Raw genomic sequence first — 72,089 nt, 5'->3', positions numbered from 1 at the left:
TAACCCTTTCCTCTGGAGCTTGGCCAAACAAAAACATCATCTAAATGCACCTCTGTGCCAACAATCTCCTACAAGTACTGAGGAACAATATATACAATTCATTGTTGCTTAAGAGTATGCAGTGCAGTGAACGAAAATAATGGAAAGAATCCTTCTGAAAAGCTGAGTTTCCTGCCAATTCCTTCAAAGCCATCATGAAAGACCTTTTTCCACCAATAATAGTATACAAAGTCATTATTCATGGAACTGATAAGTGTTGTTTTCTAAACATAAGACACACTCGATAGGAAAATGTATCTTCTTCAAAACCCCATTTCTGTCTCTTTATTCTTTCCTGTTGTTCAGCTATCTAAGCAATACTTTTAAGCAAGGATTAAAATATTTTTTTCTGAATATATATACACACACATATTAATGTGTGTCTGAAAAAACTCTCAAAAGTGGTAGTGTGTATTGCTAGGGCACAAATGCAATGGGGAAAATACTGAGGAACAGTAGAGAGTGGTAGCCCCTTGGGCAAACAGGGAGAGGAAAGGGAAGGGTTATGCAGGGCTTCTGAATTAATCAAGAAAGGTGCTGTCAGCAAGCTGCTTTTCCATCACCAGTCTGTTCTCTGAATGCAGTTATGTCTTGTTTAAATATTTTATGTAGCTGTAACAGCATCACACATGGTGACACACACACAGAGCTGTACATACATTGTGCCTTGGACTAATATGTTCATTACTTGCTAAGCCAGGATACAGCCTTCTAATTTCAAGGTGTTCAGGCCAAGTATGGAGGCAAGTACGCAATGTAAAGCCCTTTGCCTTGTTCTGTTGATGGAGGTGGTGGTTGCCCCTGGGCAAAGGAAAGCTTGCATCTGCCTTAATCCATACACCGGGCCATCTCCAGCAAAGCAGGAGCACTGTGATGCTCCTGGCCATTTCAGATTCCTGACAGGTTCTGCCAGACCCCTTTCGGGCAGCAGAAACAAGGAGGTGAAAGCACAGCATAAACACAGCACAATAACAAACGCCAGAGAAGGAACAAGCGAGGCAGCAATTACAACAGCAACGAAATGTCAAAGGGAACAAGTTTTGAAACAAAAGAAAAATAGGTCAGCCTTTATCTTTATGGGAGTCTGCAACAATGTAAGTGACATCTGAAAGTTTTATTTGAACTACCCCAGGCACTGTGTTATCTGGCAATGGATTGTTTCTCCTGTCAGATTTTAATTCTGTCCTGTTTTCCAAACCTTCAAAAGACATCCATCTAGGAGCATTTTCAGAAAAAGCAGCTGTTGGGTTAAAGTCATGAGCAGCCACAATGTGTCTTTCCTCCAAATGAATGGGGCTGCACGCGAGCCCATCCCGGAGATGTGTGATGCTGGTACAAGTGTACTGTTATTTCACAGTGTCAGGTTCTTTAATCCATGTGATGAAATCTTAGCAAAATCAAGTTTTTACTGTGCATTTTCAATGACCATTGTTACCTCCAATAATGCTCTGTAGCCAGTGGATCATAGACTGTCTTGCAGTTAATATTTTTCAAATGTACACTGTCTTCAAAACAAAAATTACAGTTCTGATTATGTGTCCTTTATATGGCAAAAATTCATTTTTATCTGGAGGGGAAAAAAGGGACTCTGGTTTGAATTACAATTTATCACAATTTATCTGTTTGTTTGTTTTCTTTCCTTCTTTTTTTTTTTTTTTTCTTTAATTACAGTTTTTCTGTCATTAACCTACCAGATGAAGTCCTCGAACCGTTGAAAACCAAGGTAAGCCTCCATGGCTTATAGAAAGCCAGGTTTTCACTCCTGTGTTGTCTAGTATGAGTATTGTCTCCAGGTTAATAAAACTTTGTTTCACTCCATGTATTATTTTTGCTTTTTGTCCCTAAGTTTTCTGTCCTTTTGACTGGTACATGCAACATTATTTTGAACAAGAATTTCTGGAAAAAAAAATACATATGTTTTTGTGTGTATATACATATATATATATATGATGGCTCTTCCTTTATTACTTTCCAACTGAATAGCTTTGTTACTTGTTTAGCAAACTGTACTAGCATGTACCTTCTCCTCATTCACTGTACTTTCTTGGGAAGGGCTGGGTGAAGGAGAGTGTTATTATTTTATGCCTACCATTACTTTAAAGAAAAAAAAAAAAAAGCTTTGTGCTGTCTGTCCTCCAAACAGCAGCCTATAAACAATTCATAAAATTACAATAAAAAGTTGATTAGAGGGATACTTTTTCACCTCTGTAATGCAGTTGCAAATTTACCTCCACTAAGATAAGACAGCTAAAACAAGACAATGAAAGCATATCATTGACTAAGAACAATAATGAGTGAAGAAGTATATCAACTTCTATTTGTTTATGTTGGTGACTGCAGTGCATTATTTGCTTTTGACCCACTTCACATCTTTCTCCACTCTAAATAATTTCTAGTACCTGATGGCAATCATTGGTATTTCAGATTTTACGGGCACCTTGCCAGGAGATAAATCTTTCCAGCAGAAAAGCCAAATAATCTTGGCAGTGGAAAAGCTCCTTCCTCTTCCTCACAGAAAAAAAGGAAATCTCAGCAGTATTAAAGGCTCCATTTAAATGAACAAGTCCTGTGTGACCCTGTCTGGAATATTGCTGCAGTGCTCTAAATGACTAAAGGAGGTAAACAATGCTTTCTGAGATGAACTGTAAGATTTCCTTTAAATTCATTCTATGTGGTATGCAACAAATATTTAAAAACAAATCTCCACTTACATTCACAAATTTGGCCGTCATACCACTATTAACTGTGATGGTCTACAAAGCATCTTCTCAGCTTTTTAGAAAGTTCTTTTTTTCTTTTTTTTTTCTTTTTTTTTTCTTTTCTTCTTCTTTTTTTTTTTTTTTTAATAGAGGAGGTGATGACTTGAAACATTTACACACTTTAGAGATATATATTGTGAGAATTTTTCTGTGCTGCTACAGCTACTATAAACATATATACAGATATAAATATTACATATGTATTTACATAATCTCTCTTCCTCTTTGTCATGTACACACAATTGCCATTCTTTCCAAAGAGAAGAAGAAGAAAAAAAAAACAAGGCCTTGTAATATTTTGAGTCCATCCAAATAAGAAATCAATCACACAATCACAGTTTATGATCATAACAAAAAATAAAACTAATTAGCCTTCTGTCTTTCTGGATATCTTGGCATTCCTTCTGTTGCTCAGAACCTTGCCAAGCTTCTCTTCTTAAAAATTTCATTAGATTTCTGTAAAATAAAGAGAATTTGATGGAAAAATGTACAACCTAATCTAATATCTTGGATACCAGAACTATTACCTTTATCTCTCTCTCATCTGCCTTTGGTTGTTTTGGTTTGTTCGTTAGTTTGTTTTCCCCAGTTCATCTGGATTAAGAACATTACTCAGTACTAGTACACTCTCTCTTGCAATATTGTGTCTGCATCTGGTGAAATCCAATGTTCTGCGGTAGTTACACAACTCTCCCTGGTCTGACAAATATTGGCATTCTGTGCTCAAATCTCACCTCACCTTATGGATCTCTATGTTCTCAGAAACTAGGTTTTATAGCTTCTTTTGGTAAGACTTTTTAGTCCCAGATCTGTGAAATTTAAGTATTTACTTGGTCATTGGCAAATTTAGTGGCATGAAGCCATAAGAAATTGGACAACCTGAGCTGACTGTTCCCCAGGCTTTTCTAGTTAGCTGTTTTCAGATAGATCTTACTTTCCAGCTGAATCTTAGAGAAGCTGTATAGGTAGATTTAAATGTAGTCCTGTGGATAACTAACTACCAATGCACTCAACTTTTATGAGACCGCTTTTCAGGGCAGACTGGAATCTTTCACTAAGTGAGCTCATCTTAGGGGTTCATTGTTATCATCCTAAGGTACCATCTCAATATTTCTTGTTTCCAAGCACATCAGTCCTTTTAGGGCTTGCTTTCTTCCACCTTTCCCTCTTCCCAAAGCAATGCTGAAGAAATGCAGTCCTGAAAAGAAAGTAGATCTGGTATGAAATGTTACAGCTCCTTGATGTGGTAAGTTTATGTATGTGCATGACACAGGCTTTACCCTTACAACTGCTGTTGTATCTCCTTAGTTTGATAGACAAAATAATGTTTTTATTATTTTGTATTTTGCAGATTAATCTGAATTTAGGAGATTCAAATAGACTTTATTGTCTTTGCTCAACATCAGCATTAACAAGATACTACAAAACATGTTCAGCTTCAGGAATTGTTATGATCATGGAGATGTGAGAGGCTGAAAGAAAGCAGCTTGACTTTGACTAGGCTAAATTGCCTTATCAAGAGAAAAAAAAAAAAAGCAAAAAAACCAACAACCAACCAACCACACAAAAAAAAAAAAAAAACACACCAAAAATAAAACAAGAACAAACACAACCACACAAAACCAAAACCAAACAAAACCACTATAACAGTGAATTCAGGGAGGCTCTGTGCGCAGTTCATGTACAATATGCCATTTCACTAGCTTTTCTTCTTAACAGACTAAAGTGAAAGGTGAAATATTTGCTACAAAATAATTTGAGACCCAGATTTTTCATATACTATGCAAAATTCAGAGTTAGCTCAATTCTGTAGCAAATATCACTAAAGTTTATGTGAACTTCTTTTAAAACGGAATTTGGTTGTAGTGGAAAGCTAGCCCTTTTTCAAAGGCATGCTTTCCTACTGTAAAGGTGCAAAATGGGCACTTTGGGGAACTTTTCCTTCAGATTCATAGGAGAAGAAGAAGGTAAAAATCCAGCTAGGAGGGAAAATGAAATAGAGAAGTGTTCTTATGCAGATGATGCGCGGTAGAAAATTTTTGTGAAAAAAAATTATTTATTTCTCGCACAGTCACAATTGCAATTATTTTTGTTTACTTGTTTGTTTGTATTTGATTAGTTTTGTTTTGTTTTTCATAAACTACTCACTGTGATAAATTACATCTTGGAATATTTTGTCTTGTCACTCTGGATTAACTAGTGCAGACATTGATCTAAATACAATACGTCAGTGTTACTGGGCTACCTGAAGTAAGATGGAGAAACATCCACAGGATAGCAGGGGTTTTGAAGGTTTGAATATGTCTCTTTCATCTTGTTACTGTAAGACATGATATAGGTACCTACCTTGATAGCTCCAAACTCCATTAACAAAGTCATCTCACTAAGAGAAGGCTGTTTTTCATTGTCATTTTAGTAAATTATATTAAGAACCTTTGATAGTAAATGAAGGGGATACCAACTATCAGTGTCTTGAGACTGCTTTTATAAAGAATAAAAGAAGTATCTGTGAGTGATCCTATATGAGATATCAAAGGGAACTGTACCCAACCAGTAGAGGATCACAGGAAAAAGATGAAATAAGGAAATGGTAGCTTCTATTTCATAAACTACAACAAAGAGCTACTTTCAAATGACACCTAGGACTGCTTAATGCATCCCAGTCTTTCACTGGAATACATGAGGGTGAGAAGTGCCATAATATGCTCAGGGATTCATTGTTTGTTTGTTTACCTTCTAACTTCATTCATTTTACCTGTCTGGAGGAATTGAGATCTGAAATCTTGGAAAGCAGATATCCTGAAATATTATTAAATCAGTTGTTTCCCTAGAATGAACTCTCTACCTTAGCTCGTTCCCACATGCAATTAAGAAACATGTGGCCAATGGTTTGTTTTGAAAAACTCAGTATCAAATAATGAATGCATTTGTTTCTTTTCTGCACTATTTTCCCTCTGAAAAACTCTCTTCCTAGCTGTCGACAGTATCACTTCCTCTTTTCCTTGTGATGGGTTTCTATTCCTCTCATTTTGAAACAGAGGCGCTAATTAATCTTCCCACATTCAAACACTGCAAACATATTTCAATTTCAAATGAGATAAGACCCACGCTTGAAAGACCCACACTTACAATTTCAGATAGCTTTGTAACACATATTGTAACTGGCCTGAATTTTCTTCCTGACATTGACATTATCAACAATGAGCTTGTAAAGTTTTATATCTATTAGGCAGCCTCTGCATAATAGCTCAGTAACTCATATGGGAGTTAGAGAGTTGGAAATGGGCAAGAAAGAGAAAATTAAGAAAACCTGTTACTGTTCGCCCACATACTGGGTTCCTGCTTTTCAATATCCGCATACATTATTAGCATATTCAGATGCGTGCTATTCACTTCAATTTCCAAAATCTGCAGGACTATCATGTCTCATTCAGTTATTTACTTAATTATTTACTTAACTCATATTTAAGGTCAGGAGGCAGAAAATACAGGAAATTGCATTTAAACAGAAGAAAACAGTTTTTACTGTGAAGTTGGTTGAATACTAGAGAATGTTATCCGTAGAGGCTGTGAATTCTCTGTCCTTGGAGCAATTCAAAACCCAACTGGAGACCACTTTGGGTAACCCTGATCCTCCTCTGAGCAAGGGGCCGGACAAGATGATCTTTAGATGTGTCTGTGACTTGTGAGTTATGTTTTTGGCTGTAAAAGTTGCAGGTTGATTCCAGGGTCTTAAAGACATTTTTTTAAGTTCCTGAAAACTGTAACTCTCTTCATTTCAAGGGAGAATTAAATGTACTCTTAGTGTTCCTTACATCATACATCAGTCTTCATCACTTGGTTGGCATGAAAATTCATAGCAATGTAACAGCCCCAATGCAGGGTCCTGATCTGAGCAGCAAAAGGCTCCAGTTCTGCTGTACTTGTATTTCAATATCTCATTTGCTTGTTTTCACCTATGCTCAGAGTCTCTCTGTTTCTGTCTTCTAGTTTAACCTTATCTTCCAACAGCTTATCATTCATGTTCATGTGGCACTGCATATCTCAGGTGAGATCAAGTCTCTGTTGTGCTGAATACTGTGGCAATCCCTGAGTTTTCCATTCAGCAAACTGATTGCATTCGCTTCCGTCATTAGGCTCCTCTTGTACCAGAGGAGCTATGTACCTTTCTCTGTCTTGTGAATCACTGGGTCTCAAAATCTAGACCCAGATGTAAACAGAATAAGAGAAAGGAACTACTGGTGTTACTACACATATGGACAAGTGAGGTAGGGACTGAGAACACATTTCTGAAGAAAGTATGAGGCAAAATCCATTTCTAAAATGCCACTCCAGGGCTGTCATTGCTGAGAAGGCTTTCCTCTTGCTTCTTTTCTTCACCAGAACTCAACCTATTGTCTGTGCCTTTTTCCACTGTGTGAGATATTCCCGCTCAACATCTGTACCACTCCACTGTGTACATTTTGTTGCATTGTGGACTGAACTGTGTTCTTGGTTAGAGTGGTGTAAATATGGAAGTTAATGGGGTTGCATTAAATTCACATCACAGTCATGTTAACACCATTTTCAAACATACCTTCTGAAAAGGGATCCCCTTCTTTGTCATGCCCTGATTGCTATACTGCACCTGATAGCAGAACTTGGCAATATACAAATAAAAAGTTGTCATGCCATGATATTCAAATTTAGTAGGATGTCATTCTCCTTTACTAGGCAAAAAGCAGGCCAGTCAGTGAATAATAACAGTGGTAATTCTTCAGGCCTCTCAAGAAGGTAATACAGTCATTGAGGTTAATCAGTGTTTTTTATTACAAACGCTATGAACATTGATCAAAACAACTTTAGAATATGTTGTTAAAGAATTCATTTTATGGTGGGTAAACCGAGGCATACAGTGGTGATAATTTAGAAGCCCACACAAAACAGCAAAAAATGCAGATATTAGGAACAGCTAGAAAGGCTTAACGCTAGTCACTGGAGCAGTAGGAGCACTATTGCCCTCACCTGCCTTTGCCCCTATAAGTTACAAAGACAGGTTTGTTGCCTCTGTTAATTGTCACAGCTCTGTTTGGTTAAGTGTCTTTCTGAGTGATTTGCACCTGAACACCTGTCACAAGAGCTCTCCCACCAAATCAGCAGGGTTCCCAGCAGAGTGGTCTTAGAATAGTAAAAGGCTGAAGAAAAACACTGAGGATCTCTAAGGTACGCTGGATTTTAAAGGTCTTTTCTTTTGATGTATAATTCAGTATGAGATTTCCTAAAGGTTGGTTATGATTCTTAATTTAAAGTTATTTGTTTATCACTACATAAGAAAACAATGAGTGCTTCACACACCATCTGTTTACATTTTTCCCAAACGGCTTTGCATATTTTCAGGAAGAAATGACTCTAAATATCCTGCAGTTTTCTCTAAAATGTTTCATAATTTCACAGTGTCCCTGTTAACGAAGTGCAGTATGTGCTCTTGTAAACTGCCAAAATGATTCTAAATTGCTGACAGAACCATCCAATGTTGTGAAAACATAGTAAAACATAGCTCTCCTTTTATTTCTGAAAAGGAGAGGCACTTTCTGTCTTCAGTCAATAGGCCCAAAGACTGCAATAATTTTTCTTACTGTACTGTTATAGAAAGTAAGACACAAGGAAGTCATGTGGGAATAGTGTTTCAGACTCCAGTGTGAGTAAGAGATGGAGAGGAAATGATCTACTGATATTACAGTTCTAACATTCTACAGAGTCAAGTAATTGCCAGCTTCTAAATGTCATCTTCTGTCAGTCTTTAAATAGCCTCAGGAAGTTTCATCTTCAAGTTTATATCTAAATGCTGCAGTTTGCCATGCAGCCTTTTGATACTGTTTTCAAACACCTCCTCTTCACCACTGCATGCCCGAATCTTCACTGCTGTTAATACAAGCCCTCCACACAAAGCATAACTGCTCACCTCAAGGCCTTGTAAAAAGGCCACACAGGTGAGTAACAAAGAGTGAGCAGTGCCAGATATAAGTTGCAGTTAGACAAAACAGTAGAAGAGAGAAAAAGACCCCAGTTAAGCTGAGTAGTCTTAAAGTTGTGCTTAATTTTAAGCATGTGACTTGTGTGATGTTTGTGGGGCTATTTAGATTATTTATAATAGTGAATGTTTTACAGGAGTGGGGCTATATCTTTAGAAGGCCTCGTTTAGACTAACCTCTTGTAAAAGGACCTGTTGTTGTACTTGTACTTGGAAGTCCCAGCAGAACAATATGGGGCTGCCGGACTGATGTCACCAGCAGAATTTTGGGTTTTTTGATCATGGGGCAGTTTACACAATACTTGGCCTGCTGGAGACAAACAGAATGCACCTGTCTCAAAAATGGAAAAGGATCCTTGGACAGGAGTTAGCAGAGCTCATTGAAAGAGCTTTGAACTAGATATGAAGGGGGAAGAGGAGAAAACCAGGCTCACCAGAGATAAACCCAGAGGCAGCATGCCAATGTTTTGGGGATGGGGTGTCAGTAAGGTCCTTAGTCTGCCATCTGGGTGGAGGTAGGGAATGAAATATTCTGCAGGCAGCTGTGAGAAGTCTTATAATTGTTAGCCCTTGTTCTTACAGGCGACTTCAACTTACCAGGTGTCTGTTAGAATGAGAACACAACAGAAACAAAAGAGTCTGGGAGACTCTTGGATTGTAAGGGAGACAACTTCCTGACACAGCTGCTCAGTAAGCCAACTATGGAAGGGACCTTTCTGGACCTGTTTTTCCCAAACAGAGAAGGACTTGTGGGTGATGTGATGACTGGAGGCCGACTTGGGCACAACGGTGATGAAATTATGAAGTTTTTGATTTTTGGAGGAGTAAAGAGTGGGGTCAGCAGAACTGCTGTCTTGGGCTTCTGAAGCACAGACTTTGACTTGTTTAGGAGGCTGGTTGACAGAGTCCCTTGAGAGGCAGTTCTGAAAGGCAAAAGTGTCCAGGAAGACTGGTCACTCTTCAAGAAGGAAATCTTTGAGGCATAGGAGCAGGTTTTCCCAGTGTGCCAAGAGACGAGCCAACAGGGAAGAAGAGTGGCATGACTGAATAGAGAGATTCAACCGGAACTCTGGAATAAAAAGAGGATTATATCTTTTGGAAGGAGAGGTAGGCTACTCAGGAGGACTACAAGGGTGTCATGATGTTATGCAAGAAGAAGATTAGAAGGGCCAAAGTCTAACTAGAGCTGAGCCTTGCCACCACTGTGAAAGGTAAGAAGAAACGTTTCTGCAAATACATCAGCATCAAAAGGAGGGCTAAGGAGAATCTCCATCCTTTGGTGGATGCAGGGAAAACATAGTGACAGAAGATGAGGGAAAGACTCAAGTACTAAATGCCTTCTTTGCCTCAGTATCTAATAGAAAAATCAGTTGTGCTCCAGGTACACACACCCCCTGAGCCAGAAGAAAGGGACAGGAGGTAAAATGGAGCCCAAACAATCCAAGGTGAAATGGTTGGCAACCTGCTATATGACTTAGACACACACAAGTCTATGGTATCAGAAGGAATGCACCTAAGAGTACTGAGGAAGATGGCAGAGGTGCTCACTAAGCCACCTTCAATTATTTATCAGAGGTCCTGGCTAACTGGGGAGGTCCCAGTTGACTGGAAGCTACCCAACGTGATGTCCATCTACAAGAAGGGCCAGAAAGAGGATATGGAAAATTACAGGCCTGTCAGTCCTCGGTGCAAGGGAAGATGCTGGAATAGATATTTCTGAGTGCCACCACGTGGCACACACAAGAAAATCAAGTGATAAGGCCCAGTTGACAGCCAACTGAACATGAGCCAGCAGTGTGCCCAGGTGGCCAAAAAGGCTAACAGCATCCTGGCTAGTATCAGAACCAGTGTGGCCAGAAGAACTAAGGAAGTGCTTGTGCCACTGTACTTAGTACTGGTGAGGCCACACCTCAAATCCTGTGTTCAGTTTTGGGCACCTCGTTACAGGAAAGACACTGAGGTGCCAGAGAGAGTTCAGAGTAGGGCAACAGAGCTGGTGAAGGGTTTGGAGTACAAATCTGATGAGGAATTGTTGAGGGAGCTGGGACTGTTTAGCTTGGAGAAAAGGAGACTGAGAGGAGACCTTATTGCTGTCTGCAACTGCCTGTAAGGAGGTTGGAGCATGGAGGGTGTTGGTCTCTTCTCCATAGTAGCAAGTGACAGGACAAGAAGAAATGGCCTCAAGTTTGAAGAGAGGAGATTTAGATTGGAAGATTTGATATTAGGAAAATTTCTTCCTGGAAAGGGTTGTCAGGCTTTGGAACAGGCTGCCCAGAGAAGAAGTTGAGTCACCACCCCTGGAAGTGTTTAAAAGATGCATATGTGAGGTTCCTAGAGACATAGTTCAGTGGTGGACTCGGCAGTGTTAACAGTTGGACCTGATGATATTAAAGGTCTTTTCCAACCCAAATGGTTCTATTCTACAATAATTTAATTGAAATTGGCCAGCAGGATCAAAAATCATTAGAAAGAGATTGACAGACAAATTGTCTTTCAAACATCACAGTATAGACTATAGGTATAATGACAGTAGGAACAATCATACTTTTTTCAATTTTTTATTTATTGTTTGTGAAAAGCAAAGCATCAGGTTTCTTTTCACTCGAGGCACGCCAAATCTGGAAAGCACAATTGTGTGCATTTTTTGAAAGGGTTGCCAATAGCAGCCATGGATCTGGAAAACCAAGGTCCAGGGACAAACTGAAGGACAGATAAAGTAAGCAGTGTCCTCTCCTAATTATGGAGTGTCACCTGGAAGCAGTGGGTAACCACACATCTCCAGGAGTCCTGTGAAGAAGATCTTGTTTCCTTGATTCTCAGTCCTTCAGCATATTATGCTCCCTTTAGAAATAAGAAGGGGCCACACGGAATACTAGATTTTAGTTATTTTGACCCCTGATTCAGGGCCCTCCTAAAGTAACATTCCCTGTATTTTCCCAGTATTCTATTTATTTGCTTTCAGCTGCCATGTATATCGTTGTATTTCTAATTAGTCCATGGAGTATGTATATTAAATAAGGGATTAATTTTCTGGGGTCTATCCTTAATGCCTGCATTAGGAGGCTATTTTCTTTAAGCTCTTTCTGGGGAGAGAGGTTTATTTAAGGACATTCAGAGCACCTGGAGCAGATTTCTGCCCTGGATCATTTTCTGGGAGAGCATTTTTCTCTGACTGCATAAGGAACAAGAGACAAGTCTTTGAACACAAACACCTATGTAGGTGTCAAAACGTAGTGTGAGTGCCCCTATCAGTTCCCAGTTAGCAACTTTTCATCACTAAATTTCTCTGCATGGCTGGATAAACGGACTGTGGATTTTAAGAGGTCTTGGGATGCTGACCAGAAAGACAGATTCCCATTGCACCTTTTGGGAATAGCTTTTAAAAGTCCCTGAAAGTCCGTTTTAAAAATGGGGGATCAAAATTACAAAGCTAGTATCTACAGTGGGGAGGGGTTTTGTCACCTGGAAGCAGTGGGTAACCACACATCTCCAGGAGTCCTGCGAAGAAGATCCTGTTTCCTTTTCTGTGCAGTGTGCTAGGAGGTGCCTGGCTATTTCTGGCACCTGACTTTCCCACAAGTCTCACAGCAAGTTCATCACACTTCAACAGCTCCTTAGATGCTTCTCTGTACAAATTGCTGTTCCCTGAAGGTGGAAACAAACACAGGCTTCTTTCTTGCCGCTCCAGCCCCTGCCGTTGCTTATGATCCAGGTTGGAAGACCTAACTGAAACTGAAGTGACAGTTAAGGCTGAAAATTCTCCCCTTGAATTCTCAATATCAGTCTTCTGGAATTTTCCAAAATTTCCTTTTAAATCCCCATGGTCAGTTTCCACCATGTGTTGAAGTTTGAAGATCGAATAAGGAAATTCCTTTATCTGTTCTAGATTTATAGATGAGAGGTAAATCTTCACTAAGACATATCTTTCCTTTTGACTTATGTCACATGACCATGAAGTAACATCCTAAGATTAACTCCAAAATTCAGTCCTTATCTGTGTGTTTATGGCTTGCTCTTTAGGTCAGTGGGAATTCTCCATACCAGAATAAAAACAAACTTCAGCCCTAAATATTAAACATCAACATGGACTTTAAATGAATGATAGACTATTTTTCAAAATTATATCAGCGATTTTGTAAATATTTAACTTTTCCATTTTATCATCACATACCTGATATATACCACTTAAGTTTTAAAGTGTTCATAATTGCTTTTCCCATGACTGACAGACATGAAAGTAAATTTGTGGTGCAATAGCAAGGCAAGAAAGGGCTTTTTCTCACAAACAGCAGACCTTTGCTGTCTGCACAATTATTTAAATGAAGGGCACTACCATTTTTCTTTTGCACATGTGCAGGTACATCAGGGCATCAAGGACTAAAGTCTTCTTCCAGTATTAGCATCATCTGATGCAAGTGGTGCTCGTGGGCAAGCTGTCCAAGAGAATCCAACCTTCTGCTAAGTGTGGGTCCCCCTGAGTAGCCTGCAGTTCACAGAGGCTTAGTATGGACACGTTGGGCAAAACTTAACAACGTGTTACCTGGCATATTTCAGAGGTTACAGTTGTAGCTTCAGTGGGGAAGTGACTAAAAAGACAGTAAGTTAACTAGTGCACTGGCCCTCTGTAGCATTGTCCGAAATCGTATGTGGAAGAGAAAGTTCATTATTGTTGCTGTCCTCTGTCAACAATGTCAAGGGTGAGGCTAGAGCTCCTTTCCATGGTGTTTCTTACAGCTGTCCTTCTGAAAAGGCAGTGTGGTGAGAAAAAGAATTAAAGTGACTGAAAATTGTGATACCTATTTTAAATTTTTCTAATCACAGTGAGGTGAAATGTGTTTAAGATCTCTGTAGTGTCTATATGCTCCATGTAGTACACCTTCCATCAAGGTGCTAATTTCCTTGCCTCTAGTGACAAAAAATAAAAGCGACACTTTCTTAAACCCAGCTGTTAGGGAATCAAAGAAAACAAAATGAAAGGAAGAAATTAAGTGAACACAGTGTATAAAGGGAAAATACACACATTGATAATGAAATGAAAAATTACACCAGAAAATGGAAATTAGTACGTGAATGGAAAGGGTGAGATGACAATTTTGATTCTTTATCTAGAGTTCCTGTAAAAATATAACTTATGTGCATGTCAATCAATGTCAAGACCTGGTTTCCACTCTAATAGAAGCAGCAGATGATACATGGATATACTGCGTTCACATGGTTACAATATTTGCAGGCTATCTTTGAAGTACTTCTTTCTCGCTAAGATTCTTTTTAAAGTATTGTTAGTAGGAACAAATGTCTTTCTATCCAGCCTTACGTAGTACATACTCTATTATTAGCATCAATTTTACTCCCATCAAAAGCCTTTATAAAAGCCAGAGTTTGTTTAACCAGTATATGTGGGTGAACATCTCTGTTTTCGTAGATTTGATTATGGCTCAAAATTTAAAAGAAGGTAGAAGAATTGCCATATTTCTTTCCAAGATCATTTCCACTAATGAAGATAAATATACTCCTATTCCTTCTTCAGAACTATTTAGAAAAGTCTTATTTCTCTTGGAGACAGCCTGTGAATCAGGAAGTGACTTTCTGTGATCCTGCAGAAGTGGAAAGTCTCAAATCTTTAGACGATGTAGTAAGAAGGAAGAAGGACTGAGCATGTTTAAAAGGGTCTAGCAGAACTGAGTCTTCCTTATGAGCAGCTGAAGGGCATATCTGCTGTGGGTTGTCCAAACAGGGTGACAGGAAAAGGAAGACCTTTTGCTCCTCTCATCAGTTAAAGGTTGTGTTAAGAGCCATTTCATGCTCTATTTTCTGTAGCAGTGAATGGGGGTAAAAAACATTGTGTGAGCTCTCAGTTTCTACTTTGCTGGATGGTAGATTCCAGTGGAACATGATTTTGACTGAGCCTGTACCTCTCAGATGGTGAAAAAGATAGCTGTTCTGACTCCCTAAGGGAAATGACAAACATCTGTGACATAATGTCTCAACTCTACTTCCTCTGCTGTTTTCATAGGAATTTAATGGACAACTCCTGTTTTGGACTTCTCAGAAGATGACACTGAAACTGGCAGCTGATCTACAGCAAGATCCTCAAGAAAGGCTGCCAGACTTCCCTTCTTGCTTGAGCACAGTGGTCTTGAACGTCTGAAAATTAAGGGGTCTGGAAGCTGTGATTTGTGTTTAATGATAGAAGGAAAGCACAAGATCTTTTAATTTTATTACAACTGTCACATAATTTCTTCTCGTTTACCTTCTTGTTGGTGGCCTGGAGAACTTTTCAAGGTCTTGGTCCACACCATCAACTACCTTTGTAATATTAAAAACAAACAAACAAAACCAAAAAAACCCTACCAAACAGTCTATACCTCCAACAACTCGTATTCTAATCTGGAACAACAGAAAACAGGTGAACTCTTTCTCACATGAACACTCTCCTTCTCTCACCTCATCTATACTGGGGAAGAAAACTATTTAAAACACTTCCATGGGAGGTAACTCTGTCTCTTCCAGTTTGCAACAGTCTGTTCTTCCCTAGCTGGAGAAGAACAGAAAGTATATCCTGGAACCTTGGAAAACTTCCCCTTGAAAAAATGACCAAAATCAATACACCTCTGCAAAAAAATTACTTGAAATGTTTCACCTAGTTCCAAATGTGGAAACCAAGAGAAATGGGAAAGTTGTGAACAAAACTTGGCAGGGGAGTCTGTACCTAGGACTGAATATCAAACAGGTGATGTTTCTTCTCTGCTTTCCACTTTACCAACACTATATTTAGGAAAAGTGAGGTGTAAAAATTTGGACCATAGATATTATATGAAGAATGCACCAGTAAAATATAAAGCAAATACAGATTCTTAATTCCCATAACAAGTTGAAGGCTTCAGTCTTTCTCTTCAAGACACAATTTAAACTGAAATGTCAGAGGCTAGTGGCTCTCCTGCTTATCAAAGATTGTTCTTTAATTAGAGTAAGAGTTCTCATTTTTATACCGTGGTGACTTTAGCTCCTATTTCTTGGACAATATTATTTGATACAGTGAATAGAATTAAAATTTTTCCATATTATGAGCCAGAATATCAGTCTCTTGAAATAGTGAGCAGATAGGCACATGAGTAATTTGATCACTGTCAGGAGGACTGACTGTACTGGGAGTAGGCAAAAGTAAGAAGATTATTTATCTCATCTTAATATTTCTCATTGCTATTGTTATTGAGGCCAAATCTTACAGTGCTTAGTCTAAGCACTGAAGATCATGGGATTATAGTTGTCATGTTTAGAGCCTAAGAACGCTCCAGAATTTGGCCCATTATAATTTTATTTTCATTTAAATAGCTCCTCAGAGCTCCTTGCTGCCCTTCCCTAAAACTGTTCTTCCACAAAACAAAAGTATATGGTGCTGGCTCTGAACACCCAGAAGTCTAAGACCTGCTAACACTTATCGAGTGCTTAACTTACAGCACATGAACAATCCCCAAAGTTTTCATTGGATTGTCTTCTGTGCTTTAGTAGATCTTGCCCTTTGTTTGGGAAGATGAGAAAAACATTCTGCGGAGGCTTGCCTGCACAGGTGATGTTTGAGCAGAAAGAATTGGGTAATTTTCATAGACTTGGCTGCTGCTCTTGGTTATCTTTTGTTTATCACCATATTAAGAAAAAAAAAAATTAAAAAAAAAAATCAAAATCTGCATTGAAGAAAAAGCTTGTCTCTTATGATAAGTTTTGTTCCACTTGAAGTTTGAAAAAGCACATGACACACTAGAAATATTTAGATTTTAGGCTGTAACATGTGGCAGATACGCTTAAGTCTGGTAAAGAGGAGAAAGGAAGTTGATGAAGAAGAAAAAGTGCAATATTGTAACTGAGAGCCCTCCTGGAAGAGAAATAACATAATCAATTTTAGTTTTTCTTCTTTTCTTTTGTTGTTGTTTTATTACTTGTTACTTTTATTAATAATTTGTTTCTGCGGACATGTGTGGGTGCAAATAAAGAGAAAAATTCTGAATTGTGCCTGCATGAGTGCTGAAGCAAGAGTAAGAGATCAAGAAGAGTTTCCACCCTACTCTGTTGGTTAACGATAGTAGCTGTGGAGCAAGTATAGTATGAGAAGTACTCACAGGCTGTACCTATGCTGTTTTGTAAGAGTATTCTTTCCTAAGCTTCCTCAAAGCAAAATGTCCTGAACTACGCTCAATGTCTTTACAGTGTATCACTCGTGGAAGCAGCTCAAACTAGGAGGTTTCATGGGCTTTACATGACACCCTTGCCCCCCTCCAGGCAATGTGGATGTCCTAGGGGGAGATCAATTGTCCCTGGTGATGTTTGTGTCTGCCAGCATGTGTCTCACTGCAAAATGTGCCCACCTGCACAATGATGCCGTGCTGAACACAGCCTTCCATCAGACACCCCTCAGCAGCGTCACACCAGCCAGGAGGGATGGCTCCTCTGGGACAGTGCTTGTCTCACTCAGATAAAGGCACCTGCCTCGCTCCTTGGCTGTAAGTTGTGTCTTGATGGACCAATTCAGCCCTTATGTGCTCCAGAACCAACCCTGTTTGCCTGTGCCCCTGCTCTGAGGAAGATGGATGAATTTTGGACTGCATGTTGCCAGGCAACAGATTTACCTAGCAACTACTTGCCTGCAGTGCGAATGGACAGCACAGCATGCCTTGCTGCCAGGGTCACATGGATACAGACACCTGCTGCTGTTTCACACCTTTGTAGGTCCTGTGAACCTACTCTGCGTCCCTTACCTCTCAGCCAGCACAGACTGTCTTGCTCTCTCATTTCTGAGTGATCATTACCTCTGTCCCACAACCTTTTCCACAGACACAGAGAAAACCTGGGAGGGAAGGTCTGTTATTTGTTTTCAAGACACCACACAGACTGTACATGTCGCACCACACTCGGCACCTGTGTCTCCTTTTGCCCTCCTGTCCCTCATTTGCTGCATTGGAGCCCCATGTGCTGCAGAGGAAAGAGCACATACAGGTCCATATGAGTGACACAGAGCTGCTGCCTTGGTGACAATGCTGGCCGCATGAGGTGTCAGAGTTCATGTCAAAAACAATATTCAGAGCAGCCTAGGATTCTATCTGTGCAAGCAACACAAGGACACATGTTTTTTAACTCCTTCTTTGTGCTTTCAGTTGTCTTCCAGTCCCTTCTATCTCCTGCAGTCAATGCCTGCCACCACTTGCCCACCTTTCATGTGGACATGTCTCCAAACTATCTTTGCTGGGAGAACAGGACAGAAAGTCTGGTGACTCCATCAGAACAGACATGCTGGGCAGGAGTGCTAAAACCAGCAGATGTGGGGACTCTGTGTGTTTCACAACAGGGAACAAGTGTGCGTGAGGAACTATTGTATTTACAAAAAGCTGATCTGGCTTCTCACAGACCTTTCTCCCTCATGAAGAGTGCAAATGGGACATGTCTCCAGGGATGGTGAGAGCCAGGACTGTTCTCTGCAATCAGGAGCTCAGATTCCCCGTTCTTTCAGTTGTCACAATGGAAAGAGAAAGAAGCTCTGCATAAGCTACTGTATGAATCATGGAAATTATTGCTATTTTTAGTGGTCATTCCAGCATTTATTGTTGAAAAGTGTGGTACTTTCTTTGAGAGTCTCTCTGGCAGATGTGCGTTGTCTTTGGGATGCCACTAGTAGTTGTTGTCTAAGAAGGGTTGCAGGTTGATCAAATAAGAGCACACAAAAATAATACTTTGTACAAATGGTATCATGTCTTTAAAAAAAGCTTTGAAAATTTCTGTTCTTCAAGGACTGCCTGTGAAACTGCCCACCTGGCAATCAAGACCACGACAGCTGCTTGCTCACTTTCCCCATATTCGCACCAAGTAGGGAAGAGAACAAAAAGGGAAGAGAAAAATTCATGGGTTGAGATAAAAACAATTTAATAAGACAAAAAAAAATATATATACTGTTATTACTACTAATAATAACAGTAATAAAATAAAATAAATGATACTCAGTGTGATGTCCCATGAAAATCCAGTCATGCTGGACGGTGCGGTCCTGAGGAGCCAATCCCAGTGAGAGACAGAAAAAAAGAGGTGGAAGGCCCAAAGGCCAACTGCAAAATGGCACAATGGCAAAAGGCTGAACTAACACTGAACTCCCAACAGAATGGAACTAACTGAATTAATGAACCAGAAAACTTGAACAGAACTAGTCAGAAAAGCCAGTTTCCACTTACATACCAAGCATGTCACTAATGTTAAGGAATATTCCATTGATTAATCTGTGTATCAGTCTAGATGTTCTTGTGCCTGTGTCCCACTCCTACAAATTAGCACCTGTAGCTGGATGGCCACAAAAGTCTTCAGTTTTCCTGACAACAGCCAAGATATCAGTGAATTCTTACATTTTTTTAATACCAAATCCCAAACACTAGAAAGCTACTGGAAGGAAGTATTAACTGTCTCAGGGAAGAATCATATTATTCTCATAGTAAATCTTAAAAAAAGAGACCATGCTAACTATGAAGGGGAAAAGATTCTAAGTGCATGGGAAAACAAAACAAAATCAAAACCACAAAAACTTCAGTTTCAGTTAAACTAGCACAGAAACCATATGATTTGTTCATGGTCTTTGTGGTGGGTAGGAAAGATCTTTTGTGCTGGAGTCTTGCTAGAAGTGGAACATTTTGACAGTCTTTCATCTTCTGACTTGGAGGAAGGAATTCTAGTTCCCAAATTTACCCCACCTGATACCTTTTGCCTGCAACCTTGAAAGTATGCAGCTGAAAAAAAAAAAAAAAAAAAAGATCATGTAATCTGTACACTGCTTTAGGAAAAGATTACATATACCTAGATCATGCAAGACAGGTATTCATCCGGTTTCTACACTAACAAAAGTGTCTGTTAGAGACCCTGAAACACTCATAGGTAAATTGTATGGTACTTTCCTTCTCAAAATAAAGCCTTATTTTTTTTCCCCCAACTGAATATTTTTATAATGATTTTCTATCTTAACCTTTCCTTTATAAACATGGATAGGAACCTATAAACTTCTGAAATGTCTGGCAACTCTTACAATATCTCCTTTCCAATTCTTTTTTTCTGTATAAAGAAATCTTTTCACCGCTTACTTATAGATCACATTTTCTAAACCTTTTCATTATTTATGGTGCATTTCTTAATCTTCTCTAGTTTGCCTAGAACTGCCTTAAAGCTCAGTGTCAAAGGTGGAGTGTATACTCCAGCTGATGCATTGCCAGGGCTGAGTAAAGCAGAAAAATTATCTCTTGTGTTACCTGTGATACTTTTGATAAGGTGCTGGACAGTAACTTCTTTCATTTTTGTTAATAATTGCCTTACACACCTTGCAAATGTCTTGGTCATGTGGGGGCTCTGTGGAAAAGAGGAGGAGATTGTTACTGCCCTTGGAGAGCAGCTGAATCTGGGAAGACCTCCCTGAGACTGCAGAGTGGGGAGAGCATGGAGGGTGTTGCAAACAGCAGCTCCCAAGGCTGTTGAGAGGAGCAAGGAAGGACCACCACCCCTTAGAGGCTATGTAAAGAGAAACTCCCATGGAGCAGTAGATTGGAACAGACCTGTTGCCTCTCAGAGGTCTCCTGATTTATCTAGAACCAACACAGCAAGAGTCTAATCGATGGTGGGAGTGCAGGAAGTTGGGTTTAAAATACTTATTTTTCTGAGCCTTCTAATCTAATCTAATCTAATCTAATCTAATCTAATCTAATCTAATCTAATCTAATCTAATCTAACCTAATCTCTTTTAGTAGTTCCTTGGTCCAAAAAGCTATATATTCTGGTCATAGTAAGAAACTGTGACTCTTTGGAGTGTAAAAGGTTAATGACATTTTGGAGAAGCTTGCTAAAGAAAGAAGGTTCAAACAAGTCTCTTATCTGGGGTTCAACTACATCACACCACATCAAGATTTGCCTTTCTTGAACAGTAACCAATTACTAGCTACATTTCAGTTTGGCATCCACTTAAGATAATGCAAACTTTTTTTTGTATGTCTTCCGTCTATCTGGTTTTTTTGTTTGGTTGGGTTTTTTTTGCTGATTTTCATGTCTGCATCTGATTTATTAAAGCATTGAATGGTAGCTTATGATAGTGTACACTCTACTTCATTGGTATTTCTTCTCAGATTGACAGTAATTACCAAGTTACTATGCTCTATGCAATTACAAGTCAAATACCTATTCCAATGGTTGTTCATGTTATGAAATTGGGCTGGTCTGTACCCTCTAATCTCTGTTTCCCTGCTCTGCATACTCATTATGTTTGACTTTTACTTTTAGTCCCTGAGTTCTTGAAAATAATCATTGACAGTTAAGGAATTATTTCAGCTGCTTCTCTTAGTGTTCTAAGGTCAACTTTGTCAAGCTCCAATAGTTCAAGCAACCTAATTTAGCGTAATATTTTTAAATTATTTTTGCCTCTTTTTGGCTCAGTTCCTACTCTGCAATATTAACATCAATTAATATTTTAAAAATTTGATTATAATTAATCTGCTTGTTAAAACAGAAGCAAGAAAGTCATTGAACATTTCAGATTTCTCTGTGTGGTGCATTATTTACTAACTTTGTTGGTTACTCAATGAACCATCCTCTCTCTCTTACTGTAGCCTATATTAGAACATTGCCACCCATTGTTTCAATCTCCACCACACAGAGACATTCAACACATCTCTGTTTCACATTTTCAGAACTGCATAGAGCATGTACTTCATTGACACGTAATGCAAAGGTCATGTCCCGTGGTTTAAAAGCATGCAAATTCAAGAGTTAGGCCACTATTCAAATCCAGTGATGTATCCCATTGAGTCTCTGCAGTGTTGATCACACCACGGTTTTGACTGTATGTGACTTGTTGCTATTTTGTTTTCTTCCTAGCTCTGGAGGGTGGCCATATAGAGGTTTCAAAAACTTGCCTACTACTTCTCTTTTACTTCCTTCATGACCCTGTTATAATTTGCCATGAAGATCTTAAAAGCATTAATTTTTTTACCTGCCAGCATCTCCTTCATGCCCACACACACACATACACTCACACATTCGATCCATTGGAACTTTCACTAGTTCATGCTGGTAATAAGAGCTTGTACATCTTCAACAGCTAGCTCAAGTTCAACTAGTTTACTTTCTAGTAAACCAGTTTAACTGAAAGACAAGTCAGTAGGACCTGAGGAGGCTCCAATTTGCATTATGGATCTTCAAAGAGGAGCATGTGTTATTTCCACTCTGTTTCTAGTTGGATGGCAGTAGCTAGGTAACTTAAAAGATACAGGGAAGGAAAGCTTTTTGACTTAAGAGCACTGTAGCCTTGAAGATCCATTACACACATTTAAAATAAATTATGCATTTCCACTTGACATCTGTTTATTAAATTATTCAGTTAGTTTAAACTCTGTCTAAATAACTGGGGTTTTTTCTTCTAATTTATGGAACCTCCTGACAGGCAATAAAATGCAATACGCTAAGCATCTGGGAAGAGAATCTGGGAAATTCTCTTTTGAGTGGGTATGGTAGAGACAGCATGAGGAAGGAAACTTACAAATACCAAATGCGCTACTAATTTATTTATTGTTACAAAAATGTGTCAGCATAGTGTGTGTGAACAGTCATAGATGAATGAGGTACATGAATCATATACTTAAGAGCTTGTTTACAAAGCTCTACTGAAATATTGCATGACTTTATTTTCTTCCTTTCTTTCCCTGACTGCTTAATTGCTCTCCCCTGAATTTTTTGACAGAACTGAAGTATATTTTGTCCTGGGCAAATCTTTGCATATCTTTAAGGAACCACAGACAACCACGCAAGATGAAACGGAATATACTACCTTCTCACTGATTAATTTTCTGTAGAAAAACCAGGGCAATGCTCAGTCAATCTTTTACATGAGGCAAGATCTCAGAAGTGTAAGGTTCAAGAAGTAAATACTTTGCTAGAGAAAACTCATCTTCTTTTGCTCTTTTCCCAAATTTGTGAACTGACTTATTCAGAGTCACTGAAAGCATCCTCTTTCAAACACAATATTCTTCTTCAGCAGATATGTTGAATACACTCAGATGCTCAGGCGTGAGTCTTGTTTTACATGCCTGTATGGTGAATACATTTCCAGTCCCAGATTATGCTGGACCACATGCTTCTCAAAGTCATATACTTCAACTCACTCCAGCAGATTAACTCTTGTTATTATATATTAATTGAATGATATTTTGAAGAAATTATGAGGAACAGTGAAATTAGAAACAGAAGCTGTTAAATAGGAAGTGCTAGAGACAAACTCCAAAAGAAAAGTCCATATCCAGGCAGCATTCAGTAGTATGAAATGCCAGTGCTGAGTTGAACTGCAAATTCAGTCCAATGTCCTATGTGCATTTCATGGTGAAGTAAAAATAAATAAATAAATAAATAGATAAAAAATTCCTTCTCACTTCTAACAAAATCTTCTAACAAAATCTACCTGTTAATTGAAAAAGACAGTCTTGTTTCTGTAAATGTTTGAAAGGAAACCCTTCGAAGTTTCTAAGTCCACTCTTCCTTTTTCTTAAAGTCTGTACATTCTTACAGTATCAAATCACTGTTAGACTCAAATGTAAGTTACCATTGGTAATTCATAGGTATATTTTCAAACCAAAATTCATTTCAGGTATTATTACCTTCGAGTTTATAACAACTTGTAACTTTTTGTGAGTGACATTTGTGTATTTCTTTTACTGATTGGATCTCACCATGTGCACCTTTTTAAACTTTTGTTTGTTGGGGTTTTTTTTGTGGGTTTTGGGGGGTTTTGGCGGGGTTTTGGGGGGTTGTTGTGTTTTTTTTTGCATCTATGGCTGAATAAGTATGCTTATACTTAGGTTGTAGGATGCAGTAATCATAATCACAGAGTCTCAGAGGTGACACAGAGAGAGATGTATAAATCTTCAGACCCTTGTGTATGTGGCAGGTATACCAACAAGGCCAGTCCTATATAAACTCAATCCAAACAAGGTGCAAACAAGACCTGTTGGGACTACTTAATGAGAAGGCAGCTACCAACTTCTCATGGGCAGAAAAGTGCCTGGGCAGTCTGAAAGATAAAGGTAGCAGTGCTCACAAGGACTACACCACTCAGAAAGGATCAGTGCTCCAAAAGCATTGTTTGCTACCTGTGTGCTACAGGAAGAGACCAGCTTAGGAAAGTGTCTCTGGTATTACTCAGCATAAGGCACATTTGGACCTGGCATTTCTGAGCCACCTGGAAAACAAAGTGAGGGGGTAGCAATTCAGGGCTAGTGTTCCCTTAGAGAAACAGGGATGCCTGTAAAATGGGGGAAAATTTGTGCTGAGGACATCTGCCCTGTATTACTTATTTGTAGTATACCACTACCTGGATTTAGAAAAGCAAATCTGTGAAGGGTAGCATTTCAGTTCATTGACTGGAGATGATCCAAATTTTCACATGGTCCAGAAGCCAGGTAAGACCTTGCCTTCAAATGTTCTATCCAGAGCTCTTTGCTGCATAACTTTGGGCTGAATCTTTCATGGGAATTGCCCTTTAAAGACAAGCAAGCAATTCATCCTCCCTCTCTAAAACTTGGATTTTATTTTTTTTTTTTAAATGAGTACATAAGCACGGATGACTAGAATGACCCATTGCAGAATTTTCTTGTGTTATCATTACTCTTACTAATTAACAAATGTTACTGTGAATGCCTGATTCAGGAAGAAGCATTTCCAATTAAGAATAATTGGGAACCAGGGTGCTAGATGTAATTTTATATATATGTATATATATATTAAGAGCAGTAAGGAGAGCAACTACACACACCAACACTTTTATTTTCATGTCTCTCCCTCTGCTTGTTACATTCTAGCACTAAAATGAGTTTAAAATAGATTATTAGTGACTGAAATGTGTTCCAGACCATGCAACAGGAAAGAAATTAAGTTCAAAGAGATGCTAATTAACTCAGAAGTCCACAGACTATCTGGAGTGACATCAGTTCAAAGTCATTTGTACCAAGTTCTTTTCCAGGGTCAGAACCATAATCAGTTGATTTTAGCATGGATTCATATCCAAAACAGTGAATACTTTGATCCCACTTTATTTGAAAGATGAAAGATTTATACATATCACTGTACTTAAGTAGGATCTGCCATAATGCGTCTGCTGCTGTTTTTTCCAAAAACCTATAGCACCTAACTCACTTCAAGTGTTGGGTTCAAATAATGGAAAAATGTCCTTTGACTGGTCACTTTTCTTAAAAAAGGACTTGTCAAATAATATGTTTTTCCAGTAGTTTCACTACTGTGTCAAGCAGTTTCTGATAACTACTTGTTTGCGTGTGTTTCATTTCTTTAACTTTCAAGGTCCGTGTGTAAAGTGTCAGCTCATTCCTGTTGTGGACTGTCTAACTTTATTTCAAACATTGGCTGTTAGATTGTGCAGAACGTGCATTGGTTTTGTCTTAATTTTAATATAAGCTTGATCCATGCGTAGGCTAGGACTGAAAACATCGTACCATTTCCATTCTTGCAACAAGGTTTTAATCACAGCTCAGTTACCAGTCACGAGGAGGAGTGAAAGAGGTTGGACTGACTCCTTTCATTTAAACCTATTTTCCATTTCTTAAATATTTCTGCAACTCTTACCTGTCATCAGGTTCAAATCACAAAATTAAAACAGAACATTTTCTTTTTTTTTTCTTTCTAGCTGGTTTGCAGACCATATTTTTTTTATGGGTCTGCTCACCCGCATGAAGAAGACGTAAACTGGGAGTGTGAACCTGGAAATCACAACTGGAAGCTACAAAGAAATTTTACTAATCTACCTGAAACAGGTAAGAGTAGCAGAAGGAATCTGAACTTCAAAGCTGGGCCATACAAGCCTGGGGCTCCTGGGAACGTGCTCTGGTTGCCAACCTGTGCCAAAGTCAGTTCTTCTCTATTTTTGTTACTATTATTAGCTAAGTGAAGTACTTTAAACTTTCTCAGGCTGGCAATCCAGTCGCCACACACAATGTGAGAAACACCCTGCGTGAGCTGGCCTATATGTCCAAGTGCCCACATACAGATGTCACATCAGGACCACAGACGCTGATTGCTGAAAGACTGCTTTACGGGCTCTAAGTAAATCTTGCCTTACATAGATGACTGCAAGCTCTGCTGAACATTTCTCCTGGAATTCCCTTCTGCATGTCAGAGACATTTTTTTAAAATCTTTTCAAGGTTCACAATAAACTTTCAGCCAAATAGTTAGATCTCCAGGATAACACTGGCTATCAAAGTCATGTGAAACAAGTCTAAGGGAGAAGGAAATTCTGCAGTCCAACACTAGACCAAATTCCTGTTGCTGACATCATGGTTGGATGAAATCTGTGTATTTATCCATAAGTCTTTCTGTGCATCTAGAAACCCAGCTTTTTTGATGTACTTACATTAAATGTACCACTTACAAGTTTGTTTTGTGAGCTAAAATGACTCCCAGTGCACATTCAATACATCTGTTGAAAGTTATAAGAACTAGGAAATAGAGATTGTCTACAACCAAAGTATTGAGTCTGTAACACTTATAGAAAAAGAAGATAACCTTGCAGTACTTTTCAGAAGGCTTAAATTTAATTTCCTAGTAATCACAGTGCAGGAGAGAGAGAACTGGCTGTAGGATCAGCACCTTCTCTGTTGTTCTTCAGCCCAGCAGCTCTGGTTCAAAGACCACAAAGTTCAGTGGGCACCTTCAGGTCACCACAAAATGCCTTTGGGTGAAACTGTTACCACATGGGAAAGGCATACATTAGCATGAGAACAAATCTTCCCTCCTTATCTTAAAACAGATTTTGTGAGACCTTAAGTGAAGCTTTATGTTTATGTAGAAGTGTTATGTTGTCTTGTGCAAGAAGCAATATCAGTTGGATTAACATATTTGAAAAGAAATTTTAGAAACAACAACAGAGATAATTGTAAGAGTGATAAACACAAGGATTGCTGGGACAAGAGCAGGGATTTACATCTGTCTGACTTGGGTGCTGTTTTCCTTTGGGAGTAGGGTTGGCGTAGAGACTGGTAGGACACCCAGCAGCCCAGCTCCCTTTCCTCTTGGCAGCTTAATGTGCCACACTGCTGGCCCAAGAGCAAGGAGGAGGAGAAAAAAGACCTTTAGAGGAAAGATTTTGCCATAACCAGCCGCTTCTGTTGTTCAGCCTTTTTCAAAAGCACACATAGTTCATGCCTAATGCACAATTAATTGCTGTATCTTAATAGTAAACTTACCATGAACATTATTCACATTAGCAACAAGAAGTCAGGTTGACTTGAAACCACTCATGTACTCAACTTGTGAGGAGGTGAGCCTGTAGCAGAAAGAGTTAGCGAAGAAATCAAGGTACCACCTGTCAGTGCAGACAAAGCAAGAATTGGGCAGCAGCTTATGCTGTGCACCAGGACAGGACACTCACAGGTTTTTCATGGCAGAAAATGCCATTGGATCTGGCTGCTGCAAGCAACTGTTTCAGTCACAAACCCAGGTAAAAAATCTTCTGTACCTACTAGTGGAAAGAAGGTTGGACTCTGATAGAAACAAGAAATAGTGTTCAACAGCAGGAAAGCAGGGTTCAACAGGCTTCCTCACTGCACAATATTGGACAAATCCTATGGGAAATTCCAACTGAACTGGGATACACAGGGACAAGTAGAAGAACTGCAGGGTGAGAGGTGGCATCTGTAAAGGGAAATTGTGTGGAAATTACACATCTGGTGATAAAATAGCTTTTGTTATTCCTTCCTTCCTTCTTTTTTTTTTTTTTTTTGTTTTGGTTTGGGTTTTTTTGGGGGGTCTTTTTGAGTTTCGTTGTTCTTGTTTTGGTGAGATGTGTGTGTGTGTGGTTTTGGTTGATTTTTTTAGTTTGGCTTTTTTTGTTTGTTTTGTTCTGTTTTGTTTTCTTATTTTAATCTCAGTAGTTTTCCCCATGCTATGTCTCTTCCTTCATACCTGTCAATACCAAATGAAAGCTTTGACCCACTACCTACAAATTACCAGGGTTTTCCAGTACCTAAACAGGATTTCAAGGTAGTCCAAGTGAAAACTGATCAGCCTAGTTTAACTAGAAGTGCTTAACAACTTCCACTGAAACTGAGTTGCGTATAAAATCAATTTTTTAATATAACATTGCCTAATGTTCTCCTCTTTCTTTCCTCTTTGGTTTGAAAATGGGAGAAATATGTGCAGTGCAAGATGTGTGCATAGCAACCTCTCAAGTCTGATGGAAATGTGTTTGACAACCAACTATCTTCTTGTTTGGGGGTTTTCACTGAAAACTGCAAATATCTCTGAAAACATAAACAAACATGGTATGCTTTTTACATTGTAGTTTCAGCTGGAAAAAAAAAAAAAAAAGAATAAAAGCAAGACATTATTCCTTTGCCTAGAATCATTGCTGCCTTACAAGTCTCAAGAGGATGAGGGATCCAGTCAGAGCAATACAGAGGTGGATTTGACAGGATCCAACAGTTTATTACTGTCCTGCAAAGCCTATGGAAATCTTAGCACCCTTTAAACTGGGAGTGTGCATTCCCCACCATTGCCCCACAGACCACACTGCCAACATGCCCTGTGGCACATCAGGCTCCTTAAACTGAAATTCTCCCTCTCTCCCTCCCACTGATGTCTGAAAAACAGGTTTCTGTGATGCTCCTACAGGTCTGTATCAAAAACCTTGTCTCCACCACACTCACTTACGCACAAGCTTCTCCATGGGATATAGAGAAAAGCAAATTTCAAGAGAGATCTGCCTGCAGCAATTTTTTCTACTTATCCTTCACATTGGCTACTCTGTCATCCATGTTCACAACAATTCCTGACTATGCTGCATGGCAGAGAGCCTCAGCAGGTGGCAGAGAGCCTCAGCAGGTGACAGAGATATTTTAGTCTTACTCCTGCTGCACCACAAGATCTCTGCAAGCCTTTCGGAGAGCCTGGGGTACAAAACTCCGTTGACCATGTGGGTCTGAGCTCATCACACCAGGGACCAGAAGGGCAAGAATTCCCAGTGTTCCCAGGTGTGGAGAAGGGATTTACCCCCTTCTCTCCCACAGGCTGTCAATCAAAGTGAGTTAGTGAGGCTGTCTGTATTTGCATTAATATTGAAGCATTAAGTTTTGCAAAACAAAGTCTGGCTTGAGAAGTGCTAACAACTCCACCAATTTCATTTGAATCAGATTAAATTTTCATTCTGATAAGATGTGAAAAGGCCTTTTTTTGAGACTTCTTTAATTTCCAGAGCAAGCCACAGAGGGAGGAGATGAGGAGGCAGCAGGGACTCTGCTTCTGAATCCACCTCAATGGTGGTATTTGGCAAATCAAGGAATGTGTATCATTTGAGTCCTTCTGGGTTTATTTACTTAACAACTGCTTTCCACTTCCATCATAATTTTGGCAGAAAGCCTGCAATGAATTCTTCTAGAAGGTGTATAATTATGTCATTTCAACTTTTTGCCTGATATACCTATCAAATTATTAATTTCTCAGACTGCTGAAGGTTATTTAAATCCACAATTTTTCTAACAACAACAAGGTTTGCACACTGAAGAAAATGAATATTGTTAAGGGTTAAATGGACAGTTTTACAATTCAAATGAATTATAAATTCACTCCAGGTAGCCTTCTAATGTTTTTTGTCTTTATTACTCTATTTTATAATCAGAGATACTTCACAGTTTTGGACCATGATGATAATTTGCATGACAAGAGGAGAATTCAAGCAAAAGTGACCCATGTAGATAACAATCACAAAGCTGATGATGTGAAAAGAACAATACTCACATTGAAATATTTTCAATAGAAAACCAAAATAAATTACATAGTTTTGTTTATGTGGGTTGTATGTTTAGCAAGTGAAATTTGGATGTCTGGCTCTGGATGTAGGCTCTGAAAAAAAATTATGAATGTGCCTGTGAGTATAAATATAGAGTTATGTATATTAGAGATTTCGGTGTCCTGTGACACATTGATTAATCATGTCCCTTCAAGCGCATCACCTGTACTCTGTCCACTTGTCTACCTCAACAAAGGCTGTCTCTAATAGCTAAATCTCTAAGCAGCTCTAAACAGCTGCCAAGATTTAAAAAATAGACATCAGTCTATTTTCTGTTTGACAAGAAGTCATCTTTTTGACAACTTTGAGAATCAATTGCTATGCTCCTGTTTGGCTTCACTCCCCTTTTCTTTCCTACACTTCTTTTCCTTCCCTCTCTCCTCTTACAGCTTTCTGGTAAGGAGGCAATGAGCAATCCTTGCTCTTGGACAACTAACAGATGTAAGGTCTGATTCACTGGCAGTATTTGAGGTAGTGAGAAACATTAATTTTATGTTATATGTATGTTTCATACTTATGTTACGCAGACATGTATTACATACATAAAAGCTATCTGAAGTTACTTTGAAAACTTTGAAATCTCTGACTTTCTGTGGGTCTTTTTGCACCAGACTGGGGGCAATTAAGTATAATCTGTTAAAAGCAGAAGTGAAAAATAGCCACATAAAAGAACATTTTTACATGACCACCTTGGAGTGCCCAAAATACTAAAAAAACAGTTTTCTATTTAATTTTAGGCACAGAAAAGAGACAGCATTAAAGTGATTATGCATTGGTTCTGTTCTCAAAACACTTTCTTTACTACTTCCTCCTCAGTAAGACTCTAGAGCATGTCCGTCGTCTCCATACTCTGGCGTTTAAAGACCCTACAACCTTTAATGAACTTGCAGTACAAATCTTTTGAGAATGAGAAATGCTATTATACCTCTGTCAGAGGTGGGAAACTTACACGCAGAGAGTAACCTGGGGTGCTTGAAGCCACACAGCAAAACTGTGGAGTAATCCAGCCTTGAATCTAGGGCTCCCAGTCCAAGTTATCATCTTTCATCACCAACTTTTGATGTGAATTGCACACAGCTGCTCATACATAAGGATGTCACTGCGCTGCAGGAGTCTTTCAGCCAGAAAATTCCAGCTCTCGTATCTTTTTTTCTGGTAAATTTTGTCACATCTGTGGACTCAAAATACAACTCTGTTCCATTTGCCAAAGAACTCAAAAATAATTAGTCTTCATCACAAATCTGAATGAAAACAAATGTAAAAATGTCACAGATCTTCCTGATAAGAATTTACCTGTTTTTTTCAATGCTGGGTACGATAACAACTCACTGAATTCCTCATCCAACCCTGGCTGCATTTATATGTATATTAGCTTTGTTGAACTACCCAAAGAGATTTAAAGTACAGATTTCAAAAACACTGTAATACCTAAATCCTTAAAAACACTCAGGCACCTACTGTTTATTTAGAAAGTCAGGGAACCTAAGCACCTATGATCTCAGATAGGAAGAAAGATAAATGCCTAGGGTCTAGTATCTTTCAATATCTGTAGTCAGCTTTTAATTTTGAAAACTGGATGTAAACCCATCAACTACCAACATGTACCAGCACGCAAGTCGGAAAGGCTGACAGTCCTTGCTGTGGCTTTCATTATCTGTGTCACCGGTGCCTGAAGGTCACTTGTGCTACTTTGTTAATTTTCCTATCTAAAAATAGGTCAGTTAAAACAGGAATACCCACACAGTCTCAGTTTTTGCAAACATTAGAATGGTGTCAGAATAGGGAAAGGCTGAAGTTTCTAGTTTGATAAAGGTTTGTAACTACCCAACTTAGCTTTTCCAGAATTTTCTACTAGCGTCCATGAATATTTTACAACCTTTCTTCTTGTGTGATGGGAAAAATCCTTCCCATTTTCTCTAGGACTCCAATACAGGAGAAACTCCCAAAACTGAGAATAAATGACAATATGTCAGAAACAAGAATTGAAAAACTTAATAAAGACATTACTGTCTAATACTGGAGAAGACCTTTGTAACTTATTTTCTTTACTTTTTTTCCCAACAAAAAAATAATATTTCATATGATCTTCTCCTCTCCTAATTTTTTTACAAGAAGTATGGGTCACTGAGTAGGTCTTTAAATGTTTCCATTAAATGCACAGCTTCAGAATCCAGCAAAGCTTTGAGGACAATTAATGAAAACATCAGTTTCAAAGAAGTCATTTCCTTGTCCAGAGGAAAACATGTAACTGTGTGTGGAGAGACTTGCGCTTTATTCCAGTCAGTTCAGTCCTGATGAAGGACACCCAGAGCAGATTTATATAAACCCCAGTTCTTTTATGTGTGTCATGAAAATAAACATTATTTCAGAGAATTCTTCTTAATCTGAAGATTCTTGTGCACTTTGTATCAGTGAAGAAACATGGCAAAGAAAGAATAAAATAAGTCTCTATATCTCATCAGTGTTTTATAGATAAATTCAACAAAGTGTAAGCAAGAAAAATGGCTTATCTTGAAAGATGTTCTTGCCTCTTCATAAATGAAACATGGCAATAGGTGACCTTATTATGCAAGAAGCACAGGAGTGTAAGCAAATAGGAGTGCATGTCAGAAGAAAATAGGGGAGTAAATTTACAGCCTCTTCTCACATCTGAAGTGATTCTTCCTGAAGCAATACTCTCAATCGGCACTGAAGGCAACATGGGAATTGCCTGACTTTGTGGTAGCTTCGTTATTTCTGCTGCTCCACCTCATACAGTTGTGTGGCATGCACAGACCTTCATTCCTTGAAATAACAAGTGATGAAGATGTGAGTGTGCTGAAGGTCAGGAAAAATACATCCTCTGATGGACTGTGACTCTAAAACAAATTTAACACAAGACAGCACTACGGTTTTGAGTAGCTTTGTTTACTGCATCTGGTAATTATGCATGAGACATTAAAAAAAAAAAAGAAGAAACATTCATGAAAAATACAGTACAGCAAATAATCCTAGCATGAACTCATTACTGCAGACATAAAGCAAATGTCTTCTTTTATCCTGCAACAACAGGCAAGCTACATTAAAATACTTTGAGACTGGATCCAGGGCTTCGATGTCACGCTGATTATCAGCAAACCCCTTGCATTTCAACCTGACTGTGAGTGTATCGCTCTCTCTGCCTCTCTCTGTTCCCTAAAGTTAGATTGGTATCTCTCTGAAATGATCTCACACATATATTTTGGGTAAAGATTGAAGAACAAGGCAGAAGGGAGAAAAGACAAAATGTGTTATAGAGCAGCACTGCTAAGATGAATAAACATAAAAAAAAAAAAAACAAGCAAGGAAAAAAAAAAAAAAAAAGCAACCAAACGAAAAACCCAAAAGAATGTAATTTTACCAAGACCAGCCCTGCTGACCGGGCTGCCAAGGAGGGACCAAGACATAAGGTGCAGCTCTGTGAAGGCTAAAACTGACCCTCTTCTCCACAGTGAGCTCTCCTGGTAGGACATCTGGAATATTGTGTCCAGTTCTAGACCCCTCAGTTCCAGAAAGACAGGGAACCATTGGAGAGAGTGCAGCGTAGGGCAACAAAGATGATGAAGGGAGTGGAGCATCTCCCTTTTGAGGAAAGGCTGAGGGAGCTGGGGCTCTTTAGCTTGGAGAAGAGGAGACTGAGGGGTGACCTCATTCATGTTTACAGGTATATAAAGGATGAGTGTCACGAGGATGGAGCCAGGCTCTTCTCGGTGACAACCAATGATAGGACAAGGTGTAATGGGTACAAACTGGAACACAAAAGGTTCCACTTAAATTTGAGAAAAAACTTCTTCTCAGTGAGGGTGACAGACACTGGAAAAGGCTGCCCAGAGGGGTTGTGGAGTCTCCTACTCTGGAGGCATTCAAACCTGCCTGGACACCTTCCTGTGTAACCTCATCTAGATGCTCCTGCTCTGGCAGGGGGATTGGACTGGATGATCTTTCGAGGTCCCTTCCAATCCCTAACATTCTGTGATTCTGTGACAACAGTCAGATTGTCCTGTCTGAAGCTGTTCTTAAGTATCTGTGCCTGTCCCCAGCCTTTTGTACCAAGGGACTGCCTTGGTGGCACTTTCATTTCAAACATCTTTGAATTGCTTGGATTTACTGCTATAGTACGAAATGTCAGTTTGTCAACTACTTAGAATCTCTTTCTCCTATTTATAAAAACCTGTGTCTATTTCTTTATTGTTACTCATATAGTAATCAGTTATGTAGGCAAAGCTCATGCCTACACATCTTAGTAGCCATGTGTTTGCATAGACATTTAGTACCTGCATGCAGTTTTTAATGACAGCATTTCCTTCTTGGTTTTCTGAACAAACTTCAGGCTTTGGGTTTTTTTGAACATACCCTGAACTGGTGATATTTGAAAACCTGACTTCAAAATCACAAACATACTTCACCATTCTTAAAAGACCAAACTAGCACAGACAGACACCTCTCTGTTTCTCAGCAACAGCTTACCAAAGGCTTGTAGCTGTAGTTTAAGTGTCACTGTGGTCATGCAAATCACACACTTGTTGGTTAGTGAGTGAGTTCTGAAAACTACAAAGAAAAAAGTGCACGTATCTCCTGTTGTGATGTCCAGACTTGCTTGCTAGCCTCCACAGTGTCTTGATATGTTGCAGAAAACCATTTACCCTGGCTGTCAAAATGTGCCTAGTTTTCCCAATTGCAAGATGAGTTAAAAGTTAGGAAAATATTTTAGTTGATATTGTCCACATAGGCCACTGCTGTGACCTTGTTCACCTGGTCCCAGGAAGTCAGTCTGCAAGACCAGAAATGGAAAAAAGATGGAATATAACCACATGAAAATATGGTTCCTGTTAGAAATAATGATCATAATCCTTAGTCTCACTTTATACTGTATACTTAGTCTCACTTTATACTCCTAACTGCCTGTGTATTGAATCGACAATTTTTACTATTGTAGCCTATAAACACAGGATTTTCCTTCTGCATTGCTTGCCTTTTCTTTTGGCTTGAACTAATTCCTCATTGTTACCAGAGCTGAATGACCCTTGAGTCCTGACAGGCACTTTGCTTTTGATTTTCGATGCCACAACCATGGCAGACTTTACTCTGGGCTGCCTTTGATGCAAAGTATTGACCAGAAAGGAAAATCTGTAAGCCTGGGTATGCAATGTTGCTGTCTGCTCTCATCGTAGTGAGATTATAAATGAAGCATTTTTTGTTTATGGGAAGTTCAGTTAGCACATTCAGCAGCCAGCATTACAGCCTAGCAAATCCTGCTTCTTAACTCCCTGGGTATGAATGTGGCTTCTGTATGGAATGAGGTTGGGAAGGGGCAGTAAGGAAAAAACGTAGTCTTTCTCTAGAACAGAGGCATACGTGTTTTTTTTCTGATGTTTCTGGAAATGATAGATTCTGTTGCTGTCTAGCAGGACTTATTTTCTGGAAATGGTTCCTATTTTTTGCTACAGTTTTCACGATTTAAGTAGGACAGTGGCTTGGCTACCAACGGTGTGAGGCATATTTTCTGGTTTTATCACAGCAGATGAGCAATTATCTGCTGGGCCTAAACATGGGGCAGAGCTGACATAAGCAAGAGCTTTAAAAGGCCATGCAGTCAGTGATCAGGGGAGCTGGTGACCAATAGAGCAGAGAATAAAAAAATTATATACAGCAATTTACTGGCTGTTCTCCTTTCAATAAGGAAACACTCAGAACTGAAGAAGAAATAGACTACACAGGGATGTAGGGCACAGAAAACCTGTCCTGTGAGAAGGAGGCTGTGTTTAGTCCAACAAAACAAAGCCTGAGACATAATACAATGGTTTCTAACAATCATATATGTTCCCAACACAGCCCAGCGAGGAAAACAGCTACCTGAGCTGAAAGACCTTACTGAACACACAAATGCCGTGGCAGTATATGCTGTGATTAATATATTTAAACTTGTAACAAGATATTTAACCTATAAAGAAGTGCAGGTCTGGGACTGCTTTCTCAGAAGGATAGTGCGGATGGTAGAGGATAGAAGCAAACTATTCCTAAAATGGCTGATCATTTTATGTAAAGGATTAAAATGCAGTTGCCTTCAGTAGCTTGGGAAAGGATTTGCTGGCTCTGGCCAGCCCTGCTATTTCTATGGTTTTAGCATTTCCTGGATTATTTATGAACGTGTCACTTTACTGCAGCAAATATTTGCATTTTATAAAACACACAAGGGCAGAGCAAGGAAAGCACTGTTTTCACTAACACACATGGTCTTCAGATCCTGCTGATGTATGTATGTATGTTCTTTTCAATAAAAACAACACCTCAAAATTTGACCAATTTCCCAGCACCTTTCACATGAACTTCTGAAGGTGACACTTCCACACCATACAAAGACCTGTGGCCCTGCAGTAACTCTCAATCTTTGAATTTTAAATTAGTTGTTGATTTCATTTTCTGTGCAGATGTAAAAATAAGTGATCCTTCACACATCTTTTTGAAAATCAGCAAAAACACCTCCATGTGTAAATTGTGTGACCATTCTATCCTCTGCTAGCTTTGCTTTCAGCTCCAGTTAAACACCTAAGAGACAAAGGAAAGGTCAACAATCCTGAGTCAAAACAACATCTGAACAATGTCTAAAGTATACTTCTATAGCAAGGAAGAGCCTGTGTCAGCTGCAGTTTTTTGTATTGTTCTTCCATACCAAGACTTAAAATCCATTTTCCTATAATATTTTTGGCTATGCTTGGAAGAGTGAAGTCTTAATAGTGTTTTCTCTGTGAAAGAGAGGAAAACTTTTAACTTTCTGCTTGGGTCATTGGTGCACGATGTTTCTCAGTGGTACCTTTGGCATCAGTTCAGGATCCTGTGTGGAGAAAGCACGACAATAAGTAGGACTAACACCTTGGACTTTGGATGAACTTTGGTCTCTTCAACATCCTGCTTGGAAGAATCCCATGGGATAGGGTACTAGAAGGTAGGGGGTCCAAGAGAGCTGGATAATATTCAAACATCACTTCCTCCAAGCCCAAGACTTTATGAGACCTTAAGATCCTTATGAGGGAGAACTCAAGTAAAAGGAGTAAGAGGCTAGCACGGATGAATAAGGAGCTCCTGACAAAACTCAGGTGGAAGAAGGATATTTCTGTAATGTAGAAAAAGGTACAGACCACCTGGGAGGAATACAAGGAGGCTCTTAGGGTATGCAGGGATACAGTGAGGAAGACCAAGATCTACTTGGATGTAAATCTGGCCATGGATGTCAAGGACAGTAAAAGGACTTCTTCAAGTACATTGACAACAAAAGGAAGGTTAGAGAACATGTAGATCCTTTGCTGAATGAGGAAGATGATGATGGATGATACAGAGAAGGCAGAGTAACTGAGTGCCTTCTTCCCTTCTGTCTTGACTTCTAGGACTGGCCCTTGGGTATCCCGGACCCTAGAGATAAGAGAGAAAGTCTGGCAAAAGGAAGACTTTCCCTTGGTTGAGGAAGATCAGGTTAGAGATTGTTTAGACAAATTGGACATCCACAAATCCATGGCCCCTGAGGGGATGTACCTGCAAGTACTGAGAGAGCTGGCAGATGTTACTGCTAAGCCACTCTCCATCATCTTGAAAGGTCTTGGAGAACAGGAGAGGTGCCTCAGGACTGGAAGAAAGTTAATGTCACTCCAGTCTTCAAAAAGGATGACCCAGTAAACTAGAGGTTAGTCAGCCTCACCTCCATCCCTAGAAAGGTGACAGAACAACTCATTCTGAACATCATCTCCAAGTATGTGGAGGAAAATAAGGTTATCAGGAGTAGTCAGCATGGGTTCATGAAAGGGAAATAACGTTTGACCAGCCTGATGTCCTTCCATGATGATATGACCGGCTGGGTAGATGAGGGAAGAGCACTGAACATTGTCTATCTTGACTTCAGCAAGGCTTTTGGCACAGTCTCTGGCAACATCCTCATAGGCAAGCTCAGGAAGTGTGGACTGGATGAGTGCACAGTGAGACAGATCAGGAAGTGGCTGGATGGCAGAGCTCAGGAGTTTGTGATCAACAGTGCAAAATCTGATTGGAGGCCTGTAGTTAGTGAAGTTCCCCAGGGGTCAGTATTAGGTCCAGTCCTGTTTAGCCTGTTCATCAATGACCTGGATGAAGAGACTGAGTGCACTCTCAGCACATTTGCTGATTAGACCAAACTGGAAGGAAGGACTGACACACCAGAAGGCTGTGCTGCCATTCAGTGAGACCTGGACAGCCTGGAGGGCTGGGCAGAGGAGAACCTAATGAAGTTCAATAAAGGCAAGTGTAGGGTCCTGCACCTAGGGAGGAACAACCCCAGGCACCAGTACAGGTTGGGGGTGGACCTGCTGGAAAGCAGCACTGCAGAGAAGGACTTCGGAATTCTGGTTGAAACAGGTTGACCATGAGACAAAAATGTGCCCTTGTGACCAAGAAGGCCAATGGTATCTTGAGGTTCATCAAGAAGAGTGTAACCAGTAGGTTGAGGGAGGTTCTCCTCCCTCTTTACTCTGCCCTGGTGAGGCCACATCTGGAGTACTGTGTCCTGTTCTGGGCTTCCCAGTTTAAGAAGGACAAGGAATTACTGGATGGAGTTCAGTGGTGAGTTACAAAGATAATTAGGATCCTAGAGCATTTTTCTTATAAGAAGTGTCACGGAATGCACCCCGAGATTAGTTTAAGGGACAACAGGGTCCAAACCAACTTTTATTAAACCAGTGAGAAAGAGGGTTTTAGCACTCCAAAAGTGACTTAAATATAGGTTCGGGTATCAGTTGAGGAAAATTATTAAGGGGCAGCAACTAGTACAACAGGAGGTCCACAGTGTGCATGCACGTGGCTTCACCAAAACAATGCTGGAACCGCCTCTGAGTCCCAGAGGAGTACACACTTGCCTGAACACGGTGTGGGATTATTCTTAAAGAGATACAGGTACTCGTAGTGAGTATGGAAAGTGTACCCTCGCGATTGTGCGAGGGTAAGTTTATAATACACTCGCAATCCTGTGAGGGTTAATTTACTTACACGTGCAAATATGCACGGAATACTACACGTGCTTATATGGAAGCACGGGAGGAAAATACACTCGCGATTGCGCAAGGATAAATTTATAATACACTCACAATTGTGCGAGGAAATAAAGTTACACTCGCGATTGTGTGAGGAAATAATTTAAAGTACGTGTGCAAATGTGCACAGAAAAAAGTTACACTCGTGATTGTGCGAGGAAATAATTTTATACGTGCTTGTATTAAGCACGGGAAGTTACACGTGCATATGTGCATGGAAAGGATAAATATACTCGCAATCCTGTGAGAAGTTTTACTCACACACGTGGCTGCAAGGCAAGCGGAGTCTCCATCCTGGGGGGGGGGGGGGGGGGGGGCTCTCGGCGGCAGCATCTTCAGCTCGCGCTCCGAGAGACCAGCGACAATGGGCCCAGTCTCGACGAGAGAGTCCCGTTTTTATACTGGCTGATCAGACCTGACTGTAGGCATTCTAGAAGCTTCTCTGCACCCCCACACCGCGTGTGGGGTGCCCCCGAAGCCTCCAAACATCCCCCACACTGGTCACAGGTGCGCAGCGGCTCACTGGCGCCTTGGCAATCCCTTCTCCTAATGGCCCTGGCCAGGGTGCTCTGGGACGAAACAAAAGAAGCTGTTAGCCTCACACAGAGAGAGAGGGGGATGTGCCTACTCCTTCCATGATGAAGGAGAGAGGGGGGAGAAAGGGGGGTTTGCATTCTGCCACAGAAGAGATTGAGAGAGCTGAGTCTGTTCATCCTGGAGAAGAAAAGGCTGAGAGGGGATCTTATCAATGTTTATAAATACCTCAAGGACAGATGTAAAGAGGATGAGACCAGACTCCTTTCAGTGGTGCCCAATGATAGGATGACAAGCAACAGGCACAAACTGAAGGAAAGGAGTTTTGCATACAAATATGAAGAAAAACTTCTTTACTTTGAGGGTGACAGAGCACTGGAACAGACTGCCCAGAGTGCTTGTGGATTCTCCTTCTCTGCAGACATTCAAAACCCACCTGGGTACAATTCTGTGCAATCTGCCCTAGGTGACACTACTTTAGCAGGTAGGTTGGACTAGGTGATCTCCAGAGATCCCTTCCAACCTCAACCATTTTGTGATTCTGTGATCAGACAGTTTAATGTGGATCACATGATCTGTTCCACTATTTCAGCTTTTATCTGTGCTTGTACTCCTACAAAAAACAGTCACAAAATATTGAATAAAAGCACATACGTAGTGCATGCTGCTGTGCTTGTGCCTCATCTTTGCAGGCATGTGGCCCCAGCCAAAGCTGCTCTCTAATACAAAACCAAGGGTCAAGCCTGGCTCTGAAGATTCCCTGGGATGGACCCCAGCCATTGCTCTTAAAAGTTACCTTACACGAAGTGCTGACACTCACGGGTTGCCACCTCCATCCTCACAGGATAATGTTTCTCAAAAGCATTTAAAGAACAATTGCATCTCACCAAGCAACATGCTCCTAAAATTAAGAAACATTGTGAGAATAGCTCATAAATTGAGAGGCTAGCTCATACTCCTCAGCCCATACCAAAAGGAAAGAGAATACTTTCAAGGGATTCCATCCTTGTTCTCTTTTCAGAGCATGCACAAACACACACACACACACATACACACACACACAGAGGATTAAAGCAAAGGCTTTATTTTACTGCATTGTAGAGTGACTATAAATCAGAAAACACAGGCTTGTATTCGTATGATTTACTAAGGAATTTTTCTATCTCTGTTAGACTTTAAATTGACTGTCTCGCAATTGCAAATGTCAAGAGGCTCATAACTATAGAAGAAAGCTGAGGAACAGAGAAAGAATGTGCTTTTTAAACTTATTAAAATTATCATAATACTGATGATGAATAATCACTGCAATAATAGTAATGAAATAAGGGTTGATGTTAGCAATACAACAATAATGATCCCTCCTCTATTTTACATCAGCTCACCCATAAAGGAATTATGGGGAATTGCACAAACTCATAAAAAGATGACATGCACCATCAAAATTTCTTATTAGAGGCTGAGTTGGTAACACAATTTTTTTTATATTTCCTTATGTGACTTTGTTTTCATGTGACAAGTTTTAACATTTTGTGGCTGGTGATTTTCCAATTAGGCAAGCTCAAATTTTGTGGATGAAAAATGATTGAAGCACTTTGGAAAACTAGAACAAAGAAGAAGTTCTGGTTGAATCCTCACCAAAAAAAAAAAATTAACTAAATAATTACTATTCAGATCACTTTTTCCTTAAATCAATCACATGAAAATATGAATGTCTGACCCAGCCTGGGCATGTGATAAGACTGAGAATTAGCGTTTGTCTATTTACTGTGAACAATTATCAGACCTTTACACTTAAAACCTGTCATGATTCTGTTCCTCTTATTTTGCAGAATCAGAAGACTCATCAAAATGGCCAAACACCCTCCAGTCTGAGCAGTTTAAATAAACTTTATTTCTGTGGTTTTACACAGTAGGGTGAAGACAAGCAGCAACACTGACTGTTGCATTGTGAAGGACCTGGGTGAGTTGCATCAAGAGATAAAGAGAACATAGAAGCCAGACGGCGAAGTTGATAAAACCAAGCTGCCTCTGTTGGAGGGGAGATACTGCCTTAGGACAGAGGAAGATTGGCTTTCATGAACCAAGGATCGTGCTTGTGTGAAGAAGAGGTGGTAGGTGTTTGGTATAAATTCAAACTCAAATTGCCGAAAGGGGAACTTAAATTGGCCCTGTGAGGAAAAGAGGACAAAGAGAATGGTGATGTGATATCCACATCACTAAAAAAGCATGTCTTCTCAAACCTGAAAGAGAATATGAGATTCATCAAATCTCTTAAATATTATGCCATCATGAAATACTAAAATAATCTATTTCTGCTTGTGTTCAGCTCAGTAGAAAACTTGTTTTTTCTGTTTTGCTTTTTATTATATATATAGAGGTCAATTACTAAAGCAAGAAAAGTCTACAGAAGGATGATATAAAAACTAAGGATTCTTGAGTGGTATGCAATTGCATTTTGATAGTTTACTGTTGATGAACTACTAATTCTCCATATGATCCTGCCTCTTCTATTACATTCAGTTAAGGAAATTAAACTTCATCAAGTAAGTATCAATTTGTTTTCATCAAGATCAAGTATCAATTTGTTTTGTATTAGGGTTTTGAACAACCTACTACACTCTTATTTATTTGGAAACTTCAATCTGCTGTGCCACTTCATCAATTATCATGCATCTAGGAACATCTGTAATGACATCTCAAAAGAAAGGAAAAAAAAAAGAGAGAAAACATCTCCCAAACCTATTCCACAAGTTCAGAATACATTTTGGATGCATATTTAAAGTTGAAATCCCTACAAATATTACTTTCCCTCCTCTTTATTCAAATTAAATGGGTGCATTTTGTTTGGAGGACAGATCAGAACAGAAATCAGGAGGGAGGGAGAAATCTGGTTCCAACAGCATTTATACTCCAGGCTCAGATCTTCAGGTTCATTGTTGTTATTTTTTTTTAATTCCTGACAGGAGAAAGAATTAATAATTCATAGACTATATTAATGGCTGAGTTAAAACTTCAACAAGTTGGTGTTACAAAACTGTCAAAAATATAGCAGCGCCCGCTTTCTTTAATTTCAGCTGCTTCTGTTGAAGTATAGAGAAATGCCGTATTGGTGTGTAGTGTTACCAATTATCTGACAGAGCCAGAGTGTATTTCCAGCTAATCAGAAGTAAGAGCACAGAAATAAATCTCCTGTGTGAAACTCATCATTTACATATTTATGATTCAGAAATTATAACAAGGCTAATGAGAAACTCACATGTTACCTTTAAAAGTCAAGCCAATCTTACTGTTAATTTTCACCAGATAAAACTTCCCTGGTACACAGCAATCAAAAGATAAAGTCTGTTCATTTAAGTTTAGTTTAATTAAACATTACAAGTTATTTATGTGGATCCATACACGTTTTGCGCCAAGGGGTTAGTTACATAAGCTGGAGGTCTCTCAAGAGAAGAAGTGAAAGGACAAGGGCAGGCTGCTGACTAAAAATATACAGGAGAGGTGATTTCTGTATCCATGTGGGTGTAAGCATAAAAAGATGCAAAACCACTGTAAACCTCTTTTGGAGGGCTGAATGCTCCTTTAAACATCCTGTGCAGAAGCAGCCGCATGTGCAGGGCAGGGCAGATGACACACCATGAGCCGGTTGTTGTGGTCTTTAGGCAGGTCCCCACCTCCAGTCTGAACACCATCACCAACCCAGTTGCCCACCTATGCTCATTGTACATAAAAAATAGCTCCACAGAGGCTGCTGAGGTTGCTGATTCTGGCAGCTGAGCCTTTCCGCATATTAATATATAATAGTACAAGCTTTGGCTCACTTCTGGCATCTTGGCTTGCAAGGCAGTGGGTAGAATTTTCAGACACTTTATAATACGTTGTCATCACTGATCTGATTTTTCAGGCATGTTTTGAATATCATACATGTTCTCAACCACAAAAATACAAAATGAACACTTGACTATCTCCTCTGTTCCCAGAAGAGATATTAACCTTTATATGTATGAGGCTGTCCAAGCTGGATTAGGATCGTGCTTCTCAGAGTTCTCTTCCAAATACCGTCTGTTTACTTTGGAAAAAAACATTCTGAAACCATGTGGTTAATGTAACTGAAGAAAAAGAAAAAAAAAAGAAGACTGCTTGCCAGTCACACAACCACTTGGCATTGTCTCCTTGTGCAGTGTTGCAGTAAACAGTTTCCATTGTGGTTGTTCTACTCACAGTCAGCACTTTATATGCACATCTGTGTATGCCATGACAACAACTGTCATCCACACGCCAAAGAAAGAAGAGCTCTCCAGTGCCCGCAGATTACAGTAAAGTGGTAAAGGTACTGCTGGCTGTGACCTTTAAGTGCCTTTTCTTTCCAATATTCTCTCTCCATGAAGTCTTCTGCAGTATAAAAGGAAGTGAAGTAAAATCAAGTAACTCCTTGTAATTGTGATCTGCTTCAGCCAGAAAATGAAATCACTTTCAGAATACATTCTCATTTAATTTTTCTGTTGGGTCAAACTGACTGGTCATAATGCTGTTACAAGATACTCATTAGCTTAAAAAATTGACGGATTTTACCCAGAGTAATTATTAACTCAATAAAGGCAGAGAAAACAAACATATCTCTTCCTCTGCTACCACTGGTTCAGCTACACAGCTGAAGATCTGCAATAGCTTACAGTAATCCATTCAAAGCTGTCCATTTCCATTTGTAATGACAAGTGGCTCTGAGCTGAATAAAGAAAAGCCTGCATTTTGCAGTCACCTGCTCTACCAAGGAGCAGCCTGCCAGGTTCCTTGGGCAGTGGGAAGGGACCTGTCTTTTCTGGCCCTGAAGGTGCAAAGGAGAGTGACCTACTGCAACAAAGATGGTGAAATGCACTGTTCCCCACGCCAGGCATTGCAGCCCACAGTGGGATCCCCAGAGGTCATGAAGCCCTTGTAAGATAATGGGCTGCAGGCAGGCAAGTGCAGTACTTGGAGCACCAGCCATGCTTTCGGTGAAACATGTCCATGCTTCTGCTTTTGCTGGTGGTGTGCTGCTGCTCTCTTTCATTTTTCACATCCCCACAAAACTGTTGTGCTCCTTCCAAATCACACCCACGGTTTTCATAAGTGTCTGCATTTAATTAGCCTCAGATCAGAAACCTGCAGCACTGCTATAAAGCAAATACTTAGATAGTAGTGAAGGACCAAAATAAAAAGCGATTTTTTTTCCCCCCTGAAGGTAATCATTGACAGCTGCAGTAGCAGGGAGACATGCTTTAAAGTGATTATACTATAGACAGTAATGATCTTTATTGGTGCTGTCTGGAAAAGATGGCACACTCAGATATCAAAAATACCCCTCAAGGCTATACAGCTACGGAACTTTCCTCAATTTTCATATGTAAAGCAAAAACATTAGATGCACACATGCACAAACACATGAAGGATTAAAAGGCTGACTGGCAAATATATTTTCCATGCCTAACAGAACATGAATTGAAAGAAGCTTATTTTGGTTTTGGGGGAAAAAAAAAAAAACACTAAACAAAACCAAAAACAAACACTGAATGTATATCTTTCAGGTTTGGGGAAATTACTTCAGCTTTCAGCCAAAAAAAAAGAATAACTGTTTTCTCTAAGAAAATGTCCATGCTATTAAAATTTTTCACTGAAGCTTTCTATTTTCCCCCCAATTCTATACTTAAGTGCAAAAAGGGACACGTCCAATGTTGAGGATAGAGCTACATACCCAGCTGGTGCTTTAAAGTTCCTTTGTGCTTTTGAAGTGCAACCTGAAAGAGACTGAAGAAGAAGGAGGCAGATTTTTGGAGGTGAAATTATTGAAGCATCTTTAGAAAAAGTAATTAGGGTAACATTTGTGTGACCATGACGAGAATCAGACTGGGGAAGTGATCTCACTGAGGGACATCCCAATGGCAATAATAAGGATAAAGTAATTTTTTGGTCTGGCCATGCAGTGGGTGGAGATCTTCATGCACTATCTTGCAGAGATTTCTTCTGTGGAGGAACAGCTTCAGCAGCTCTTGCCCTTCCATGACCACCTACCCCTGAAACGTGTCAGCACCTGCTTTTGTGAGGCTGCATGGTGAACCAGACAGAGGAGACGATATAAAAAAGGAGAAACTTTACTTTTACCTTGATGAGTCACAACTCTAGCAAGGTCTGCACTGGAAAAGCTCAAGCTAGGTAGATGTTCTGGTGCAAGAGGATTCCTTCATGGGTTTCATATGACAAGCAGTAGAGGGGAAGGCAGTACTTGCTGATCAGCACTTTTCATCATTTTTTTGGAGGACAAATAGCCATTGAGTTAATTTTTTTTCTGGAACTCCAAAAATCTCTAATATCAATTCCTGCTAGAGTGATGGGCGGACAAAAAAGCTGTATTTCAAAAAGCCTCTCAAGCTGTGACTGCAGAGGCATTTCATGAACAGAGAGCTGATCCCATCCCCATCCTACCCTACCATTTCAGCTCCCTACTCCCAGTTCAGACCTTTGAGCATACACTGAGAACAAGATTGTAGGAACTGAATCAGGTGCTAAAAACCTTTACTGAAAACAAGAGACTTGGAGGTTTTACTGCCAGATGAATTTATTGACACAGATCATGGCATAACTGCTGAACAGCTGTACTGTCAGAAATCACAGGAGTGCAGGGGTAGGAGGAAGGATGCCTTCTAACAATTTAAACAAGGAAACATTCTTAAACCTGTTTACTCACACTAAAACACATTAAATGTGTAAGTTTAATATTGCTTCAGAGTAGAAAACCCCAGCACATGAAGCTCACCCTTTATTAACCCAAGCACCATTCCCTCAGCAACTTGTTTGTGTCTAGAACTTTATAATAAAACTGTAGAAATTACAACATAAATTTGGACAATTCCACACAAACCAATGAGATTTATCTGATTTACTTCAGCTGAGAGTCCAGGATTTATTAGTCAGTAGCTTCAGTTCTTCTCTACAGGAAGCTGATTCTTACAGCATCCTCCTCACACCCTTCTCCTCTTCCTTCCCTCTCACACCATTGCCCTCAGGCTCCGCCACTGGGCGGAGGAATGATTGATTAATTTGCTGATAAATGTTTCCTCTGTGAAGATTTGGCACAATGCAGCTCTGCACAATACTCACCTTCCATTCCCTTCACCTCTACTTCTTGTCTTTCTCCGAAAACTTGAGTATTATTTATGTGGCACAAAATATATATGTTAGTTTTGAACACCTTTTTCTCTGTTTCACTATTTCTTTTCTGTTAACTTCAGGTAATAGCTTCCCTCCTTTGAGTGAGTTCTCCTCCTCACTTTTTTTAGCTGACCCATACTGACTATCACGGATTTTTTTCATTGTATTCCCTATTGCATGAGTGCCACAATATGGCAGCAGGTACCTCTTTTACTTCTGTGGCCTTCAAATCCATGTACATGGTACAGAAATTGGTATTTTTTCATTCTCAGTCTTCCTATTCTTCTTTAGCTTATTTAGAAAACACCAGAGAGCATCAGGTGCAGAAATTTCCAGCCAAACCTAATTAGAAGTAATTTTTAAACATGGAAATTAACAAGTTTAGGTTTCCATTCCTTGTGACTCACTGCCTCATTTTAACAAGAATTCCCTGTTGTAAAAACAAATGCTAATTTTAGCAATTTCAACTTGCTGTTTAGCCAGAAATGGGCAAAGTGCTTGGATATTTTTTTGTGCTCATCTGGCATTTTCCCTCATTCCTTTTAAAGTGTTTCCTTACTGCTTGAACGTCTTCTTCACAGGATAAGCGTTTTCACCTGGAATCAGCCTAATTTTCATATTTGATTCCCAGTCTGTAGCCCTTGTCTCTTGCCACCACCTCTGAATGTCTTGTTTTAACAGAGATTAAGGGTGTCACTTCTGCGGCTCTTACTCGTGGACCACACCAGCTTTGCTTGTTTCCAGTCGTTTTTCCACTGTCTCTTTTGTTCAGTTTTGCTCAGAAGAGCTGCTCACTACTCACCTGTGAAAATTCTTCCTCTTAGCATAAGCGATTTTAACGATAGGGGGTTTGTGAACACAGTTGTCACTCCCAAATAGCATGTAAAGGGATAATTAAATAACCTGTTTGCAGTGGTGGATCTCAGGAGCAGGCAGCATGTGAGCAGTCAACATTGATGAAGCACAGTAATGTTTTACGCCCAACTCTGCTGTTACTAAGCCAACAGGAATGGCCCCAGAACTTTGTGTCTTTGAACTAGCTGCAAGATCAGATTCCTTAGAGGAATACCAAAAAAAAAAAAAAATTGAAGAACTGATTGTCCTTAAGCTACTGGAGCTGGAACTACTTAGAAGATTAAATGCAATTTAAATACTTAAGGAAGGTAACTAAAATATCACTAAAAAACCAATAGAACTCCTGGAAAAACTTGTTGATAGAAAAAGGCTCCTACTATTGGAGCCCAGACAACTCTATATCTATGTTTTGTCATTCAGATATAATGTGTTCATGGATACTGAAGTAAGAACTATTAACATATTGCTTTCGTCTTTACTTCCTCTTCTGTGAAGATATGCAAGTATATTTGCTGCTCTGATTCTGTGGCATCCTTTACATACTCAATAAAAAAGTGTTAGTTTTTTTTTCATGATTGCATTGCTCTGTGGAGATACTGAAGTTTTAGTTCAAGAGTAGCTTCCTATCAATGGGACAGATTTTGTTAATTCTAAAATACTAATGCATGCCTTCAAGATGTGTAGACTGAAGGATGAGATGCAAGATATGAAAGCTGTTAAGAAAAAGTGGTTATTTCCAGTTGCAGTCAAACATCATATATCTCTTACATTTTAGTTGAAGGGCTGGCCATGACAAAAAGTGTAACATCATACCTACCCATGCAAAAAAGGTGAGCCTAAATGGAGATGCACATGTTTTTTCTTGGAATTTTTTCTATATGTTGTTCGGTGAAAATGATTTTTAAATATCAAAGAATAGTAGAAGATAGGAAAATATATATAAGTCTCTAAGAATGTGCAAAAATAATAACAAATTTTCATAGACAACATATGAATGGGCCATTTTCTTCAATTACTGCCTTCCTCTTAGCTGAAAGTTTCTTCCGTTGTTAGTAGTGGATTGAAATGGGCTTCCACTTAAGAATCGTTTTGTCATGGCTTAACATTCAAAGGATTATACTTTTAAAAGCCACCTTTTCTGCCCATAGAAGAGCACTAGCTAACAGCTCATCTACTTGAAGAAAGCAGTATGCACTTTGGCAACACTACCTGATTCCTGTAGCATTTGCTGAAATTGAATACTCATCAAGGAGGGTCAGGCTAAGAATCCACATAGAGTAGCTGTTACATTATGTCATTCATGCCCAAGATTGCTGTAGCTTAGGCTCCTTTGCTGCAATACAGCGCTTGAGCTCCACTACTGCACAGTTTGTTAAAATTAATAGATTTGTTCTCCACAGAATAAAATGTGCTAAGTCATGATGAATACAGCACTAGTCTGCATTCTGAGCTTTTTAGGCTACATCTGTACTAGTAAAACCATTGCAGTCTGGCTGGAACAAGCCTACATCTATGGTAATAAATCAAATAAATCTCCAGGACAAGGTTGCTGCTTGAGAACTGTGTACTGGGAATTGAACTCTAGACTGTTCTTAGTATCAAACCAAGCCCAGGGGCTGTTTGAGCAAAGTGCTGGTTGTGATAGGACAAATTCATGCCAGAGAGAACTGGGGTGATTTGCTAACAATAGGCAATTGCAGCCTGAGGCCCAGTAACTCTGGAGGTTACTAATGTTTATGTTAGTCAACCGCATTTACTAAAGGCACGGTTATAATAAAGCCGAATGGTGCGTTTTTGCTACTGACATATGTAAAGTGGTCTCTTAAAGGTGAACTCACTGAAGCCTGAGTTTACACACAATTGTACTCTGCCCACATGTGTTTTGCTACATTTTCTTTCTGTGGCTAGGCACGTCATGAGAAAAGTAGAAAAAAGATCCAATTTTCATATTTTTCTTTCTGAGGTATATCACATAACTCAGTCCAGAAATATGTATTTAACGTTTTTATTTGCTCTTCAAAGTGAAGCGATGAATAGTTTTGCAGAAAGTGGGACTATTTTTGAATAATGGTAAGTTTATTACGCATATTCTCACACTCCGATTACTGAAAGAGGGAATTCTACAGAAATTTTCATTATTTTTGAAGCCGTTTCTTTCCAGCTTGACAAACCCCAGCTGATAGTTAATTAGAAAGAGTAGCAGTTAGCGAAACTTCATTCCGTGGATTGCTCTTGAATGACTCACTGAAGGAATGCTGAAACTATAATATCACCACCTTACTACTGCTACTGCTATTTGCACTCCATTTATAATTTTCAAATTGCATGCTATTTTCTGAACGGCTCCCAAACCCACAGAGCTGTCCAGATGGCCATGTGAATGCTTCCAGTGTCAACACTCAGGCAAACATGCATTCATATCCTTATTTCAGATATTTTACTTTGCATTGAATATTCTTCTGAACAAAAATTTACTTTCAGAAACATTTGGAGAACGTAAATGAAAGGAGCTCTGAACACTATGGAAGCTGATTCATGGTTTCTATTCAAATAAATGCTAGTGAAGCCTTCTGAAACAGCTATAATCATGAGAGTATTCTTCCCCTCCCTATGACCCAGATTTGAAGAGGAAGGAAGTACACGGGTAACTTTAAACATGCAAATAGTGCCAGTTGCACACAAATTTACATACATAATTACATTGCTTGCTGACCCAGGAGCTGTATGATTCTTACTCATGTTTGCCTTTTTCTGAAATTTTATCAGAAATCTTAAGGAATAGCATAAAACCAGCAACTTAGGAAACATTAATCACCAATTTTAATGTCATAATACAAGGAAAAAAGAATGACACTGAAACAAAAGAAATAGAAGAACAAGAGGACAGATATGGAAGAAAAGTAGCTATGGAAAAAGAACATAAAGACATCATGAGTGCCTGCATAAGAATATAAATGCAAAGTCCATGGTTATAAGGTTTAAAAGGCCAATCGATAGAGAAATTGCTTGAAGTAATTCCAAGGGTAGAATTGGTCAATGATAATAAACAGGATGAGGATCCTTGAAAAGACTGGGGTGTTGCTAGGAAAAGAAAGTCTATATACAAGTTGAAGGAAATTAAAATAAAAAATTCTTGTGACTAAGAAGGAGTCACTGTCATATCACTCAATAATTGAACATCAGGACAAATTATTTGACTACTTTTCCAATAATCACATTACATTAATCTGGATGTATTTCCTTTAATTTCTTTATTATGCATCCATTCAGAGCTTCTTCCTGTCAGAGAAAAATAAAGATTAATTTATAATAGGAGCCATGAAGAAGCTAAATGCAAACTATTTTCATTGTGTACTTCTTATAACAGGCTGCAAAGAAATACACCAAACAAATCTTTGAAATGGATGTTTACATTTGCCTCTGAGAGAGTTTATGATAATATTGGATTTCACATAATTTTGGAGACAGAATCAGCACAAATAGTTGAAACAATTATTCACAAAGGCATTATTCTTCAGGTCCTACACATATAAACCATTAAGCCCTCTGCTCCTTGAATATTCTAGACAGCTGGCACAGAAGTAGTAGGTAGATCACTCAGGAAGAAAACATCTGTTTAGGACGGTCATGTTGACTCTGGCTTGGTTTGCTGTCTGAGAAACAGTTATCGATGAAAATGGGGGCTTTTTTAATTAAGAGATGACAAAACTCACGGAAGATAACACTTAGCTGAGGAAGTAAAAGAAACAGGAAAAATCCTGGGGGGTGCACAAGGCTGGAGCTGCAGTTTAAGGGAAGACAACTGGGCGGTAGAAGATACAAGAGAAATAAAGGAACTGAAGCTGAATTTGGTACTTTGGGATTAAACGTAAGCAAAACTACCTTTTTAAAGAACAAGCGTGATGCCCACCTGTCAGTCTTTCTTGGGCCCCCTCTTAAACAAGCACCAAAAAGCTGGACTTCATTGTGAATAGCTGCAGAAGAGGTAGGAGTTGAAAACACTTTTTTCCTTATTTTGCACCTGAAACTTTCACACTTATGCTCCCGTGTTAAGTCTAATGGCCACAGTAACAGACCTACACTTCATTTCCTCCTCCATAAATCCAGTGAGGAGGCTCCATGAAGACAGTAACCTTGCATGATGACATCAAGGAGAGGGTGATGTCTATGCAGCAACTAGACAGATTAAGCTCCACTTCCCACTTTCTGATGAGACTTCACAGATGGCCAGTAATAAGATAGCACAGGGCTGCCTCCTGTGAGACTGTGAACACCCATCATCTGCAAGGCAATGTTTTAATGGTGTTAACTACATCTTCTTTTCCAGTAAACAGTAAGTAATGAAGCTTATACTGAAGACATGAATATTAAGACTATTCAGTCATTCACGCATTTTCGTCTTCCTCTTCTGATAATCAGCAGCAAAGGGAAAAGAAGATGGAACCTAAATACACAGAAGAGAATAAATAACAATAATAACAGTAGCAATAATAACAGCAGTGATAATAACAAAAGTAGAAGTAGAATTCAGGTGACATCTATGTATGATCCAGAATGAGAAATTATGTGAAGCAGCTAATTGGGTATGTTTTGCTTTGTTGGGATGTTATTTTCAGTATGCTTAAGCAAAAAAATAGAGACATTTGTTATTTTCTCCAAGAAAAATTTAAAAATTTTCAAAGCCACTAGAATAAGTAGAATACTCTGTACTCCCTTCAACCCAGTTTAGCCATTGGGCAGTTATTGTTGAGTGCATAGTTACATGGTTCATATTAAAAAAAATATTTGAAGCACAAAGATCGTATGCTTGTGAGAAAGGTATTGGTAACCTGTTTTTTATCTGGAATCACTATTCCTTGATTGTGACAAAAGAGTTCACTATACATAGTTGTGGAAATGTATTATAATAAGATGTTATTATGCACTGACAATCAACAATGGCTGAATTCCAAATAACCTTATCTGGTGAACTTAGTTTTGGCACTGTGGAACTGGTTTGAAGAGATACAGACCTCTCTCATTGAAGTATGGCAACTTTTCTTTTTTAAATTAAATCACTTGGAGGAAGAATATGTTATGTGGATTGAGAGAAGCAACGATTTGTACACAGACGCCCTTAAGAAGTAGTCTGATGAGGCTCAGCCAAAGGTGCATTTCTTCTGGTGTTTCCAACCCAAGATTCTTACAGAAAGTCAGATAACATAAGCAGAAACCATGTGGAGGTTGAAAAACATTGAAAAATGAAAGGGAAACATGTAGACAATAGTCTTTTTTTTGTCTGTCGTTCTTTGAAAATGTGATTGCTTTGAAGAACAGTAGTATTTATTGGTTAACCTACTTTGTAACCTGTACAAGTTTCCACTGAGATTTGGGGCAGTATTATCCCTCTCAACCCCTGGAGGTTCAGAATAACTCCAGCTTCAGAATAACTCACACTTTAATTTCAGAAGACACTTTCATCTTTCAATAAAATGCCAAATAGTTCCCATTTATAAGCTGTGGAATAACTGCTCAGCAAGAATGTGTTTGGAATACACATAATAACACCATTAGTGCATCTTCTCATTAATGGATTCTGAAGTATTTTCAGAAATAAACATGTGACCAGTATAAACAGAAGCTGGAACAGGTTTTCTGTCCTGTAGTATGCTGCATTTTCCAATAATATGATTTCATTTTGTCTGATTTTGTTGATTTTATTTTACTTTTAAAGCCTTAGACACTCAAAAACGTAACACATACCACAGCAAAAATTACTATTCTGTGCCTTTTCACTGGTGGGAACCATTGAAGTAATAATACTAACAGATAGATATTTCTTACTACAGTGATTTATAATCCAGGAAATTTACCTTGGAGCCAGAGGCACTGTGTCAGATCAGAGTAAGCAGAATGCAGTCAACTGACAGCACGATCTTCTGCCAGATACTTCTATCTTGAAAACAAAACCCACGCAGGTGTGAATCATGTGAAAACAGAGGCAGTAGGGTACCAAAGGGGAGTTAAAAGCTTCCAACCTGTGCTCTGTCCTAATTTATGCCGCTCTTGATTTGAGTAGGCTTCTGCATGCCCATGAGCCTTTGGGTTTCATTTAGATTTCGTATTTGTTGCACAAACTTGGACAAGAGCTCCGTAAAGGATGAACCCTGAATAAATCATTGGGAACAGTCTAATATAGACCCTATATGGGCTTTACCGTGACCCTGGATATGAATTCTCACACATTCATATGAGATGTTTCACACTTTTTTCCGTCTTTCTAGTCTCTCAGGTACTGGTTAACAGACACCACCACATTTTTCAGGTATAAAAGTGGGGTTCTTGGAAACAGTTCATTGCTTCCTCAAAAAAAAAAAAATAATAATAAAAAAATAATAAAAAAAATTGTAAAATAACTCAATAGCCATTTGGCATCTAAATAAATTTCAGTGCTTTGTACTTCAAATTCTTGCTGGTTAGAATTATAATTTAATGTGACTGTGCAATCCACATGGCAAATGAACCCCAGACTGCCAACCTGCAGGACACCATTCTGATAAATAACGTTGCCGTGTACCCTGCTGCCATTCTTCTTATGTAAAGCAGGTCACCCTTTTTTTGTACCTGTCAGAGTCCTAAGTAAAAAGATGCTTCAGAACCCTGCCTATCCCAAGGATGCCAGTCCCAAAGGTTTAAACAGGAACCTGACAGGAAAACAGGAGCTAACAAAGTTTGCTTAGGAAACTACTCTTTGTTAAAGCATTTCTATTTTTACCTTTGCTTCTAATTATCAGGAAAGCGGTACTAATGGTCCACCATTAAGTGTCCTGGGGATAAAAAAGAAAAAAAAAAAATAACCGTAGAATTTGTTTGAGTGAATAGGTGTGTTAAGCATTCACAGGAAGCTCTTTTGTGCAGTTAAAAATAGCTGCAGACAAAGAAGATGGTTGATGCTTGGAGTCATCTAGCAGGAACATCAAGCTCAGTGGGGGGGATGGTTAGATTTAATGGGTTTGCTTACCTTTCAAAATCAGGAATTGAGTTAAAACTCTTGTGTGAGCAATTAGCAGAGGGTGAACTTCGCAGAAGTTCTTTTAAGGGTGTATGGGGCAGGAATAGAAAAGAAGAAGAGAAGGAGAAACCAGAGAGGAAGGGAAAACCAGACAGAGGTAGACAAATGAGAGTGCAGATGAAAGCCTTCCCTGTGCTGCTGGGAGAAGTCGGGGAGGGGCACGGGGGGTAGGGGAAGAGGGTGCAGTTTCCAAGAGAGCAAATAACTGTGACAATAATGCTCAGATATTGTGCTATAGGTTTCATCCAAAAAGAATACCCTCTACATTTCTCCAGATTTCAATAATTACCCAACCGAAGGGAAACAACAACCTTTTCCAGTACAATGATCTGCTATGGGTATGTAAATTTTGCTGAAAATAGGCTTGACTGATTATGTATCAGCAGAGAGTCTACCTTCTGCAGCTTGAACAGAATTAAAAGATACAGACTTTAATATTAATAAATAACAATTCTGTGGAACAGGCCTGATAAACCAAAGGCTGATGACAGACACTCAGTGTGGGTTGTAAGGACTGCAAATGGCTCCGTGAGTCAGGTGCAAGAGGAGTTAGAAAGGAAGGTACACTCACCCAAGTCTGTTGAATTATAGGGAGTCTAGGAAGAAGAACATGAACAGAAAGAAGTAGTAAGACCAAACATATCTCTCCTTGAGTTTCAGTATCCTGTTGATTATCCCGGGGGTACTAAAGGCCAAGTTTCATCAGGAATATCAACAACAACAAAAAGCAATAATAGCTGAAAAAAAGGGGATCTAAGCACTTAAAAATAACAATTTCACAACTTAAAAATAATATATATATACATATACATATATTAACATGAGCAGTTACATACAATGACCATTAAAAAAAAGCAAGGGGTGAACTGGGAGCCTTAATGAAAGAAACTTGCAGCATATAAGTTAAATATATTGAAAATAGCTGCAAGGTGATTAAAATAAGTGAACAGATAAATTAATTAACTTTTCAAGAGAATTTAGGAGTTCTGAGATTCAATATAATTTTCACATTGTGAATTTTCACTTTTTTAAAAAATATATATCTCAGAAATGTCAAAATGTGACTTGTAAAAGATTCTAGACAAACTTGGTGGTGTGGGGTAAAACTGGGCCTTTATTAACAGCTGGAGTCTGAAAACCCTAGAAGTGTTAGTTTCCATATTCTGAGCCTATAGATTATAAGTCTTGTCTCCCAGGTCCTTCTCATGACTAGCAGCTAGAGTCATAATTGAAACCTCAGAATCCCAGTAAACCTACAATTCCCACTTGAGACAGCAACTGAAGGGTGTGGGAGCTATGTAATCTCCAGCAGTCAGGTAGGCTACAGAGATGTTAGAAAGAGTTGTTGGCACATTTCAAAACCCTGTCTAGCCTATTACGCCCTCACAGAAATCAAAATGTCTCTGCAAATATCTGAAATTTGATGAAACTTCATTCTCTGATGGAAAAATTGTTCCCTTTGAGAATTTCTGAACAGCCTGTTCAGCGGAGTTGAAACCCATGATGTGCCAGAGATAAAACCTGAGAAATGAATAAAAACGTTTTCTACAGTATTTTCAGCAGTTTCTGAGCAAGCTCCTTTACCTCCACCTGAGATCACCCATGTCATCTTAACAGCTTTATCCCAACTGCCCAGCTTCAGCAGTTCAATAACAACCAAGAAATTGTTTTGACACTCAATGCTTTCTGTCAAAAACAAAACTTGTAACTGCAGCATCGACTTGTTGCCACTGTGGTATGCCATTAAAAGACCCATTTTCACAATTAGACAAAACCATCAGAGTTTGTACAACCACAAGACTGAATCACTTGTTCTTTGATTACTAGAAAACTATTTTCACCGTATAAAAGCATCTCTAACAATTAAAGTGACAGTGCTAACTGCACACACAACTTATAGACAACAATTAGTTTAGCATGTTTGACAGTGCACTGGCAAGTGAAACAAATTTGGTCTTTAAAACACACAGTATTTTTTTTTGGTAGACATTTTCCAACCAGCTGTGCTTTTAAGGTCTTTTCAATTCTAAGTATGTAAGAAACTCCTGTTAGGACTAATAAGAGTCTTAAGAGCCCAGAGAATTTAATTCCTAGGATTATTTTTCAGTCCCTTTCATGCACAGTGTTGGAAGAAATTTGAAAGTGCTTCACTGTTATCACAAGAAGATCAGACGGGAAGTCCAGGCAGCTTCTTTTACTGAAATGTTTCTTGTCATAATATTGGTGCATCTGGCAAAAAAAAGTCAGCATGTGTATATTGGGAACTATCAGAGTTCACTTTGGGTAGCTAGCTATGCAGGCACATGCTCGTGATAAGAAATATCAGCTTGGAACACCAGCTGGGTAAATCACAGTCATTTATTTGATTACAAGTTACTCCTGCATTTGTTAGGCTTAAGATCAGAAGAGCAATTGAGGTTCTGATTTGAGAAAGATTTTTTTTTCGGTGTTTATCAGTGTAATAGTAGAGCCCTGGTACAGACTTGAAAGGCTTCTCAGTGTTTTTGTAAGGGAGGAAAAGATTATTACTGCAATTTGAAAGATGGTGACGTGATGCCATTCGGGGCATTTTACTATAATAAAGTAATACTATTTTTCATAAATACTCGAGGCTTGTCATTTACCTCAGTAAATATGTAGTGCTACTTCTAAATTTGGATTTGTAGGTCCCAGCTAGACTACTAACTGGGCAGCTCAGGGGGAGCAGTGACCACATTGGGACCTGAGGAGCCAGTGCTCTGAGAAAGGCACTCAGGGACAGAGAAGAACAGCAGTACCGGAATTTATTTTTCTGAAGCAGTTAATGTTAGACATCACACCTAAGATATGTGAAACACAACAAGTATCTTCAGCTGTTTGAACTTAAGTACCATGAATGTGAGAAACAGCATGTGAATGTCAATTATGTGGTCCACAGTTTTGTATTTAGGGGCTTAACATCCACTGAAACCTCCCTTTAGGCTGCTTTTGTGTATGAGAAATCTACCAAAATGTTAGCATGACTGTGTCCAGTGTAAGTCTCATAGAGCACCAGAGCTGAAGGGGTTAGTATTCTAGCCTGAAGCAAGGGACTGAGCTGTTTGTGTTCAGTATCCTGCCACATACTGCTTCTGATAAGGGCTGACCTGCTGTAGGTAAGGACACAAGATGAAGGAAAGAAACCCACTGGGGCATTGCTTAGAGCCTGCTGCTCGAACAAGACTTCTGCTGCATAAGACAAGCAGAGGACAGAGTTTCAGGATCTCTGAGGATCACTCAAGAAGCAAATCTATCCAGGGGTCTCCCTGTGGAAACAAGATTTGGGATACCAGCTATGAAAGCAAGCAGTGCAGCCACTGATGAACACCTTAAAAAAAGTAGGGAACTTCAGAGATCCTCTAAGTCATCAGAAAAATACTCAGTGTGATTTTTCAGAGGGCGAAAAAGGGACAAGCCTGGATTCCAAAACACAGCTGCAGGCATCAATTTGTCAGGAAGCCAGAGAATAAAAATTGTTTTGCACTCGTAGAAAGAAATACTCCACGTCTTGGGTTTTACTGCAGGACCAAAAGTCTCCTGCCCTTTCTATGATCTGTGTAGATGGCTGGTGTGAAGCAATATGGATAAATAACTCGGCAGTGTAATAACATGAACAAATCCTTACCTTAAGTGATACATGTGCAAGACACCTGAATAAAATTAATTAACTGAGGTGTACGCTCAATGACAAAGGGAATTGCTTTCAGAGTGATGGAAGCATTCTAAAAAATAGAAAAAAAATTGTCCAAAATAATGATTTAAAATAGTTTGTCTACCAATAAAAATATAAATAGAAGAGGTTTGATTATTAGTTCAATATACATTCATAATATAATTCAGAGCTGATTTAATAAAGTGTATCTGTTTTGTCTTTGGATAGTGCTGTATAATTGCTGAAATGAATTAGGTGTTCCTGCTAAGGGAATCCTTCGGAACTGAGGTTATAACATTGAGTAAAACATCCCCTTTCTTTGCTCCTTAGGTATGTTGTTATGCATAAGGGCTAAAATAAGACTTCAGAAGGAGTTGCAAGAACATGAATGACTAAAAATTTACTTAAGCCTCCAAAGTTTTATCCTACAAGTAGATGCTCATGTGTTTTTATTAACATTGGAGATGTCTGTGGTTGCAAGAGCACAGAAAAGTTAAAATGAGATTTAAGAAAAGCTCTATAATTAATACACTTTGTAATAACAGGAAAAAAGGCTTCAGCATATTAGCCTGTGTTGGGAAAAAATATACTTAGTTGAGAAAGAAGAGTTACAAAGAGTAGGTAACTTGTATGTTGATTATTTAAATTTATCTAGAGTTCCTTTTGGTCCAGAAAAAGAGCTTGGGCTGCACTAGAGGCAATCTCACCTCCTACTCATCTGCATGCATCACAATCTCAGCATGGATTTATAAATGATAAGGAAAAGTGTCTCTCATGAGGACAGAAAGTCATTCAACAGTTTGGAATAACAGGAACATTTGAGATGATTGCATGCATCACAATCTCAGCATGGATTTATAAATGATAAGGAAAAGTGTCTCTCATGAGGACAGAAAGTCATTCAACAGTTTGGAATAACAGGAACATTTGAGATGATTGTGTTCTCTTTGTAGCTTCAGAAAAAGAGTTATATTGTCTAACAAGTTGATTTACATGAGTTATTCACCACTAGAGAATTGCTGGTGGCACATTTGCATGGAGATTGTATTGGGGTGATACTCTGCCCCAGTCTAGCAATCTAGCAGGGCACACCAACATGGGTGCTGAGCACTGCTGTGTGAACCCAGTGATCCTGCAACCACACTAGACCCTGCCTTCTTGAAACCAGAGTGCTTGTATCTTTCCCAGTCTTTTGCTCCCCTGGCTCCAATATCCAAAGCCTAGACCTGCCTAAAACCAGAAAATGGTATTTCCCTATTGAAACTGCTTCCTATCTGAGCACAGTGGGCTGCCGTAGTCCTCTCTTCTGTCCTGGTCAGGACTGGTCTTGTCCCACTGGGCGTCTGCAAGCCAGTCCATTTCCTGATCATGCCTTGGTTTCTAATGGTGCGGAGTCCAGTTGGAGGCCAGTATCTAGTGGAGTGCCTCAGGGGTCAGTACTGGGGCCAATATTATTCAATATATTCATTAATGATTTAGACGAGGGAATTGAGTGTACCATCAGCAAGTTTGCTGATGACACTAAGCTGGGAGGAGTGGCTGACATGCCAGAAGGCTGTGCTGCCATCCAGCGGGACCTGGACAGGCTGGAGAGTTGGGCGGGGGATAACCTGATGGAATTTAACAAGTGTAGAGTCCTGCATCTGGGCAGGAACAATCCCAAGTTCCAGTATAGGTTGGGGAATGACCTATTAGAGAGCAGTGTAGGGGAAAGGGACCTGGGGGTCCTGGTGGACAACAGGATGACCATGAGCCAGCACTGTTACCTTGTGGCCAGGAAGGCCAATGGCATCCTTGGGTGTATTACAAGGGGGGTGGTCAGTAGATCGAGAGAGGTCCTCCTTCGCCTCTACTCCGCCCTGGTGAGACCCCATCTGGAATATTGTGTCCAGTTCTGGGCCCCTCAGTTCCAGAAGGACAGGGAACTGCTGGAGAGGGTCCAGCGTAGGGCAACAAAGATGATTAAGGGAGTGGAGCATCTCCCTTATGAAGAAAGGCTGAGGGAGCTGGGGCTCTTTAGTTTGGAGAAGAGGAGACTGAGGGGTGACCTTATTAATGTTTATAAATATATAAAGGGTGAGTGCCACGAGGATGGAGTCAGGCTCTTCTCAGTGGCAAACAATGATAGGACAAGGGGCAATGGGATCAAGCTGGAACACAAGAGGTTCCACTTAAATTTGAGAAAGAACTTCTTCTCAGTGAGGGTAACAGAGCACTGGAACAGGCTGCCCAGGGAGGTTGTGGAGTCTCCTTCCCTGGAGACATTCAAAGCCCGCCTGGACACATTCCTGTGCGACCTCACCTAGGTGTTCCTGCTCCAGCAGGTGGATTGGACTAGATGATCTTTTGAGGTCCCTTCCAATCCCAAACATACTGTGATACTGTGATACTGTGATACTGTGATATCTACAAAATGTAACAACCCCTCAGATTTCCTTGAGCTTTGAACTCTCTCAGGCTGTCTTTTGTTAAATAACCCCATGAAGTGGGACTTGCTGTCCCACCAGGCTGAAGATGACCTCAGGTTCTTGTATGGGCTCCTGAAGGACTAATGTCCCAAGCCCTGTGGAGTCAACTAGCCTGGCTTCAATGCAGTGAGGTCTGGTGAGGTGATCTCCAGTGAGATCTTCTGATCTCAATGGAAGAAAGCCAAAATCATCACCTGGGCTATGAAATACTTGTTGGACCACTGATCCAGTGCAGCTGGTGAAAGCTGAGTAAGGATCTGATCATACATGTCAGCTTGTCAACCTCTGCACATATAATATGTTTGGTACCTTATTGAACATTTTCCTGTTTCCAGTAGTGGAATGCGTGATGCATAGTGAAGGCTAACCAGATGCAAAGCTTTGCTAGTAAGAACACTCCCATTTACGTGTCCTCCCCCACTATCAATCCTCTCCCCACAATGACTTTCCTCCACTCAGCAGAGCAGCTAGGAGGAAGTAACATGTGCTGAAGAAGTTGTTAACCTCTGTGCCCTGTTAATTTATCATTAGAACAATAAACACCAATGAGGACTCTTAATTTAAAACAACTGACCCATCAAAATCCTGAGAGCGTATTCTGAAGAACATTTCTTCTGAAGCGATGAGGAAATGCAATTACATGTTGCCAAACTCCTTACTTTCAATGCTTCATTGTACCTGAGTGGACTGTGTGTACAGAACTGTTACAAAATTAATCATATGCACCAAAACAAGTATACAACTTTACTAGCAAGCAAAGCAACTACTGCCTTTATAGCTTCCAATATCTGCCTTAAAAATGAATAGCTGTGAATAAGATTAAAAGAGAGGAAAAAGATACAGATTAACAAAAAAAATAAGTTATTTTTTTGGAAGAGAAATCATATACAGTTTAAAATTTTTGTCAGGTACTTTCTAACCTTTGAGTTTGATTGAAATGTGGAAGAATGACTAAAATCAAGCAAGGAAACAAACAAAACCAGTGGTAATAGAAAAGTTTTAATGTAATTGTTCACATTCCAGTGGAAATGATTTAATTTAAGATGGCATTTAAACAGTCCTCTCCACCCACTCTGTTGGAAACTGAAATCAAAACACAGCAGTATTATGTTAATGTTGTAAATGAAATTTAACACTGAACAAGAAGAGAAAGGTACTTCTAATTTCAGTAAGAGAAATGGAGCACGAAAATTGTAAACAGAACATAAAGCGACTTAAACGTATGAATTACTTATTGTGATAGTACAAGAGCCATTAGTTAACACACGGAAGAGATTGTGCAGGCATATAAGTTATTGGTGAAAGAAATATCAGACACCACATATTTCATTAATTAAAAAAAACTCCTTATGTTCTAGAAAGGCTCATGTACTCATTTAAATCATGAGAAAGAAAAAAATTTCCAACTTAAATCATAAAAAACAGCAACATAAAATGCTTTCCTACTCTGTATTTTCCACACAAAGTCCAGTTATCACCCACTCTTCGGCTAGTAGACCCTGTACTGGAAGAGATAGTAACCCTATGACAGATGACAGCAGGTATATGGACTGTGTGGGTTGACTTCAGAATGGTAAACAAATGAGTGACATGCAGTTCAACAACATTTATTTCCTCTGATATGCTACTTTTAAAATGTCATGGTTAGAGAGGGCATGCAAGGAAATTACTTCTGGGAACCTCAGGTCAGTATCAGTGGTTTTTCCTGAAGTGGTATCAAAGCTTCCAGAATTATTTTTAATCAGACCTTCTTGCAAGAAAAACTCCCTGATCCTTCGTACAAATCACTGCAAGTATGGGGATGCTCCTTGTGGCGGATGCACTCAACCCCCACCCCAGCCAAACCAGCATCAGTTTGGTCCGGGCTCCAGAGGAGCAAAAGGCCTGAGCCATGGCCAGGCCAAGAACTTCTTCCAGGAGACCCATGAAGAAGCAGAACAGCACATTGAACACCAATACACTGTGAGTGCAAGGAATCTCATGCATACTTTTCCCACTGGGTGCAATTTGACTACGAGTCAACCACTTCAGCTTGGTTGAGCTACTGTGAGCTGTCTCTGCCAAATAAGCTGGCTATATGTCACTGGTTTTACTAATCACAGGTCATTGGATGAGCTCAATTCAAGTTTCATGTCAGTCATTTAGCTTAAGTAGATACATACAAAATATAATGAATCATCTAGGTTGTATGATTTTTAATATACTCTCTGCTTCATGTTACTTAGTAAACTGGATTTACTGAAATTTCAAGCTGTAAAGCTCTACTCATATTTACCAAAAGCAACTACAAACTACACCAGACACTTGCAAGATAAGGTCTGTTTTGTACTTTGCTGAGAAGAAAAGGATTTAAACAGCACATACAAAAACAAAGGCACGTATGAGATCAGTGAAAAGATCCAATAAGAAGCAAGAAGACCCCAGAGTGAAATATTGCTGTTGAACTGAATCATGGTATGAATGGCCTGTAGAGATATAAAAGTCTATGCTTTTCTATGGTCAGGTTGGGACCTCTGTGCAGCTATCGAGCTTGAGGCAGCCCTCCTGCTCTTCTACTCCATTATTTTTTTTTTTTTCCTTAGAATTTTGTTTCCTGAAAGTCTGCTCTGCATACAGTTATCAGGCCTCACCTGAAAGTTTGCCTCTGGAGTTCTAAAATATAGACTCCAGAGCAAACAGTTATCAGGGAGGGAATGCCTGACAGTTTGCACTGCAACGGATACAGGCCTCCCCTGAAAGCTGCCTTTGGAGCTCCGAGACACAGATTCCAGAGTGAATGGTTATCAAAGAGGGAAGACACCTGAAAGTTTACTTCATGAATGGGTTACAGGCACCTGGAGAGAAGGTAAGCAGTATTTTATGGGGCATAATTCCCCCATACAGTAAATAGTAGAGTGACCCTGTCACCATGATCTTTTAAGTCATGATTTTCTTTAAGATATCTAAACATTGTTCTGCAGTAAGCAGAACCGTAAATTACTCCCCCATGACACTCCTATGCAAAATTTTGGATAAACAAAATAATAACATGAGATATTCTCCCCATCTGTAAACTTTGCTCCCATCCCCACCATTAGTGGATCAATTCATCTTGTTGACTGTAGAGTATAAAAAATAGCAGCAGAAGGGAAATGGAAGAGAGATTGAAGAACCCCTTCCACAATATGCTGCACAAATGGTTCAGTAAAGCCCACAGAAAATCGTTACTTCTCTTCTCCTGTATTGCTGTATTCACAGCTGCTGCAGAGTCTGCTCTGAAATCACCTGTAACTGCAGCTCAGAAGCTACGCTGGTAATTCTGATACCTCTGCCCTTGAACTGCAGTTAAGCTCTGTGGAAAGGATAGGGTGAAATGGCTTCCTAACATCTGACAGGTCAGGCTGGGTCCTGCTTGTAGTTACTTGTCTGTGGTGGAACAGCTCATATGCTGCTGTGTTTTCTTGTACACAAAGTGCTCTTATCCACTCGTAGATCCACCCTTCCTTTGCACCCCGCTCCCTGCCAACTATCATCTCTTTAAAACCAAAACTTCTTCCTGACCACCTAGCTCTCTTTGATACCTGGTCAGCCTCCATGACTGTGGGTTCTGAAGGACAACTATCTTGACCTTAAGTATTTCCACACCCCTGAGGTGGGGAAATGTTGTTATCTGCATGTCACAGGCAGTGGGTCAGTGTCACACAGGAGCAGATGGAAGGGTTTCCTTTCTAATACTGGATTCTATTGTTAACATTCTATGTTCTGAACGCTGGGTGAAACCTGTATTAATGTACATTTGTTACTGTTCTAAAATATAGTGCAATTCCTGATTTGCATATACTTATTTTCTTTCTCATTCTTCTTAATTCAAAAAGATTCGATTCATGTATTGTGTAATTCATGGCCTGTAATTCAATTTCAGACAGCCTTCCATTAGAATGGGAGATATACCTATGGATTTAGTTGTTTGTATGAGTAACTTGGTACTGTTTTTTCTCTCCAACTAAAAAGCCACAATCTTTATAATTAGTCTCCCTTTGTGAACAAGAGTCAAAATTTTTCTTCTGTGAATATTCTATAACATCAGAGGTTTTAATAAACCCACTTGAAAGACATTTCAGAACCTAGGCATAGAAATATCTGTATGTAAAAGAGGTAGAAATGGGAACAAGGTGACATAAAGCAAACTGTCCCACATATGTAGATCGTGAAATTTCAAGAATTCCTGTACATATATACATACATGAGAGTAGTTTGTAAGACTGGGGACTTAATGTTTTCCATAAACTTATACATTTTTCTAATTACCTCCCTAGCTTCTCTCAGCCATTCTGGTCAATGGAAGATATGCAGATGAACCATTATACTTTGTTTTTTTTCATTAAAAAATGCTTTGGTATGGTTTTCCATAGCGGACACAGGTATTGCAACAGTAGGAAGCCTGTGTGAAAGAAAGGTGTCAGAGAACTTGTTCCAAAAGGTGAATTCCATATCCATCCACTCTTTATTCAGTAAACAGGAAATGCTGTTTATCGGCTCCCACCATAGGAATGAATACTTGTGGTTTTTACCTATGCAGACTATGTGGAGTGCCACTGGTCCTGTGTTCTGGCAAAATAATCCTCTCAGGCCAGAATTAACCCTCGACATTTCTGTTGTTCAAGGAAAATTTTTAAAGCATAATAGATACGTTGTTGTATTGTTAAATTCTCTTTGGCCCAGCTGGGCATTTATTACTTTCTTTCTTCAGAAGCATGTTAAAATCTCTGTTACCCAGATGACTACTGAGTAATGATACTAGGCAAATAATCCCCTTGCCAAAGGGGATGAGAAAGGTAGTACCTGTTCAGATTCCAAGAAGTAAACTTCATTGTATAAGCATTAAAATCAGTACAAAACTTCACCATTCAGAATTTGTAATTGAAGTCTAGAGATTTCTGTAGTAAACATCCTACGAAGGCTTTGGTCATAACCAACTGCAGATATGAAACTTTTTAACACCTGAAGCTGATTGTTTCTAGTTGTATGAGAAAAGAATTACACAAAAAGGAGGTGAGATTGAGGAGAGAATAAATTTCTTGTTTTCCCAATGATTTCAACTGGAATCAACTTTCTTCTTTCTTTTAACTTCATTTTTCTGTCATTGTTTATTAATAATCCTCTCACAGGTGCTCAGATGTAATAAATTTATTTCTTCTCATACATTTAGTAGGACTGCTAGTAAATTATCAATGCTTTTTAAGGGAAAAAAAAAAGTTTGCCTTCAGTCTACAAGGCACAATAGATGTCATGTTGATTAGCACCCAGATTAGCTTAGCTTTGTATTAAAAAGATTCCTGTCATTCTCTCATGCTATAGTCAGTCCCTGTGCCATAGGTACAGTGTACTTGAACATTTGGGTCAAAGCTTATCGGGGATAGAGAGTTCAGAGGAAAAACATGACATACCTTAAGCAAGACCACAAACTGAACTGACCCAAACCAGAATCCAGATTCTAAAACTTGTACAATTCTATAATAAGACTGCATGTTGATTAGTGAACTGTCTTCTTTTGGTAGCTCTGAACATTGAACACCACTTTGACAGTAAAGTCACAGCATCAGGGAAGTAAGTTCTCTCTTCTCAGATGAGAGTCTGGTAGCTGATGAAAAGTAAATAAGCAGGACCACCTAACCAATGGGGATAATCTTATCAAACGAATGAGAAAGAATCCATCCTCAGCTTCAGCAAGAAACGAAAACACAAAATCTAGTGAGATACAGATTTTTTCTGTTTTGCTCGATCTTGGATTTCTGATATATACCTGCTGTTATTTCAGTGTGCCCTTTACCTCAGTCTCTGAGGATCCAAACACTTCAATTTAACCTTCTTCAGCTAGTGTCAGGCTAATTAACATCCACAGATCTAGTAGCTTCAGATGTTTTAGTTCTTGTAAGACTGACATTGACAAGAAGACAGGAAAAAATGGGAGCCCTGCCTTCAAAAATGTGGGGAGAGCTAGATGTCTCATTCTTCCATGTCATTCTTCAAATGTGGATTAATTTCCTTGTTGAATGAACAGTAAGATTCCTGATCTAGCAAATTATTTTTTTTGGGTCAATCTTGTTTACCATCTCCTGGCTTCATGGAACAAACCACATCTTATGACAAGAGAACACTGCCTGATGAACAAATTTTCCACATTAGTTGTGGCAATAAAATTTGTATCCTCTTGCATTTGGTGTGTACAAAAATATAAGGCAGGCAAGTTCTACCTGCAAAACATTGCAGTGGCAAGGAAATACTTCTCAAGCTTTCCTTTGGCTGCCCATGGAGGTACCAGAAGCAAATCTCATTGCTGCATCACACAGACCCCCAAGTATACCTCAGAGCAAAACTTTCTGAAACCTGTAATTGAATTCTCAGCATAAAACTGAAAAAAAAAAACACCAAAAAACAAACACTTTTTTTTTTTTTTAAATTTTTGGTCATAGCTAAGTAGCATCTCGAAAGGAGTTATGAAATTGTACAAAGCCTGGTCTGAGGCAGAGGCAGCACACCAGGTTGTACAGCCCTAATTCCTTTCTAAGGAGCAGGCAAGGAACATGTCCAGCTGATAAAGTTGAGTGTTGAGCTGGCAATGCTCTCTTCAATAACTCGCTGTGCTCATGAAGAGAAGACCAGGGTCTCAGGTAACATTACAAGCAGAAATCATGTAGGTCCACACAAATACTAGTGCAAGGCTTTGTCGATGGAGAAAGTATTTAGCTGTGGAGATGCTTTTCCATCTTGGTCCCTCAGCAGCCTCCACATTCTGATGTGCAGCTCCTTTTCTGCACATCTGCACAGGACAAAGTCTGTTCTCCACATGGATCAGCTCCTTGATGATGTGAGATAGTACAGAACCAAGGCTCAACCTTTTTGTATGTCCAAAGGTATCAGATCAAACCCCTCCTGAAGACATTGAGCCACAAATTCAAAATCACCAATAAGAGGCTAAATACTCCAGGTATGCTGCTCAGTGTGAGTCACTGGTTCAGCTCCAGCCTGGTCCACTCGGCAGGAAGGCTACCGAGGCCAAGGTTGTCCCTGCTGCGGATATATCAGTGGAAGATGGCAGAACACAACTTTCCTTATTCCCAAAGCATGATCTTGCAGTACAGGCACAGGGTTTGACATCCAAACAAGGAAACTATTTTTGCACAGATCAGTGAAGCATTCCTGATATGGAAACCACCTTATTTGATGCTTCCTTTAGGCTCTTAAAGCCTACAGTTCTGTCAGTTTAAGGTAATGTAATTTTGAACCGTTTTCAGGACCTTACTTTCAGGCTATTTCGGTTGTTGACTCCATGGGATTCAGTTGTATAACTCCTGTCAGTGACATTACAGTTGATGTTTAGCACCTCAGCAACATGTGCTATTTTATATTCAGGTGCTTCAAAGCCAAGTGATTTTATGTATGTATCTATACATGCATTTATTTAGACATCTGTAATAACAGACTGTGAAAAGTTCTGCAGTTGATGTTACCCAGAAATCACCAGAAGCCTATCTCAAAATTAAAAACAAAAAAAAAAAAAAAAGAAAAGCCTGCATATGTGGTTTTCTCAGTACCTCAGCTAGACAGTGCTTTGCCTTTCATAACACCAGTTTCAAAACAAAAACAGAAGCAATGTCAGATTTTAAAAGAAGGGTGGAAGGGTTCCTGCCTGGCAGAACATGGAAGGAAAAAGAGGTGCAGGTGAAGGGAAAGGAGTGACAAGTACCTAACTTTTAAAAGAAGACAAGTTGATTAGTGAAGTTAGCTGCTACAAGGTTATTAGTCTCAGAAGAGTACAGGAAAACTGAGTGTTGCTGCTGCACAGCAATACCAGAACCAGTTTTAAATGAGCAGAAAGGGTACATCAACTGGTGAGGAGCCCTGAAAAGCCTTTCTATGATGACTGAGTATCTGAGAAACAAAAAACATGTACTGTGAAAAGCTGTATCTTTATGTGACTTCTTTGTCACTTTCTGATTATGTCTAGCTTTTCTTCTTTATTTTCTTTTAAGAGACAGTAATGAAGAATGCCATATGTTCTCTCATGGATACACTTGAAAATGCACAAAACCACTGTTTTGAGAAACTTCTCTTGTTCTCAAACATTCACAAGAGGGAAAAACTCAACATCTGTTTGTATACATACTGGGAATAAATGCATTAAAAAAGGATGTAAATATGAATCTAACTAAATAGCTATTGAGAATTTGAAGAAACATGTTCCTTCATTCCTGAGCAGTACACACTAGGTTTCGGTTGTGTTTCTAAATAACCAAGGCATCCCTGAGGGTCATTTTGCTTAACCCATCTCTACACTGGGAGAAATAAGATATGATGAATTTATGTAGTTTTGTTTAGATCTTCGGAAACGGTCGGTACTGAGATGATTTCTTTGAGCAGTGTGCTATCAACTAATGCGCATGGTTGGTCACTCACTAACACATCGAGCATGGTGTAGACCTACAGGAGAGATCACATTCCTCAAGTGGAGGATGCATCTGAACAATCACCTGATTGCTGCTTGAGGTGTCTTGTCAAGGAATTGATGAGCTCAGAAAACAAGGTCCTCCCTACTCTGACAGCTGCATCCCAGCTGATGGATCTCAGTGTCCCTGCCAGCAGTTCACATGGGGAGGTGAAACCACACAAGTTCTAACACCAAGCAAGTGCTGGGTGGCATTGATGGCACAGCATATGGGGCTTGCTTTGCCACCATGGCCATGGGGCTGGGCTGGGAGATGCTCATACACCATCGAGACCTCCTCTGAAGGCAGCAGTGGTGCTGAGATCCTGTGTTACCTTGTTGTGTGAAGGGTAGATTTCACACAGCCTTTTGACCAAATGGATTTAATTTTCACAGTCATGAATCCAGTGACTTCCACCATCTCTGTATTCAGTTTCAACTTAAATAAGTTGGAGCAGGCAGCAGGGCAGGGGAAATTAAACTAGCAAAGGGAAAAAAATACTTAAACAGACTGGAACAGTTATTGCTGCCTGCTAGGAAATGTTTTTCTAGTCTTTTATTACCACATGCAATCTCTAGTCCCATGTGACTAACAAATTCATCTTGAAGCACTGGTGTTGCTTGACTACAGTTTAAAAATTAAGTGGTATCTTTAAATTCTTGCTCCTCATCCTATTTAAAATAGATATTTTGCAGCACTGGGATTCCAGCGTATATAATCAGGTTGCACATTTCCTATCGCATCCAACACCTGGCAATCTCCTGTGTGCCGACTGTGCACAGTGCAATGATATGTCTAGAGGTAATTATTTCTATCACCAACATAAGGGCAAAAGATATGAGAGTCATCTCATGCTTACCTTTTGTACAGTTTTCATTTTAACTTTAAATGCCTGGGTGGGTTGGTCTGTACAGGGTGACATATTTTATTCTAGAAATTTGTTCCTGAAAATGAAAGCTAGGGGAGACAAATATGAAAGAGAGGTGGCAAATCTGCTGTCTTTATTCCGAAGTCTCTGAAGCTTCCATGAGTGAAGGTCATATATTCTCTGCATTGAACTCTTTGGGATCACATCAATGGACAGACAAAGAAAGGAAGAAGCAAATAGATTCCATGACATAGGGGAGAAGCCAAGAAAAATGGTCCTAGAAATATTAGTAAATAAAAATTCAAAGCCAAATCCTTGCCCCTTGCTGCAGCTTTACAGGAGTAAAAAGCCCCAGATGTTATTGTATTAGGAGTCCAATAGGCCAGATCCTGCAAAGACAGACATGGCAGAGCCTTCCAACAACACCTGCCATAAGCTATCCTGTCCCTGGGAAGGGCCAGTCTAGACAGTAATTCATCTATCTCGTGGAGGTGACTCAGGAGACTCATGGGAAACACAGTGTCTGCAGAGAAGATGATGCTATGGGGAAGACACAGCCACTGTGAGCATAAAAGGGGCCATGATGGGGTGGAAGGAACCATCTCTGCTCAGTAATGGATACAACTGCAACAAGCAGAGGCTGCATCTTATGGGAAGAAGCATGTTGGTAGTTGAGTTAGTGAATGGTACTGATGGCTCCCATCAGCAGAGGGCTAGTAAAAGAATTAGTGAAAGCTATGCCAAAATGACCAAAACCCAGTCACTCCTACTTTAGCACACAGAGGAACCACCACTGGCGGGACTTTACAATCCTTGGTTTTGCCCTGTAGATTCTGCAAGCTGTATTCTTTGCTTTCTGATACTGTGCCTAGATTCTGAAATTCTTCTCAAAGCTGTGGGAAAACCAGCAATGCCTTTTATTCCACTTCAGGCATGTGAAGTCTCTTAAAAATATCATTACTGCTAAGAGCTCATATCATATCATATATACAGCTACAGAGGTGAGCTTGGGACCAAAGGGCAGTGAGGGAGGACCACAAGGAGAACCCTACTGGTGTTCATGATACAGCATGAAAACTACTTCCTCGGACTTTCCTGTGTGCTTACTGGAAACAGCTAGCTTGAGGGACTTGAAATGTGCACAGTGATGGATCATGCTCCATTCATAGCTCTGTTCCGTGTTCTCAAAATACTGGGGACTCATCTGTCCCAAGTGACCTCCATCCAGCCCTGAAAGTATCACAAGTACTGGTTGTGATCAAAAGTAATGCACAAATAGGACAAGCAGCAGGGCTGATGAAACTGTACTTCAACCAAAATGGTCTGGCAGCAGAAAATAATATCAAATGTACAATTTATTGTGCTTTTCAAGTGAGCTAAAAGACTTTAAAGTTACAGCTTGAGGTAAAACCATGCTCTACCTCTTGTGTCACGGATGAGTGATTTAGGGTCCTGCTTGCTGCAGAGCAGTGTTTACGTCACTTAAAGAAAAGTACAACTCAACAGAGTTAAATGGAAAGGTTCAGTCTGTTATTCGTAGCATGGAGGAGATACGCCAAGCCGAATCGGGCTACAGTTGGTTTAGAGTGATTTATCAGGGGACAGGAGATGTAACTGAGTCACAAGGTTCAGAACGGACCCCCGTCCTTCTAAACACTTTCTCAGAGAGGAGTCCAGGTGCAGCTGGATGCAAACTTAGTCCCAAACTTGTTAAACAATTTGTGTCTAAAAGATATAGAGGGTGAGGGAAAACAGGTAAGGGACCATACCCAGTTACGGTCAAAGGGTTATATGTGCACACCCAATTCTTTATGTCACTTAGCTAGGATTTCGAAGTTTCATTATTCTGCATCTCAATCTGCTTACTTTTCCTCCAGGACTCTGGTGCCAAGTGCTCCAAAATCTGGATCCCAGGTCTCTCGAAGCAAACTCTCAGGCATCAAAGTTCACAGAAATAAATATTTTAATGGAGTAGTAAAGCAGCAGATTTGGCTCAAACTGGGTGCTGATCTGCACGTAGAAGTCTCTGGGTAATTATACCCTTGTAGACTATTTACCTGCCCTTCACAAGATAATTCAGTTCAATAGTAATATTTGAGTCTGGGGTCTTCTTGCTTCTCTTTGTATTCTTTCACTGTCTTCAGACAGGCCCTGGTTTGTTTAGCTGCAGATGTTGTTGACAATCCAACACCACTCTGTACTGGCCTTGAAAGTGTTATGCTGTTTGAATGAATCCTGGTTTGCCCAGCGAAGTGCAAAACAGGCCTTATC

The sequence above is a fragment of the Patagioenas fasciata genome, chromosome Z, assembly GCF_037038585.1.
Source record: "Patagioenas fasciata isolate bPatFas1 chromosome Z, bPatFas1.hap1, whole genome shotgun sequence".
Classification (NCBI taxonomy): domain Eukaryota; kingdom Metazoa; phylum Chordata; class Aves; order Columbiformes; family Columbidae; genus Patagioenas; species Patagioenas fasciata.
This window is presented reverse-complemented; position numbering follows the sequence as displayed.